The following is a 72,089-nucleotide window of genomic DNA, read 5'->3' as shown; positions in this document are numbered from 1 at the left end:
GAATAATAGTATGAGAAAGATATTCACTAGTAAAACTCTCATCAAGCTTTCAAAAAGAAATTATTATTTTATATATATTTTAATTATCATCAATTAAATGTGCAGTTATACACATAAAAACAACAACATTGGCATGAAATCCAAATATCACTAGTAAAAAGAAATTATAGATTTCAAAATTTCAAAATCTAAAACTAAATTTTCTTTTTCTTCAGTAAAATATTTTAAAACATCTCTTCTAATTGTGTGATAAGAAATTATTTTAAAATTAGAATTAAAACCTCTTTGTAAACAACCTTCAAGTTCTGAATCATCACCCATAGCAAAAGGTTTATTTCTACAAATAATATATTTAACTATTTCTTTACGAGTATTTTTATAATTCCATTGAAAATTAGAAAATTTTCTGAAAGCACTTTGATTAAGCAATATTTGATTGATATCAAGTTGACCTTTTTTATGTTTGTCTTTAATATGCCTCATTAGGTCAGTAGTGGCATTCTTAGTTAATGCGAAAAAATCATGATTATATTGAAGATATTTAGCTGTATGATTTATAACATTACCTTGGTCATCTTTCGTTTCAATCAGTTTGAAATACTTTCGAATTTTAATCTTTTAGAATTACCTAATAATGAAGCTAAAATCGGAGTTTCTAAATTAGGTTGAGGATGAGATGAGGGTGTAAGATTCATTGAATCATTTTCCTCCAGTTGCGATTCTATATGGTAATCCATATTGGAGACAATTTACTAATTAGAAGACTAAAAATCTTGAAACCTTTAATTTAGAAAGAACTTGAGAGATTAGAGAATTTGAGAATGTGTGATGAATTTAGAAGATTTATTATTTATTTATAAGCATGAGAAAAGTTAAAATTACGAAAATATTCCTCTAAGCTGGTTGTTTATTTCTATTAAAAAGGTAAAATGGTAAAAGAATGGAGGCCCTATTTTGCTAATTTTTAAAAAAATTTAGCTATTTTTAGATATTTTTTTACGATTATCTTATTTTTAAAAATATTTCTTTTCCTCCCTTTTTTAGAAAAAATAATACATTAAAAAATCTAAACATTATAGAGTACTATATAGGCTAGTTGGGCTGATCACCGATGGGATATGTGGGCTTTCAAAAAATGTAAAACATTACAGAGTACAAAATTCCCATTGGTTCTCACTATAGCCTAGCCTCTAGCTAGTCCAATTCAATCGTGGGTGGTTCCAATTGGGTTGGGCCGATAGAAGTATCTTTCAATCTTCCTCAATATTGAACTTGGTTTGCGACAATCATAATATCTTCCACGCGCGCTTGTTCATCCATAGTTCGTCAAGACGTTATGTTCACTATTAATAAAGCTTTAAAGTGATCCAAGGTTCGACCAGATGTGATACCAAATTGATACAATCTATGTTAACGTGGTTGAATCTAGTTGGATAGGTTGCACCCTTATTGCCCTTAATGGCTAATTTGGTACAGAATTGTCTAGTTTGTAGATAATGAAAAGAGAATATAGATTGAAGTAGAGGATGAGAAAGAGGAAGGGAGATTAGAGGCTAGTCGAAACCATTCTAACGAAATAGGTGGTGCGTTTGGCAAGGAGGGAGGAGTGAGGAGGGAGATGTGGTGGCTGGTGGCCAAGAGAAAGTGGGAGAGATAAGGTGCGGCAAAAGCAAGCCAAAATAATCCTTGATAATGAAATTAGGGCTCCACTCCACATATATAGAGAGGCTAGCCCTAAACGGACTTAGATTCATACTTGATCAACTAATATAACTTGGCTAGCCCAAGTTGAACTCTGGTTCATGATACATGTTATGACTTGACTAAAACAATTACTTAACTCGACTAAATCTAATTAAGGAATTAACAAGTTGAGTCCATATTTAGTAGGTACTTGAGTTCATGACTTAACCACAATAGTAGGTACTACAAAAATTAAAAGGCTAAACTAAAAAATTAGACTCATCCTAGAGAACCACATGTGTCGTAAATGGATCTAATCCAACCAAGTTTGTATCCAATCTATCCATGTTTGTAGCCATTAGATTATCTTTATCTTCATAAGAGCAGATCTTACCTTACAACTTTTCTAAGCTTCCAAATCCTAGCCACCATCTTCCTTCACGAGCCACCATACCTTATGGGCATTCTCCACTACTCTTGGTTGTCTACCACCCTCCAATAATTGTCGCAACATCAGATATTTCTAATTTTATCCAATTTCAAACTTCTTTCATTGTTTTATTTTTATTTTTTAACCCCAACATCGAAATTGCGTCAAATGAGAACCAAAAGAACTTGCCGCATGAAGTAATAGTGGTGGCAAAGCATCGATGTGCGATTGTTGACATGTGTGTTAACGCATTACAAATGATTGATGAGTCGCAATATTTACATGCTCCTCCTATAGTGCATTAGCCAGCGCCAGTTCCTGTAGAGCATTAGCCACTACCACCTTTTACAGTTAAAGGTAGAGGTAGAGGTAGAAGTAAAGGGAGGGAAAGTGAGATAGCTACTGCAAAGTAGGCTATAGAGGAGGCGACTAGAGAGTAAGAGATTATAGAGAAGACAACTAGAGAAGAGCCGATAATAGAGAAGTAGACTATGGAGAACCGAACTACAGAGTGCTCAGCTAGCAAATGCATATATGCCTATTTTGCAGCATACCTTATAGGAGCCATCTACATCTTATGACCCAAGGTTGCTTATGGAAAAAAGAAGCAATTGACATCCACATTTTTTATACTGGGAGGGTTGATACTTGTTTAGGAATGTTTTGATGTAAATATATCTAATTTAGTTTACTTATGGATTACTTCTTGTGATGTGAATTTAGTGGTTTTAGTTTGAATATGGTTTGGTGTGAATTTTGTGGCTTTATTTGGTGAATCTCAAATATATGTGTTGGCGGTAACAATCTAATTCTAAAGAGTCACAAAAAACTCAATCAAAAATAAATAAATTAAATAAACTTACAGATTACAGAATATAAAATTCTGAATAGTTGGGTCTAGTGTTGGACACTATCTTCTTAAGACCAATTCGCCCTCCGCCGATTGTTTCTAGAATAGTAGACGTTGGTCTCCTAGGATACAACTACGGCATTGCGCTCGAGAGGAAGCAGCTATATGAATACCTTATCGAACATGGACCATGTTGTACTCTCTCTCAAATGCAGACTCAGACTTAATACTCAACTAAGACTTAGAAGGAATAAACCAAAATTCAGTGTAAAATTATGCAGACTGACGGCCTATTTATAAAATTAAACAGGCTCGACGAAAAGATGCAAATGGTTATAAATGGATGCACCATTTCGGGTCTGAAACCAATTAACAATTACAATGTGAAAGGATGCACCATTTCGGGTCAGGTTCAACCAACTAATTGACTGATTAACTATTCATCGAAGGGACACACCACTTTGATTTTGGACAGGTTCAACCAATCCGAACCAGATCAGATTTGAACCCGTTTTAGGCAAAAAAATTAAAATTGAACTTGACTTGCGCGTGCGAACCGAATTGAATTGGGTCGGGCCGGGCGACACATGCGTGTGTGAGTTAAGTTGCATAGTACTATTTACCCACAAAATAAGTACCTATTTTGGGGCCAAAAGCCCATAAGAAGTTTGTCACTTAAATACCATACTAACATTTCTCAAATATCCAATATGGTACTAAACTTACTTTTCTCTATTTTCCATTACTATGATACCCACTTTAGAGCCAATTTTCATTCACTTCTCTTCATGGATTTGACTAAGTGAATATATGACAATAAACTACTTTTTGAGCTAAATTAGTTCCACCATTAAATCATTATTAATAATGTGTGAGCCCCACTTAAAACTTAGCTCAAAGTTAATAAAAAAATTCATGTCAAATACATGAAATTACCAACAATCCCCCATATGAATGAATTGGCTGTAAATGCCTATAAAATGCATACTTGATCGAGAGTACAACGAAAAGTTACCGCATCAGGATAGGTAGCTTTTGGCTTTGAACCTTCCATAGTGAAGTATTATCGTATTTATTCACTAACTAGTGAACATGATGTCTTGAATTATTCAGTTTTTGTATAAAGTAAGAAAATAATACCCACACAGCTTTTTTTCAACATAGTCAGTTCTATATGTAGTGTCACCTCTTATTAAGAGTATTATGCTATACTCCACTTGAATTCTCAAAGTATAAGAGTCATTAAAAACATTGCTTACTCTAACACTTAGTACAGGTTTATCACTATGTCATCGTAGGAAAGGTGTAGGAAATTTAATTCCTTAGTGATTTTAGAGAATGCCCCCACAACCCAGTTGTCCCTTTGAACCTAGATCTTGGGATTTCTAGTCAACTAGGTTGGATTGCCATTATGTTGTTACTCTAAGTGGTGGGCTTTAAACCCATTTCCCTCGATGAATAATATACTTGATCTCTTATTAAACCTTTTGTTAACGGATTTGCGATGTTATCATTTGATTTCATATAATCAATAGATATTATACCATTTGAGATCAATTATCGCACTGTATTATGCTACAATGTTTACGTCATGACTTACAAATATACATTTGGCTCTATGCCCTTCCTATAGCCGATTGACTATCGTACTGTATGCAAATTATGGACACAAGTTTGGCCAACATAGGAATATCTTCTAAAAAATTTTGAAGCCATTCTGCTTCTTCTCCAGCCTTATCTAATGTTATGAATTCAAATTCTATAGTAGATCTAGCTATACATGTTTGTTTAAAAGATTTCCATGAAATAGATGCACCCCCAAGTGTAAAGACATATCCACTCGTGGATTTGGTATCTTTTGTATCAGAAATTCAGTTTGCATCATTGTACTTTTTAAGTACTATTAGATATCTTAAATAGTGCAATCCATAGTTAATGGTGTATCTTAAATATCTGAGTACCATAACTATCACCTTCTAGTGATTACTCCCTAGATTACTTATATATCTACTTAGTTTACTCACAGAGTATGCAATATCCGAACGAGTGCAATTCATGACATACATCAAACTGCCTATTATTTGAGAATATTCTAACTAAGATATACATTTATTTATATTTTTTGTGAGATGAAGATTCACGTCTATAGGTGTTCTGGCTAGATTGTTATTATCTTTATCAAATTTATCAAGCAATTTCTCAATATAATGTGATTGAGATATAACATATCCTTCGATTGTCTTAGTGATCTTTACACCAAGAATTACATCTGCAACTCCCAAATTTTTCATATCGAACTTTTTAGCCAACATGTTCTTGGTAGCTTTAATAATATCAATATTGCTACCAATTATTATCATGTCATTCATATAAAAACATACAATGACATAATTATCTGAAGTGTCTTTCACATAAACACATTTATCACATTCATTAATGTGAAAACCATTTGACACCATAACTAGGTCAAAATTTTCATGCTATTATTTAGTTGCTTGTCTAAGTCCATAAAGAGACTTAACTAATTTGCACACCTTTTTCTCTTATCCTGAAGCCACAAACCCTACGGGTTATTCCATATAAATTTCTTCATTTAATTCACCATTCAAAAATGCAATTTTCACATCTATCTGATGTATTTCCATATTATATAATGCCGCAAGAGCAATTATTAATCATATAGACGTTATTCTTGTTACAGGTGAATATGTATTAAAGTAATCTATTCCCTCTATCTGTCTATATTTTTTGACTATAAATCTTGCCTTGTATTTGTCAATTGAACCATTCGCTTTCATCTTCTTTTTGAAGATCTATTTGTAACCTAAAGGTTTACACCCTGATGGAAGATCCATCAATTCCTAGGTATAATTTTGCAAAATGGATTCAACTTTACTATTAATAGCTTCTTTCCATAAAAGAGTTTTAGGAGTAGACATTGCTTTCTTATAACTCTGAGGTTCTTTTTCTAACAAATATGTTAGAAAATCAGGACCAAAAGACGTAGAAGTCCTTGCCCTCTTACTTCGTCTAAGTTCATTATCATTTCCTTCTTGCATGGACTCTTGGTCCTACTTATTTCTTTCTACATTTTCATAAGTTCCTTTAAGAGAACTTACTTCTGATGTAGATTTATATGGAAATATATTCTCAAATAATGATGCATTCTTAGACTCAATAATTGTATTCTCATGTACCTCAGAATTATCTGATTTGTGAACCAGGAATCGATATGCACTACTGCTATAAGTATAACCAATGAATATACAATCAATAGTTTTAGGTCCAATTTTTATCCTTTTAGGAACTGGAATTGTAACCTTAGCTAGGCACCCCCCACACTCTTAAGAATTTATAGCTAAGTTCTCGACCATTTCATAACTCATAAGGTGTTTTGTCTAATTTATTATGGGGTAACCGGTTGAGAATATGATTTGCAGAAAGCAAAGCTTCCCCCACACAAATTCTGGGGTAAACCAGAACTTATTAACATGGCATTCATCATCTCTTTTAGAGTTCTATTCTGACGTTCAGCAATACCATTTTGCTGAGGAGCATAAAGGAGCCGTTGTTCGATGAATAATTCTATTTTCTACACAAATTTTAATCTTTCTGTTAAGTTGATTCTCAACCTTAATTTTGAAATGTATAAACATTTCTAATGCCTCATCTTTGCTTCTTAGCAAATACACATTACAGTATCTTGTGCAATCATCAATAAAAGTAATAAAATACTTTTTCCATGTAATAACCCAAGTAGTAAAAAAAATTTGCTGGACACAACGCGATCGGCCACTAGGGGTGGCAAAACTTGACCCAACCCAATAACCCGATACGATAACCCGATTGTTAATCGGGTTTGGGTTTAGGTTAATCGGGTTCGGGTCATAAATGGGTCAACCCACCTAACCCGATTATTAATCGGGTCGTGTTCGGGTTTATACGTTTGAGTCGCTTGACCCGTTTAACCCGTTTAAGTAAACAGGTCGGGCGGGTCGGGTCGACCCGCTAACTTGCCACACACACACACGTATATATTCTAAATTTCTAATTTGACCCTAATACCCTAAGACCCAAACTTATTTCCTCAATCCTCACACTAGGCACCAACGCTGTTGTTCCCTTCCCTTACCTCCTTCCCTTACCCATGCTTTCAGCCCACTTTGTCGTTGCCCCTTCCCTCCTCACTCTTCACACTGAGTAACATCGGCACATTGTCTCCTCACTACTGGTGCCCAAGCTTCTCATGCCGCCCGAGGACCAAGGTCCTTACATCGTCGGGTCCTCACGCTGGATCTCCCTCCTCACTCACACTAGAGCTTCTCACGTCAGATCTCCCCCCTCATGCCGCCCGAGCTCACCTATTCGACAATCCCCCCTTCACTCACGTCGTCGATCCCCCTCACTCACGTTTCCTCATGCCGCCCGAGCTCATCGATCCGACAATCCCCTTCACTCACACCATTGATCCCCCTCACTCACGCTTCCTCACGCCGCCCGAGCTCATCGATCCGTTGATCCCACTCACTCACGCTTCCTCACGCTGCCCGAGCTCATCGATCTGGCAATCCCCTTCACTCACGTCGTTGATCCCCCTCACTCACGCTTCCTCACGCCGCCCTCACTCACCAATCCCCTTTACTCACGCCGTCGATCCCCTTCACTCACGCTTCCTCACGTCGCCTGAGCTCATCGATCCCCTTCACTCATGCCGTCGACACCCGAGCTCCTCGCCTCCTTAGTTGTTGTCGCCTCATGCCGTCGAATCTTGTCAAGTATGAATGAGATCAGAAATTTAGTTCGAGCAACTAAGCATCATTTTAGCTTATTATACTGATAGTTCAATTAAATTAATCTAGACATAGTTTAGGCTGACTCTGCTTTAATGATAATTTTGCTATGCTTGTTACTAACATTAATTCAGTGTTATACATTGAGGTTCTACTACTTAAGAACTGTAATACTAATTTTCATGACATTGAGGTTCTAATACATTGAGGTCTTCATACATTGAGGTTCTAATACATTGAGGTCTTCATGACATCCTCCTCTTGGCTGTTAAGCACTGCAACACTAATTTTCCTTTTTTGACTTAGATCCTTTCTATCTTAAGTGTGCTTATTCTCATGATGTGAAAATTATTAGGCAAGTTTTGAGCTAGGCGATCTTTCACAAATACATTTGAAGATAGCAAAGTTGTTAGTGCCTTTAATGGTAGTTTAGCTTATTTGATTGATATTTTGGATCTGATTAATATTGTGGATCTGATATGTTATTGTTCACTTTTAATGGTAATTTAGCTATGCTCCCTCCAATGATAGAACTCCATAGTTCAGACTATTGTTTAATTACCGATTATTATTTAATTACTTATTTTATTGCATTATTTTTTAATTTCTTGTTAGATTTGTTTAGTCAAATCTATCTCACTTGATTTTAGTTTAATTTAATTTAGTTTCATGGCTTTGGTTCCATATCAAGATATTATTTCTCTTGCTTTTATTTTAATTATGGGTGTTTTTTACTTAGATTTGTTTATTAAATATCTTACTAATCTTATAGTGGCATCTTATCCATTAGCCTTTTTATCAATTATATACAAACTTTTTAATTAGTTTGAAGTGTTTAATTACTGATTATTGTTTAGCTACTTATTTTACTATATTATTTTTTTAATTTCTTGTTAGATCTATTTAGTCAAGTCCATCTCACTTGATTTTAATTCAATTTAATTTAGTTGCATAGCTTTGGTTCCATGTCATGATATTATTTCTCTTGCTCTCATTTTAGTTATGAGTGATGATAATGTGGAGATATTCCCTAAAGATGGAGAAAATATTTTTGAGGAGGTTCCTCTTTCCATAATAGGTGGACAGAATTCTAGTAGTAAAAGAAAACAAACATCTGGGAAGTGTTTATGGAGCTACCAAAATGAGAAGATGGGTTAAAGAGATATAAATGTAAATTGTGTAGTGTTATATACATATCAGATAGTAAGTACGAGACTGAAAATATGAAACACCATATACCTATATGCCCAAAGTTGAAAACTAAAGATATAGGCCAATTATTTCTTTGCTAAATCAGAAGAATCAATGTTTTTACAAGTTTCTATGTTTGATCAAGAGTAATACCGTGAATTGATGACAATGATAATTGTTAAGCATGAATTGTCTTTTCAATTTATTGATTATTTAGGAGTTAGAATATTGCACAGTTACTTATGTGATGAGGTCAAACATATTAGTAGAAATACAGCTAAGATAGATGTTTTAAAAATATACAAAAGGGAGAAGAATAAACTCAAAGATTGATTACATTTTATTCCTAGAAGAATCAGTTTAACATCTGACTTGTGGACCTCCATAACCACTAATGGTTATCTATATCTCACGGCACACTTTGTTGATGAAAATTGGGTATTGCAAAAAAATATTATAAATTTTTGTGCAATGCCAACCCCACACACTGGAATAGCTTTGTTTGATAAGATTTATACATTATTGACCAAATGGGGTATAGAGAAAAAGTTATTTTCTATAACACTTGATAATGCATCTGCAAATGATTTGTTTGTTAAGTTGTTGAGGAGCCAACTTATGTTGAATGATACTTTATTATGTGATGGCGATTTCTTTCATGTTCGTTGTTGTGCTCATATTCTTAACTTAATAGTGCAAGAAGGCTTAAAAGAAATAGATGATTCTGTATTCAAAATTAGAGAGAGCATCAAATATGTTAAGGGGTCACAAATCAGAAAATAGAGATTTGCTTAGTGTGTTAAACAAGTTTCTTTGAATAGTAGTAAAAGATTAAGACAAGATGTGCCTACAAGATTGAATTTAACTTACCTAATGCTTGACAGTGCTATTATATATCGCCGTGCATTTCTTCATTTATAATTAAGTGATTCAAATTATAAGCATTATCCATCACAAGAAAAATAGGGTAAAGATGAAAAGATTTGCAAGATTTTGAAGTTATTTTATGATGTTACATTTCTATTTTCTGGATTTATATACCCTACAGCAAATTTATACGTTCTTAAGGTGGTTTTGATCCAATTGAATATAATGGAAGGCATGCGAAGCTCAGATAATTTTATTAGTCATATAGCCACATAGATGAATGTGAAGTTTAAAAAATATTGAAAACAATACAGTATTATTTTAGCGATAGTTATCATCCTAGATCTACGATTCAAAATACATTTTATGGAATTCTCATACAACAAACTATATGGCTCTTCTTATGAGATGATAAAAAATCCACGAGAAGTTGTTTGCTCTTTTTTATCACTATGTTCAGAATACTTCTAAAGTTTCCAATGTGACATCTTCAACTATTTTATGTAAAGTTTCAAATGATACTGAAGATAAAACTCTATGATGAAGATAATTTAGTACCATTAGTATGTTCTTATAATTATTTTTGTAATGTTCTTTATATATTTAGAATAATAAAAAAAATTTATGTAGGAGTTTGATTCATTCGAGAGTTTTGAGTTTGTGAGTAAATCACAAAAGTCACAATTAGAATTGTATCTTGAAGAGCCTCGAATTGATCAAAGTTCTAAATTGGATAATCTTAATTATTGGAAATCCAATCAATTTCGATATCCAGATTTTTCCCTCATGGCATGTGATATATTAAGTATTCCTATCTCCACAATTGCTTCTAAATATGCTTTTAGTGTTGGTGGTAGAGTACTTGATCAATATAGAAGTGCTTTAAAACCTGAAACTGTGGAAGCTTTAATTTGTACTTGAGATTGGTTGTTTTATACTAGAGGTAAGTATATTATTATTTTCTTATATAAATATTCAAAAAGTTTAGTCTACTAATTATTTTGTCATATTATGATAGACAATTTGGTAGCATTGGAAGAGCTAACGGAAGATATTATAAATTTGGACTTAATGGGTAATGTAAGTGAAATTATAGAATCAGGTGAATGCTCAAATAAATAAATCTAAATCCGGTGAATGCTCATTGATTAATGTAAGTGAAGTTTTGTATATATCTTATATTTTAGATGTTTACCTTTTGTTCTTTTTTGGCAGGGTCGTGATATTTGGAGATGGAGAGCTTAATGATAGTGTTTGCATATTTCAAACTATTTGTAATTTGTAATGGATTGTAAACTCTAAATTTTATTCTAATTGTCATGGGATTGTATGGATTTTGTTGGAACTTTGTTCTAAACTCCATTGTATGGACTTTTGTTATGTTAAATTATTAGGATTGTAATTTTGATATTGTATAAGTTTTGAGTTGGAAAAGTATTATTTTGTTTGTATGAATATATGATACTCTTTTTGAGAGTTGGAACTTTGTTCTAAACTCCGTTATATGGACTTTTGTTATGTTAAATTATTAGGATTGTAATTTTGATATTATATAAGTTTTGAGTTGAAAATGTATTATTTTGTTTGTATGAATGAATAATACACTTTTTGAGAGTTGGAACTTTGTTCTAAACTCTATTGTATGGGTTTTGTTATGATGAATTATTAGGATTATAATTTTGATGTTGTATGAGTTTTGAGTTAAAAATAGGTTATTTTATTTGTGTAATACACCATTTATATATAATAAATAAGTAAATATTAAATTTTATAGATGATTTATATTAAACGGGTTAGACGGGTGTGTTAATGTGTCGGCTTAACATGACCCGTTTAAGTATACGAGTTAGACGGGTCGTGTTAGCGTGTCGTGTTAACCTGACCCATTTATTAAACGGGTATAGCGAGTCGTGTCGTGTTACCCGCTTATTAATTGAGTCGTTTGATTGTAGGGGGTTACCACTCCTTGATAGCCCTCACTTTCTCCCCATCCATCCTGATCAAGCCATCACCTATCCAATGCCCCAACGGAATAGGATCTCCGTCTGTCCAAGGGGCCATCTACTTAGCTAGACTTGAATTGAGCCTAGTGGATACATATGCATTTAGAGTCACTATAACATGAGCTCCAACCAGGCGAAACAGGAGTTCGATTCGCTTTCTGTGGTAAAGCCAGTGTTTACTAAATGCAAGCCATTTATTAATCGGGTTATGTTCGTGTCAAGGTAATGTTGACTCGACCTGACCAAAATCTGACCCAACCTAAATCTGACCCGACCCGAACTCGCTTAACCCGACCTAATTGCCACCTCTACCGGCCAAAGCGTGGCCGGCCTTGTGCCTAGCATGCTATACATGCCGTGGCAGCGGTGGAGGTGCCATGCACCTCCATTGAGCCACTTTTCTCCACCGTGATGACGCGTGGAGGTAGGACCCGGCCCACCAGCCACTCCGCCGCCGCCGCATGACCATCTCTCTCTCTTTAATTTTTTCTCTTTCTCTTTTCCTCATTTTCTCGACCTCTCTCTCTAGCTCTCTCCCTTTAGTTCCCCAGTAGTCACCAATTGCTGGGAAGAGCCACCGTCAACCTTTCTATCCACCAGTAAGCCTTCATCTCTCTCTCTCTCTCTCTCTCTCTCTCTTATTGGTTTCCTCTCGGGACCGTCGGAGGTTTAGGTCACTGCTAAGTGACCACTAGCGGCGGTACCCCTCCCTTGCAGCTTAGCCCTCTTCCCTTTTTCTTCTTCCTCTTCTTCTTCTTTTTCTCCTCCTCCTCCTTCCCTTCTTTCCTCTTCTCGGCCCAGCACCCTACTGCGCAAGGTGTTAGGCTCGGCCCAACACCTGCTATGTTAAGGTGCTGGGCTAAGCCCAACACTGTGTATAGTTTTTAAAAGAAAAATGTAAATATATATATATTTGCATATTATTGATTACTATTTAAATTATATCTGATTATGTTATTAGTTATTTAATTAGTTTAGTTAATCTGATGTATTTAATTTATATGAATTAAATCTAATTATATCATAGTTAGTAAATAAATCTAATTATATCATGTTTAGCAAAATACCTACAACATAAATTACTATATTAATCCTAGCTTGGTATAGTAATTATTAGGGTTATATACATATATTCTTGCGTAATTATCTGTAGTAACTTAATTCTTATTTTCTTAATTATCAAAGAAAATAATAGGCAGATAATTATATTTTAAACACACTATTAGATAATATAATTATGGTTAATAAATAACAAAAAAAATAGGAATGAAGAGTATATGATTACAACGAGAAATTAGCTTTTAGCCGGGTTAATTTTAATTAATAGAAAGACTGACATTATATATTATAAATAATTTCATATTTCGACCCCCCATATTCAAGACCCAGTGGACTTAGCTATCGGGGCCTGATCGTTGTCGTAGCAGCGTGAACGAGTGGTTGTTTGGTAATTACAGTGGTGGTGAGTAGTCTTATCCCCTAGACGCCTTTCTCAAATTAGGATATATTATATATTATATACATGCATGTTTTGGCCTCCAGCATGATTATATGACTTTATCTAGAGATAATTACAATCGAGCATATTTTTATCATGTATATAATTAAGCTGATCTTGGATATGAGTATGATAAATAGAGATGATTATACTGTTATAATTTTATGTCAAGTTGATCTGTAGCATAAGTATGCATATAATAGATTAGTATGGGTATGCATGTGTTGACTACATAGTTGGAGACTACATTGTATCATTTTTTTCTTGATTTATGTTCCACCTAAATTCTTGTTATGCATTGAGTTGTTATCGTACTAGATATGTGCATATGATCTGTCATTTAGAAGGAAAACATGAAATATAATTAATAGGATAGTTGATAGAAAATGTGAGGATACCCGAGTGGGTGCGAGGGTTAGGGTGTGCCTAGAGATGACTGATCGCTCGACATAGTCGTGATCCTGTTAGCCTTACGTCCGAGGTCGTTAATCTGTGTGCATAGCAGACATTCGGACACATGCCGTTCGTTAGGGCATATGTGGCGAGTTATCCTCACGAGGTTTTTATCAACTAGAAGAGTGCCCGGTTTGGATGGATATTGATACCCTAGTGGGTGACAGGGTATGGTTACATTTGAGATACTCTTTATGGGTGACAGAGTATGCTTTAAGCCTTCGGAGATGATATTGAGACCGAGTACCGAGTGTTAACTATGCACAGTGGTCTAATATGACTGTAACGCCCCCGCCCGGCACGGGCACGTGTACGCCCACATGCCCACACGATACACGCGGCACACGCGATAGGTCGGGCGGGTCCCGTCACACACAGATACACTCCTATGCACATACAATCATGATATCATCAAATACTATCGGCTAACATATCCATGCTCACATAATCCAATGCCAAATAAATCATAATATTAACCAAATAAACCAATTAACATATGAATATCCAAGTCTACAATAATATACACTAGACCACTACATAATCTGGCAGGATCCACACAGGCCACGACAAACCATCATGATATAACTAAACAATTGACACACGAATACACTATAATTTGACCTGTATTATACAAATTATCGTCTATACAATGAAGTACAAATATCAAATAATGGTACAACTTAATATCTAGTAAAACTATCTTCTATACCATCTCACGTATATAGCTCATCTCATCTTTCTAAAATATCTCCTCGGAATATCTCAAGTCGCTATCACGTACCACATATCTGAAGGGAGTTAAAAAAGAAATAAAGAGAGTCATAAGTAAAAAGCTCAATGAATAGACTTTACTCTGAATTAGTGATACCAAATAGAGAGTAAATCATGTACTGGATAATATGAATAAAAAAGAGTATTATGTCATGAATGAATATATGAATGTATCCTCAATAATACATAAATAAAAGGTAGATAACATGTTATAACTGATAAATTATATAATCCTCAACAATGAATAAACAAATCTCCATATCATACTATCATCATAACTCTCTCACAAATATGACACATGATGCATGCCAACCATGACGATGCTATAATATTAAATGCAATCATATATGATGTATATTGACCACTCAATAATTAGGTAATTAGGTGATAATGAAATTATATGCATTTCTCAACATCTTAGTCATCAATGTTAGCTCTATATATCATCATCATACTAGACCACTGTGCACAATCAACATCCGATACCCGATCTCAACATCCTGCCCTTAGGCTCAAAGTATACCCTGCCATACGCTAAGGGTATCTCAGTCATAATCATACCCTGCCATACGCTAAGGGTATCTCAGTCATAATTATACCCTGCCATACGCGAAGGGTATATCAAAATCCATCTAGATCGGGTACTCCACCAGTTAATAGAAATCACATGAGGGTAACTCGCCACACGCATGCCCTAGCGAACGGTAGGTGTCCGATTGTCTGTGAGCACAGACTCAACTAACCTCAGACATGAGTCACGAGATATCGCATACCAGCGACCATAATCATCACTCCAGGCACCCCTAACCATGGCGCCTACTCGGGTACCCTCATGCTTCTATCAACTTTCCTATCAATAAGATTTATGCATTTCTTTATATATGATAGATCACGTGCATATATCCAGTACCATAACAAGTCATGCATATCAGGAATTTAGGTGGTAAGGAAGTCAAGAGAAAAATAATGCAATGCAATCTCGAATCATACATCTATCACATCTATACTCATGCTAGTCTATCAAACGCATACTCATGCTAAAGATCATCTCTGCATAATATTATAACAATATAATCATCTCCAACCATCTCTATGTATCACCAGCATACTCATATCTCAGATTAGTCTAAATCAAATGAATGATAAAATATGCTCAACTGAAATCATCTCTAAATAAGGTCGTATAATCATGTTGGAGGTCAAAACATACATTTACATAATTATAGAATAAATCCTAATTTGAGAAAGACGTCTAGGGAATAAGACTACTCATAGTCTAATCAGAAGACACGAACCACGCATCTCTCACATCCGTCAGTCAAACATCAACTCATCGTCAATGTCCACGGGGTCTCACATAAGGTGGTTCGGGGTCTAAAAATATTTAATTAATATGATATTAGCCGTTTATACCATTTAGAATTCATTGGTGTAAAATATAATAAATTATTTGATTTTATCAAATAACTTGATATACATTATATATATATATATAATTATTATAACCTTATTCTAATTATATATTAGGCATAAATAATTAATCTCTTTAAGCATAAAAGAATCAGATATACAATAATATAATTAAAATATATGTATATAAAATAACTAACTATCATTCAATTATTTGGCAATTACTACTTTTACTTAACTAGTTACTAATCATACATATAATAATCATTATCCATAAATATAAAAATTATTATCTGAGCTCAGCATTTTATTACATATAAAATAATATATAATAATAATAAGGTGCTAGAAACACGTTGTATATTCAAATATTTTAAATATATGCATGTATAAGCATACATAAACATTAATAGAAACTTATATAATTTAATTATTTTTAATAAAACTAACTATATAAAATATAAGATTATTATCAATATGATTACATGTATTAATCTAATAAACAATGGCTAAACTATATATAATCATATGCAAGTATTTATAACTATAATTAATAAATTATTATACTAAAAATACTTAGCTAATACTTATACTAGTGAGTGCAAATTATCAAAATAATCTACCATCTAGATACCTAAATTTTAGACACTAAATCACATAATTAATGTAAACAAATTAAAAGGGAGCAATCCCTTGTCATAGTGCTGAGCTCGGCATTGTTTGCTAACAGTGCTGGGTTGAGCCCAGCACTGTTGCGAAAGGGTGAACAACTGAGGAGGAAGAAGAAGAAAAAAGAAGAAGAAAGAAAGAAAAGAAGAAGAAGAAGAAGAAGAAGAAGAAAAGAAGAGAGAAAGAAGGAGGGGAGGGAAGTGCGGACCTGGGCAGGCGGGGAGGGCACCGGCCGCTGCTGGCCTCTTGCCGGCGGCTCGGCTCCGACAAGCCCGAGCTCGGATGTGAGTGAGAGAGAGAGAGAGAGAGAGAGAGAGAGAGAAAGAGAGAGAGAAAGGAGCTCGTTGATGTTTGTGAAGGTGGCGGCGATGGTTTCTAAGGACGACGGCGGTGGCGGTAACAGTGGGAGAGAGAGAGAAAGAGAGTTTGAGAGAGAGGAGAGTGAGAGAGAGAGGAGAGTGAGAGAGAGAGAGAGAGAAATATAAAGGGGGAGAGATAGGCGGTGGGGACATCGGCGCTGCGATTGCGACTGCGACGTCTTCGGGCTCACCGGAGCTAGCTGGCTCGGCTTGGTTGGCTGGGCCAGCGGTTGGGAGTGCGTGGCACCCTCAACACGCACCAGCAGCAATGCACGAGGCCGGCCACGTCGTGCCATGCAAAAATCTTTTTTTTTTTAAGTTGGGTTGTTACAATGATGGTGTTATACTAAGATGTCGGTGATGATTGTGATACTAAGAATTTCATATGATTATTGAGTAATTATCATGATTTATATACCATTGCATTTGACATCATGACATGGTTGGCATGCATCATGTATACTATATTTGAGAGTGATACGATAATAGTATGATGTAGAGGTTTATTTATACATTGTCAAGAGTTTGTGTTTATGATCAGTTATAACATGACATTTACTATAAATCTAGGATTATCGAGGACTTGCTTATATGTTCATTCATAGCATGATTTAATCTGATTCATATTATCCAGTACTTGATTTACTCTTTGTTTGGCTTCACTGATTCAGGATAAGGTCTATTCACTGATCCTTTAACTCATAACTCTATTTGTTTTCTCCTTTCTAAAAACCCAGGTGAACGAGTGGAGTAGGATACTCCCTTAGAGGTTTTGCTAGTGAGTGAAGAGTAAAGTGTGGTTAGTGTTATACACTAGATGAGTTATGTTATCTGATGTATTAGTTGACATCGTTCAAAATGTGTCCTTATCCTTGTTTTATATTCTAGCAAGTGATTTTATACTTGTATAATTATGTATATACCACCGTTGTATATATGTAGTTGTGAAAAGCTCTTGATAATATGTTATGGCCTGTGTGGGGCCCAAATAGGGTTATCTATATACTGTTGACAGTCAGACTTGAGTTATTTTTAGTTTAGATAATATGGATAAAATTATGATATTGATACATATTTATTTGATTGTCGGTAACTAACCAAATGGTCAGGTGCCATGCACGTGCCGTGTGGGCTCGTGCCATGCATGTGTTTAGGGATTAGGGTGTTACATTCTATCTCTAGTTTGAACAAATTTCAAATCACATACATCGGTATGTATAAGTTTTAGAGGTTTTGTACTTCGTTCAATAGAATAAAACGAAGCTTTAGCCAATTTGGTTTCAACACATATTTCATATTTATTATTTAAATCAATTTAAAAATTAGGGAACGTGTTAAGATTAATTAATCTATGCAATATACCATAATTAATATGTCATAATCTATCATGCCAAATTTCACAAGTCTTAAGCAAATAAGAAGAAGATTCATCTTTATTTATTTTTGGAGTCACAATCATTACATTTATCTTAAAAAGGCCATTTGACAAGTAGCCCCTTTCAACATACATGCCATTTTTGATAAATACAAATTTATCAGACTCAAACACCAACTTAAAACCTTTCTTATTCAATAATGATCTCAAAACTAGATTCTTTCGAATGTCGACACATGCATCACATCTTGTAAGTTTTTTTCCTAAAGTCAACTTTAACATGACCTTCTCTATTCCTTCCACCTTGGAAGTCGTTGAATTGCCCATGTAAAGTTTTTCATCTGTTGCAGTTTGATAAGATGAAAACATCCACCTGTTGGCACAAATGTGTCGAGTAGCTGTAGTGTCTACCCACCATTCTTTAGGATTACCACTAATCAAGTTTACTTTAGAGACAACAGCGGAGAGGTGCATGTCATCGACATCAGAACGAAGGTTTTCCATTTCAGTTACATTGGCTTATGACTTATTCTTTTTAGAGTTCTCCTTTTTTGAGTTCACCTTCATTTTGCGCAAACGACAGTCCTAAGCATGATGCCTTTGCTTATCACAGACGTAGTATTTCCCCTTGAACTTCTTTGTGTCGCCACCTTTAGAGCCTTCGCTAGTATGCTTCCTTTTCTTGTCCTTTGTGGACTCCACAACATTTGCCTTTAACACATACTAGCTTCCAATTTTCTTTTCAGCAGTACGATTGTTTTCTTCTATCTTTAATCTGACAATAAGTTCTTCAAGTGTCATTTTTTTGCGCTTACATTTTAGATAATTTTTGAAATCCTTCTAAGATAGTGACAATTTTTCAATAATAGTTGATATTTGAAATAATTCATTAATCACCATCTCTTTAGCGTAAATCTCATGAATTATCATTTGAAGATCTTGTACCTAGTTAATCACTGGTTTAGCGTCAACCATCTTGTACTCAGAAAATATATCGACTACAAATTTCTTTGCACCGGCATCTTCTATCTTGTACTTCTTGTCTAAATATTCCCATAATTCTTTAGACGTTTTTACTGAACTATACACATTATACAACGAGTTGTTTAATCTATTGAGGATATAGTTTTGACAAAGGAAGTCATCATGCTTCTACGCATCCACTACAACAACTACTTGCCTATTAGTTTCTTCATTTCGGAGTTCAGGCACATCTTTATGCAAGAATTTAGCTAAGTTTAAGGTGGTCAGATAAAATAGCATTTTCTATTGCCATCTCTTAAATTCTACACCACAAAACTTCTTAGACTTTTCTCCATGAACTATAGGTATTAGAGAAGTGGTGATAGGGGTAATAGTACTCTTCACTTTAGCCATATAAAAGAATGAAAGAAAATAAAAATTCGATCAGAAGAAAAGAACACTGACGGAATCAAAGTAACAACCAGGTTGGTCTTAAGATTGTTGGCGGTAATGATCTAATTCCAAAGAGTTACAAAAAATCCGATCGAAAATAAATAAATTAAATAAACTTACATATTGCAGAATATAAAATTATGAATAGTCGAGTCTAGTGTTGGACACTATCTCCTTAAGACCAATTCGCCTTCCACCGATTGCTTCTGGAACAATGGATGTGTCGGTCTCCCAGGATACAATGACGCCTTTCACTCAAAAGAAAGTAGCTATTCGAATACCTTGTCAAACCTAAACCGTGCTGTACTCTCTCTTAAATGCAGACTCAAACTTAAGACTCAACTCAGACTTAAGACTCAACTCAGACTTAGAAGGAATGAACCAAAATTCAGTGTAAAATTATGCAGACTGACAACCTATTTATAGTTCAAAATTAATTCCACTATTAAACCATCATTAATAATGTATGGGCCTTATTTAAAACTTAGTTCAAAGTTAATACAAAATTTATGTCAAATACATGAAATTACCAACAATACGTAGATAACTATCACCAAGTGTGTTGATTATTATTTATGTTTGAATATATTTCTCTTACAATTTTGCGGTACCAAATTGTGTGGTGTTTGACAAACAACTAATGTTTAATGTTTGGTATGGCACAGTGTCTGCCAGTGGAAAAACGCTTAAAAGATAAGCGTTTTAGTCGGATTGAAAGTGCTCATCTCATTAGCATTTTCATAGTTTGATGCTGGCACATTCTGCTATGCCAAAATGCTTAACTGAAAAGCATTTTATTAGACTGCTACTTCTAAGTTTGTATGCTTAAGTTAAAACTGGCCGCTTAAGTTAGCGTTTCAGATGATTAAGGCAAACCGAATAAATTGAAATGCTAAAAAGATTAGTATTTCATTCTTGGGAAGAATGCTTATCGGTTCAGCATTTCTGCTGAAATGTAAAATGCGGAAGTATATAGCATTCTAAGAAGAGCTATAGAGCTACAGTACTCCACGCTCTGATTGAGTGAGAGGTGTTCTATTTTAGTAAATAAATTTTGAAACAGGGCTAGATTGGTCAAAAACTCGGTTTTAACAAATAACAACAACAAAAACAAATCCCTTCCTTTCCAACTTTTTCTTTCCCAATCGAGCCCTAATCACTGTTGAGCCCTCTCTTATCTCTCTCGAGCTCTTTCCTCTCTCCGGTGGCGAGCGGCGGCGTTGGCAACGGCGGACTGTGGATGTACGCCCCCTCTCTCAATCTCACTCACTCTTTCACTCTCTCTTTCTCACTCCCATTCTCTCTCTCATGCTCTCTCGCGCCACCCATGTGGCTGCCACCGCCCCCTATAGCTACACCCGCTCTTCCATCTACCTCTCTCTCTCTCTCTCTCTCTCTCTCTCTCTCTCTCTCTCTCTCTCTCTCTCTCTCTCTCTCTCTCTCTCTCTCTCTCATATCTGCGCATACCACCACCTGCAGTCCTCCTTGGGTTTTTTACTGTTTGCCACCATTAGATTACTGCTATCGGTAAATTACTTTTTTTGGTGTGTCAACTGTGATATGTGAAATTTTGAAGGTGGAGTAAAGTGTGGGCTGGTTTTAACATTTTGTATCACGTGTTATGTGTTTCTGATTGTGAATCGCGTATGCTTGTGAATATGTGCAATCGTCTGATATGCTTATTTGTTATTTCCTAATATTAGTAAAATATTATATATTATATGTAATTATTAATTGTTTATATATTGAAAATGTTAGACCACGTATGCTTCTGAATGCCTGTATACCATGAGCCAGCGCCTTTTAGAATATTGGAAGAATCTTCTCCTACTGAGCCTATTGCTATTGGAAATTCTAAATTTGAGTTGCTGGAGAAGGAGGACAAGCTAATTGAAGTCAGAAGTTGAAACTTGTAATAAAAACTATTCCATAATTGAAGTTCTGATTGAATCAAGGAATGATGATGATGTGTTGAGAAAAGTCGTATAGTATAGTCAGCATTTCTCTTACTCAGTACTTAATGCATATGGAAAAGAAAATATCTTTGACAGTTTGGAAGTTTCAGATGAACAATTATTGCCAAATGATCTTCATTCTCTTAATCAAACTATGGAAATGATGAGAAAGACTCAAACATTTATGATACCTTCAACTGACTACAATTTTGACTACCAATGCTTCACAATTGTATTAGTATCAAGGTGTCAGTTTGTAGGAATACATCATCGGTTGTGGGCTTGTGAAGGGCATGACTGTGATGGCATCTTCTTTAGATTGCAGAAACTCGAGACAAGTTACCACAGATCAGAAGCGTTTGATGCAGGAGCATATAGACGCGTATTCTAAACTAGAAAGTTGTTACTTTGCCCTTTTGATGTCTTTATTGAGTCAAGTCTAGTTAGGATTGAGATTATTTGGGCTAATTTTCTATTTCCGTCGTTTATTTGGCCTATTTTTATCCATTTTATGTAGTTTCTGTATTTGGGTCTATTATGGGCTCAATTTGAGGCCCTTTGGCTCAATAAGTTAGTATTGGTTAAGTTTTACTCATACCTATATGAGTAAGGTCTATCTTGACCTAATCAAATTAGGAATTTGAGTTTGTTTAGGGGTTTCTTATCTATCCTTAATTAAAAGATGGGATGGAGGTCTTTTCTAAGGATGATTACGGTTTTGTTTTAAAGAAATAAAGAAAAGAGATGTTCTATGCATGTGGTGTAGATTGGTGTGATGCCAAACCCTTCGGTTTGATTCCAACGACCCACAATGTGATGCAAAACGTGGTGGAGAAAGATGAAAGAGAAAAATAAGAAGGAAGAAATGTGGTTTCACACCTCCACCATAAGAAACGGTTTCACACCAAAATTCTTTAGAGAGCAAAATCTCATAAATTTTCGTTAACCTCCAAAGAAAATATAATGGATCTATATATATATCTACAATGGAATTAAGCAAAAAAAAACATCCTACATAGGAAATAAACAAAAGATACCCTAAATAAATCAAAATCAGATTCAGATTCCTATAAGAGGAATCATCAACTGTCGACGCCTCCTATGTGGTATACACGTCATCGAGTCCTATCAGTGATGTCTACATCATTCTCCCCAGGTGGGAGAGAATTTGACTCCGTTGAGTGTGCTGCTCTGCTGCTCTCATATTGCTCTAAGGTATCAATTGATGCACCTCCATATCGTGACGATCAAGCCACGTGTCATCAGATGTAGGTTGTCCTTTCCAACGTACTAGATATAGTAGGGATCCACCTTCTCTAGTTGAAATAATCTCATCATCTAAAATTTTATCAATTTTGTCTGCTGTGTTAGGTAGAATATTGGGAAGTGGAGGTAAAGAGGGTTTTTCATAAACAAGCTCATTGGTTGGCTCAGTATCTATCTAGTGGGTTATTTGGGGTAAAATCTGGACCTTTATAAACTATTAGATCCTCAATATTAAAAGTAGAACTGATGTCGAAATCACTGGGGAGATTTAGAACATAAGCATTATTATTAATTTTCTTGAGAATTTTAAAAGATTCGGCATTTCGTGCATACAACTTTTTGACAGTTTCAGGTGGGAACTGTTTCGAACATATCCGGACCATCACAAAGTCTCCAACATTAAATTCTTTGAATCTCCTTCTTAGATCGCTCGAATTTTATAATTAGTATTATTTTGAGCAATTCTGTTACTGATTTCTTTATGTAAGTCATGAATATGTGATGCGAATGCAGATGCAGACTCAGACAACCTATGATAATGGCACATAGGAATGAGATCTATAGGTTGTTTAGATTTGTAACCATATACTACCTTAGTTGGACTTAGACCTATTGATCTATTAACATAATTATTATATGCAAATTCAGCAGTCGGCAGTTTTTGATCCCAGTCTATTAGATTCTCGCCGATAAGAGTTCTCAGTAAGTTACCTAAGCTCCTATTGACTACTTCAGTTTGTTCGTCAGTTTGTGGGTGGAAAGCGGTTGAATATTGAAGTTTGATTCTCATCTTATGTCATAGGGTTTTTCAAAAATAGCTAGTGAATTTCACATCTCTATCTGATACAATAGTTTTTGGTAGCCCGTGCAGCTTAACGATTTCATCAAAATGGATTTTAGCAATTCGAGAAGCGTCAAAAGTTTGGAAATAGGGTATAAAGTGGGCCATCTTTGAAAATCAATCCATCACCACAAGAACGGAATCATGCTTTCGGATGGTCTTTGGAAGTCCAAGTACAAAGTCTATACTAACATCTTGCCAAGGACAATTAGGAACAGGTAAAGGCGTATACAATCTTGTATTTTGCTTTCGCTGCTTAGCGAGTTGACATGCATGACATCGACTAATAAGTCTCATAACATCTATCTTTAAGCTTGGCCTGAAAAATCGATGTTCCGTAGCTTCAATAGTTTTTGCATGCCCAAAATGTCCAGCTAAACCCCTATCATGCAATTCCCAAATTAAAAATTCCTTTAACGAGGTGCTGAGAATGCATAACTTTCGAGACTTAAATAGATAGCCATCCTGTAAGATGAAACCATCTATTTCTTGAGTCGCTCCATTGCTTAATAAATTGTAAACTTCATGAAAATTCGGACATGATTCATAATCAGTTTTGATTTTATCAAACCCTATTACTTCTGTATTCATCCTTAAAGGAAGAATCATGTGACGAGTTAGTGCATCAGCCGCTTTGTTGTCTGTTCCAGACTTGTGTCGCAAGGTGTACATATAGTCCTGGAGAAATTCAACCCACTCGCCGTGTCTAGCGTTAAGCTTTTTCTGGGAGTTAAGGTAATGAAGAGCTTTATGGTCAGAGAAGATTACGAATTCTTGAAGAAGCAAATAATATCTCCAGTGGCGAAGAGATTGAACCACAGCATAAAATTTCTTATCGTAAGTGGTATATCGTTGTCAAGTTTCATTCAGCTTTTCACTAAAGTAAGCAATCGGATGACTTTCTTGGCTCAGGATTCCTCCTAAACTCCAGAAGTGATACAAGTGACCTAAAAAACTTTAATAAAATCGGGGAGTTGCATGATAGGGGCTTCCACCATTTTTTTTTTGATTTCAGTAAAAGCTTTAGTGGCACTTGCTGACCACTCAAATTTACCTTTCTTGATGAACCGACGATAGAAGGTAGCGAGCCCATGAAAACTTCTCACGTCTCTTATGGTATGGGGTTCAAGCCATTCATTAATAGCTTTGACCTTATCAGGGTCAGCAGACACTCCTTCAGATGAAACAATGAAACCTAAGAAAACAACTTTGTTTGTCAAAAAGGTACATTTCTTAGGGTTTGCATACAGTTGCTCTCTCGTCAAGACAGCGCAGACTTGACGAAAATGATCTAGATGTTCTCGAGATCGACTATAGATAAGGATGTCATTAAAATATACGACTAAAAATTGTCCCATAAAAGGTCGTAATATTTGAGTCATCACTCATGAAAATATTCGAAGCATTAGTCAAGCCAAAAGGCATAATCGTTCATTCATATAACCCATCTTTTATTTTAAATTTTAAACGCAGTCTTTCGTTCATTGCCAGAGCGTATACGAATTCGATGATAGCCACTTTTTAAATCTATCTTTGAAAAGATCGTGGCCCCTATCATCATGTCCAGTATGTCATCCAAACGAGGAATGGAAAAATGGCATTTTATTGTTTTTCGATTAACGGTGCGGCTGTTGACGCACAGCGCCATGTTCCATCTTTCTTTAGCGTTAACAATGCGGGAATTGCAAAAGGACTTAGGTTTTCCTTCAAAAAGCCTTTTCTTAATAACTCGTCAACTTGGCATTTGAGTTCAGCATGTTCAGTTGGGTTAAATCTATAATGAGGCAAGTTAGGAAGAAATGTACTTGGGACGAAATCAATAGCATGTTGAATATCTCTCATTGGTGGTAATTCATCTGGGAGATCCTCCGGAAAGACATCCGAGAATCAGTAGTGGCTTCAAAAGGAATCGATTCATTAGGCTCGTTCAGAATTTCTCGAGTAGCAAGAATCAGAATAGGAGTTCTTTTACTCAAGTCGCATTCAATGCTTCTCGTACTAATCAAGCTGATTTTACTGTTCGAGTGGATGAGATCATACTTCTTTTCCATCTTACCACTTCTAGACTGTGATGGAAGAATTTTGATTTTCTTACCCTCGTGTTCAAACATGTAGATATTTGAACGACCATAAATATGCACATCATTATCAAATAGCCAAGGTCTTCCAAGGATAATTTGACCCACGTCCATGGTCAATACATCGCAACATGTCCATAGCCTTGACACTTATAGCATTTGATCCGAGGATTAATCTTAGAAAAGTCTTTTTCGACGCTCTTACCCTTGTATTCTATCTTGGATTGTGAAGGGCTAGGGGTAGATTGGTTAAAAGATTGATTGATAGATTTGGCTTGATGAGGACCTGTGGAGGATTTATGAATTTGAGGTCTTGTTTCGTAATTTCTTGAGATGTGGTTAGGTCTAGACTCCTCTAAGTCTTGAACTAAGCTGTAGGCTTTTTTCAAAATATTAATGTTATAGGCAAAAAGTTCACTTCTCAACTCTTCGCGTAGGCTAGCCCTAAATCTGGACAAGATTTGTATGGGGTTTTCTGATTCGATCACGCTATACCAAACAAGCAATTCATCAAAAGCCGCAATGTAATCCTTAGCTGACTTACTCCCTTAGGTAAGTCGATTCCATCAGTCTAGAAGTTTAGGGTAATAAGGTGGGAGATATTTACGTTTTAGCTTATTTTTCATGTTAACTCAAATTTCTATTGGAAGCTCGTCCCTAATCTCACGAAGAGTCTCAATGTTAGTCCAGTATTGATTTGCTTGCCTAGTCAATTTCATGGCAGGAAACTTGACCTTTCGGATTTTCGACATATCATACCATTTAAAGTAACGGTCCATATCTTTGATCTAGTCCAAGAGGTACTACGGATCTGAAAGACCATCAAATATCGGAGCATCAACTTTAATGCTTCGAAGGTACCGTTCATCAGGATCTTGCTCATTTCCTTGAAGTGTTGACGAGGTAAAGAAGTGGGAGATTCACCACGTTCAAGGTCAAGGCGGTAATTATTTTAAGGAGCGCTCACGGGGTTTTTCTACCCTATGTAGTCGTTCATCAGTCACCCGTTGATACCCAAGCAAAGTATCCTGAGTATCTCTGAATTGTTGAGCTAAGATATCTAGTTGATCCATAATATCGTTGAGCTTCTTAATAAGTTTGGGATCTAAACTGCTACTGTTGGAATCACTAGAATCACTGAGGAGATAAGCCTTACCTCTATGTGTTGGCATACACTAATATGCAATGAACGGGTTAGGTATTGCTTTATTTTTATTTATGCTTGCTAATTGAAACAAAATTAAATAGTGTTCTAACCTAATGGAATGCATCTTAAATTTAGTCCAAATACAAATGTCTTTATCTAAATGATATGAGATGATATGCTATGCAGTCAAGATTTAATGGTTTTTAAATTTAGATTTTCTATTTAGGAGATTTAAAGACTAATGTCAAGATTTAATGGTTTTTAAACAAAAGTCACATTTAATAAATGCTAAGTTCTTTAAATTTCTTTCCAAAAATTAACATAATACTAATATTCTATTCGACAGTTCGCTCTTAATATCAGGATTAAAGCATATTATGTTTCTATATAATCTCTCCCTCACTATATGTGGACGGTAGGAACTGATAAAAGTTTAGAGATGATACTAATAAAAGATGGCCCAAAAATATTTAATACGATGAAAAGAGCATGTACTTAACCTTTTGAAAAAAAAAAGAATTGAAATTTAATTATTTTCTTTTCACCCTTCTTTTTCTCCTCTCCTCGTCCACAATATCTTGTGGTATAGGTCCTTTCCGTCAGCACCAATGAATGGTCAGCAGCAATGTTGGCGACGTCGGCAGGAAGGTCTGAGACAGTGGAGAGATTGGACGGTTTGGCGGTGATAGTCGCAGTCAGCTACGGCGGGGAACGAGGCACGGCAATCACTCCCTTCGGCAGTAGCGATCAATCTCAGTTAAGGTTACGGGGAGATCAAGGCACGGGCATCGGCATCGTCAGTAATGGCTGCGGGCATCAAAAGGGATGGCATCGTTGGTGAAGAATGTAGTCGTTGTGATACGATCACGCCTCGGGCTATGGAGCTCTGATACCAAATTGATACGATTTCCCCTTAGGCTAAGGTTCGATCTCTTCCAATTTCTTGATCTGGACTAGATCTGGCACAGAACTTTGAAATAAGATCCCGAAAGATACCGCCGTTGGATCGACGTGAAATTTTGATATGTTGTCGCCCTTGAAAAGAGTTTTCCAACAAATCAAGTTTCAGGCGAATCGGAGTTGGGGATCTCGAGATATCGTCCGTTTAGTGGACGAACGTTAGGATGCTCTGTTTTGGATCCATATATGAAGGCACGAGATCCTAGGTAATGGTGGTTGGTGGAGGACCGGCGTTAATGGGGTGGCACCGGTGGAAAAGTGGTGGTGGAAGGGTTATGGTTGATGGAAAGGTTAGGGCAAGTGTTGGATAGATTGGAAGAAGGGGGAGGAGAGGGCCACTCCTAAGGGACTAGGGTGATTGGCCAGTCGAGGGAGATTAGAAGCGGCGTCGCCGGGGATTGAGGGAATGGGAGCGAAGAAGACGAAGGAGGCAAGGCAAAATTCAATCTCAATATTCAATAATCAATAATCAATCCTAACTTTGGTTGCTCTACACATCCTTTTATAGGCTAACCAACAACTCAAATTAACCCTAAAACACAATTTTCGCCGACCGCGTTCGAACGCACGATCGAACGCGCCTCTCAGTATTTGCGAACGCGATGCAGGCGTTCTCTCTCTTCACCCACGTTCACAACCCCGTTCACAAACCGCGTTCGAACTCACTCCATCCGCGTTCGAACGCGACCTACAGAAAACTTATTTTAATGGAAATTAAACACTAAAATATAAAATTAAAACACTCCTAAAGTGAATCCATGCTCGAGACGACGTCGGTGAAGTCCAAATCGTATCACGTTGGAGGTGGAGAAGGAGGGCGTCGCTATTGAGAAGCCCTGGTAGTAGCGTCGTCGGTGGAAGGCGTCGATGCGATATTGTCGGTGAAAGGCGTCGATGCAGCGTCACCGTCGTCGAGTGGAGCAAACAGTTCGAGGCAGTGTCGTCGTGGAGCAATGGCGTCGAGGCGGCGGTGTCGTGGAGCAATGGCATCGAGGCGGTGTCGTCGTGGAGCAATGGTATTGAGGCAGCGGCGTCAGGTGGAGCGATGGTGTCGAGTGGCGTCGTCCAGGCGGTGCAGAACTGGGGTAGTGTCGGGGCAGCAACGACGGAAAATTGGTTAGGGCTCGATGTGAGGTGAGGGGGAGGTTGGGGATGAAGATGGCTAACGGGTTGGGATGGTGATGACTAATGGGTTAAGGATTTAGTCTAATAGGTTTTGGGTTTTGGATTAATGGGTTTGGGTTCAAGTTTGATGGGTTTAATGGGGTTGGGTTGGGTTGGAAGTGTTTGGGTTAATGGGTGTGAGTGAGTTTGGGTTGGGTGGCTAATGAGTTTGGATTGGGAGCTGATTTGAAGGGGTTGGTTTCAAGTTAGGGAGGAAAAATTTCGAAAATTGGAAATATTGATGGGAGAATAAAAAAAAGACAATTTAGTAGAGGTTTAGGAAAGATGGGATTTGTTGGGATGTTGAGAAGAGAAAGGAAATTTAGTAGGAAGTTTAGGGAAAGAAGGAATTGGTTGGGATTTTAATAGAAATTAAGAGCCAAAATGGAAATTTTTGAAATTTTGAAACATTGAAAATTCAAGTTTTTTTTTTGTTTTTAAACAGCAAAAAAGACATGCTGTTTTCTTTTTTTCTTTCTTTTTTCTTCAATCTATAAAAAATAAATAAAGATGGACTAGTAGATCACTGAATAATGCAACAACAATTAATTTTTGAAGGACTTGGAATCTTATGCGGTGGTGATTCTGCATGACAACACTCTTTTTGTTCCTTGTCAACTGTAATTTCTTTGCTCGTCGTGCACCGGATTTCTTGACATTCTGGTGTTCATGGAGCGATTGGTCGTATGAAGAACAAATGTGGAGCGGCGTAGAACTCGAGAGGAGGGATGTCAATAAACTAGGATCCTTCGCTCTGATACCAAAAATGATGCAAAACGTGGTGGAGAGAAGGGAAGGAATGAGGTTTCACATCTCCACCCTAAAAAACAGTTTCACATCAAAATTTTTTAGAGAGCAAAATCACATAAACTTTCATTAACGTCCAAAGAAAATATAATGGGTCTATATATAGACCTATAATAAAATTAAGCAAAAAAAAACATCCTACATAGGTAATAAATAAAAAACACCCTAAATAAATCAAAATAGAAACCAGATCTCTATAGGAGGGATCATCAACTGTTGGCGCCTCTTGCGCTGGTACACACGCTATTGAGTCCTATCAGTGATGTCTGCATCACAATGTGTTTGGCAGTTATCTTTTTCATCTAATTTATTGTTTTTTCATTTTTTTCTTCTTTATCATTTCCTTAGTTATTATCTTTCTCTCAATATTGTTTAATTCCTATGTTTCCTAGGTTCTTCAGTGCTGAAGGTTTTTTTTGGGCTACTACAACAGCTTACCATCAGTACAAAGCACTGTACCATAGTGTACTGTAGCAGTTCGTACTTCACACATATTTTTCCCCTCACGTTGGATTTTCTTGAATCCTTTGTTCTCCTATACTGTCCTACATTGGAAACCTCCTATATCTGATAAGAAATGAAAGGTAATAGTTGCCTTCAATTTGACTTATGTTAATAGGAATCTCAGAATTATCTAAGAAGCATCAAAGAACTGTCTCCAAAGTATCCACAAAATTATTTTTATTTTTAAAAAAATGGATGTTTTAAGAAAGTATCTGATACATATTCAGAATAATTGGGTGAGTATTGTGGAAATATTTGTGTTTCCTTAACAGGAGGATAAACTTTCAGTGGAATTTTGGTCACAACTTAGAGTCTCCCTTCTTCACGTGCTTCTCCCTTTCTCCATTTCAATTTGTCCTTTCTTCTCCCTCCTTTTTATTTTCTTTATATCACAGCGATCTTGGCCACATATGGCAGCTTAAAGGTGTCTCGAGCACCTCTACCACCTCTGGCAGAACAGGGATGTGGCAAATTTACCAATTTCTGAAGCTTTTAGGATTTTCTGGTATTTAATAGAATTTTTCAGATCCTTCTAAACCGAAAATACTGGAAATCCAATCTAAAGATCTAAAACTGACCAGAACTCCAAAATGTTTTGTTTTTCTGGGGACTGAAATGGAAACTTCAAACCATAACACTAACGTTTCACTGAATTTGACAGTTTTCTCGGTAAGCTTGCCCAATTGTTTCAGATTGGAAATAGTTGGATTTTCCTTCATTACTCAATTCACAAACCCACCTGTGTTTGTAGAATAATACCAGTTTTTGTTGCTTATTATTCCAAATTCTGCAGTTATGTGATTGCATTTATACCTAACACTGGAAGCAACATGAGTTTGACCGATTGTCATATGATGCCTGTCTACCTGAGCTAATTTTTCTTCATTTAAGTCAAGTGACTTTAGTTAAGTCATTGCATAAGTCCATAATTGGGTTTTGTTTGTTTAAGTACTGAAGTATAATCATCAATCACAAGACTATCAGAATTTGTTCATTGGCTTTCATTTATTGATAAAAACTTTCATGTTTCAATGTGAATTTTGTATGCACTTATTCTATTGTTGTTTGTTGTCTATGTACTTTCACAGAAAGAATTGTTTCCATCATCCTTGGCTTGTCATTTAGTCCCATGCAACATATTCTCCATTGTTAGTTAATTTGGTTCAACAAGGCATTTGCCTTCATGAGGCTCCAGCCACTATAGGATCTAGGAAGGTCTAGATGGTCGCACCTTACCATTATTCCCAGAAAAGGCTGTTTTTATGACTCAAGCTGAGGCCACTAAGATATATGAGACAAACCTTACCGTTATGCTAAGTGAAGCCCCCTCTTAGCTCATCTGTTTCAATTTGAGAATTTCTCTCTCGTCTTTGATTAAATTGATCTTTTGCATATCTTCAAATGAATTAAGGAATAATTCTTGCATTAGCTTTTATGTAATCACACAGTTTAAATAGTATCTGCTAAGGCTTATGAGAACTTGTTACTGGCCAGGTTTCTTGCTCTGGAACGCTGCTATGGATTACAGTATTGATGTAGGATCCTTAAATTCTTCTGCAGAACACAATGATTCTGGCAAGAGATCAGTATGCCACAAACAACTCTTTATTTTGCATCATCCTTACTGCAGATTATCAGATTTTTGCTAGTATGTTGTTTTAGAGTCAGGGTTCTGATGAAGCTCTTTTGCCTTGCTGAATCACTGATATGTGAAAAAGGAACTACAGAAAATAATTGGTTATGGATACTTGGTTATCCATGTTTTTTTTCTTAATTAACTAGTTTCTGAAATCAGTGCCGATATCTTGGTAGGTTACCTCCAAGATGTTATCTAAAATTGCACAGATCCGACTTGTCACCCTCCATCCAGACGTATATGAACCATGTGATGATTCATTTGCCCTGGTTGATGCACTCTTAGCTGACCGAGCAAATCTATTGCAGCAGCAGCCTAGGTTGTGCATGGAAGTTGGCTGTGGGAGCGGTTATGTTATCACATCTTTAGCAATCATGCTAAATCAGTTGGGCTCTGGAGTCCAGTACTTTGCAACTGACATTAACATGCATGCAGTGGAATCTACTCTTGCAACACTGGAAGCTCATGGTGTGCACTCTGAGATAGTCTCCACTGATATTGCATCAGCACTTGAGAAACGCCTCTCTGGTATGATTGATGTGGTGGTTGTAAATCCTCCTTATGTGCCAACCCCTGCAGAAGAGGTTGGTTGTGAAGGAATCACTGCTTCTTGGGCTGGAGGGGAGAATGGTCGTCAGGTGATTGACAGGATTCTTCCCATTGCGGATAAGCTGTTGTCGGAGAAAGGTTGGCTCTATATGGTCACCCTCACGGCCAATAATCCTTCACAGATTTGCCATCTGATGAGAGGAAAAGGATACGCATCACGCATAGTTTTGCAGAGGTCCACTGATGAAGAGAGCCTCCATGTTATTAAGTTCTGGCGAGATGGCATTTCAGGGGTGGATAGGCCTCGAACTGGTACCTCAGGTTCGCAGTCTTGGTTCCCTCAGTTCCCTCTTGGATCTCGTTGGCGAAGCAATCTAAGTAAATGAGTTTGGGAATTGGGAAAACAACAACTTGGTTTCATGACCTTGACATTGACAGTTACAACCCTTTGGTGACTGGTTCTTCTCTGATAAATTACAGAGGCCATTCACCTCTTCTATTTACCAGTCTGATTTGACATTTTATTTCTTCCTTTATTATATATCAAGTATTTAAGAGCTGGTATAATTACAGCTTTTTGATGCTTATAGTGTCTTGTAAGGCAGTAGTGCATGTGTACAAAACATGGTTGCCAATGTATACAGGGAGCTCATTTCAGGATGCCTCTAAATATGGGTGTAATGTAGATGCTGTCCCAATATGAACAGAACCTATCTCTGGATTGTCCACAATAAATGTTGAATTGAAACTTACTACATTAAGTTGGTCATAGAATTTTGAGGGGAAAATATTGGTTGTGATGGGTTTGGTCTTGCTCTCAAGCTTGGTAATCTTGTAAGTTTTGATTTTTTCTCGTGAATTTTGGTTGGACTTGTAATTGGGATCCCATGGGCTAGTGCAATTTGTGGAATGTGGTATTATGTGTTTCCATAAGCTGAACCCAAAATAGTTGGTACGTGCTAGTAACTAAACCCGCACTTATGCTTTGGTTTTTAGTTGTATGTGAGTTCCATTATTTAGTTTACTGTATTATTGCTAATGCAGCATTTTTACTTACCCTTGAAATAACTTTGTTCCAAAAATGCACCAGTTAAAGATGATTTTAGATGTGACTAAACACAATTAGCCTGGCCAGCCACCAAAGCTTATGAGCAACTTGAAAGGACAAGCTAACACTTATAAAGTGCCAATCTCTCTCTCTCTCTCTCTCTCTCTCTCTCTCTCTCTCTCTCTCTCTCTCTCTCAACTGTTAGAAACAGCTTCACGTCATAATTAATCAAACAGAAAGTTTAGATTTCTAGATGCAACTGGTTTGTTTGGTTAACAGCAACATCTGCACATGAATAGCTTTCACCCGCAGCTGCATTCATGGTTAACACTCACTTCCAGCTTCTTAAAAGGAACCACTTCCTAATTAAGAAGAGTACTCAGAAGTCTCACTTTTCGTAACCAATCCCTAATAACTTAAATTTATGAGTTCCAGACAATTGATCCTTCCTCCATGCTTGGATTTCTACACGGCCGTAACTGGATGAGAAAAATCATTTAGAAGCAAAACATAGATACACAACACAAATGTGTATTAAACTGATTTACATAAGGACAGAGATATAATACAACGGGAAATTGTACAACTCAAACATGGTACACCATCCCGACCTCCAACGTAGATGCATGAGGGATGCTCACAGCATAAGCTGGACCTCTACTGTTCCTCCTCAAGAAATCATATCCAAAATCAATCACCAGCCTTCTCAGAAAACTTGATCCACTCTTTGCCCGTACATACGAGTGGCCGAGTATGAAGGCCATGCCGGCTTCTCTTGCCTCCATCAACTCTTGCAGTTCTTCCCTAACTCCGGCATTCAACTGGGGCCTCTCGGGCAATACAAACCTAACCTTCTTCCTTGGTGCAATAACAGGCGACAAGATCTCCCTAGAATCAGAAGGACCAGCTGCATCATCATTGTTGCCGTCCTCAGGCAAACGGATACCAGCTCCGATGACAGACATTCTTTCTTCATCCTTCTCAGATTCTTCTAGTGCGCTATTGGTCTCAGAGACTCCAGAGCGAATGTACTCCGCTATGCTGCAAACAAGGTCTTTCTCAAACTCCAAGTCATCCTTATGAACATCATGGTACCCGTAGCGTACAATACACCTGTAGAGTCTGTACTCTTTAGGGCCAATTCTGCCTACAAGGAATCTTTCTTCACGCCGCACAAATGGTACAGGAACTGACTTGATGCAGAGGAAGACAAGGACCTGATGCATCACAGCAGAAGGATTAAAATTGTTAAAATTATGAATAAACTCCATGAGGGGAGAAAATTGAAGTTCCAGATGAAGTGCAATGACCAAGGAAAAGGAGAAAGAGATGTATTACAAATGAAATTTTATAGCAGACCTGATGGAAAGCAGGAAGGTTGGTGACAAAGTGGGAGAAGATTGCTGGGATTCCAGATACCAGTTCCGTGTGTATGAGACCAATGCCTCGCACACGAACAATCCCAAGGTTTGGGCCAAGACTTAGGAGCCAATTGATGGAGACCTTATTTTGGACATCAAATTCATATTTCTTGATGGTACCGTAGTGCCAGACATACATGACAATCATGAAAAAGAAGGAAAGGACAATGGGGACCCAAGCTCCTTCTAAGAACTTTATGAGGGCAGCCGAGAAATAAAGTGCCTCAATTGTGCCAAAGAAGATGATGAAGCATACAGCTACAAGGATGCTCTTATGCCAGCACAAGACTATCACTAGGGACATCAAGCATGTTGTGACCAGCATGACAGTTATAACTGCCAAACCTGTTCCAAGGAAGAAGAAAAGCGTTAAAACCTTTTATCATCAAGGACATTAGGGTTATCAATATAAGGTTCAAGCTCGGCCTGAAAGTGAGCCAAGACGATTTTGATTTCTAAAATAGGCTTAAAATTAATTTCAAGCCAAGCTTGATCACGAGCCGACTTAGTCTAGTTCAGCTCAATAAGACTCAAAATAATAATATAATATATAATAAGGATAATTTCACTTAGATCCTTTTGAATTATCACTGTTTTTCACACACATTCTCTGAACTTTTTATTATATACCCTTAAATTAAGAATTAAGAAAAATATTCATATATACCCTCTTGAACTAAGAAAAGAAAATTATACGGACTTCTAAACTAAAAACATTTTAGATCAAGGGGTGTATGTGATAAGAAAATGTTTATGGAGTGTATAAAAATTGGTGATAGTTCAGGAGATTTCAGTAAAATTATTCCAACATAATAATATATAATATATAAATAACATGAACCATTAGATCAAAATCAAACCATTAATGTTTATGTTTCTTTAGTGTTACATTTTTATTACTTTATCTTTTTGTAATGTTATATAATATATGAGTAATATGAACCATCAACGATTAGATCAAAGATCTAATGATTTCTATTAGTTTATTTTTTGTAATGTTTATATTTTCATAGTTGAATTAGGCCTTATTTTAATTCAAGCTTAAATTAATTCAAACTTGATCAAGCTTGAAATTGTTTGTCGATCGGCTAGTTTAGGCTCAAGTTCTGCTCAAGCTCAAAATTGGCTTGATTGAAATCATTTCAATTCAAGCTTGATCCAATATGTAGGCTCAAAATTGAGCAAAGCTCAGCTTGATCAAGCTATAACGATTACACCCCTACAGGTAGTAAAGCATGCAGAGGAGGAAAAAGAAAAACAATGGCTTCTCATTTTTCCACAATTAGAAATTATGTTTATCTTTGTTTTAGAGTTTAAAAAAGGGACTTTCCTAGCTTCCTCTAGAAGGTTAGTTTATCATCTTAAGCAGATTCAACAGAAATTTGTAATTTTGCACTGTAGATTCCATTCAAGATTCCTACAGAAAGTACGTAATAGTAAAATGCAATAGTAAAATAGGCATGTAAATCATGTTCTTTCCTCTCATTGTACAACCAATGCATAGGCAGGCAGACAGCTGCTAAATTAACCGTCATTTTATTTGACTAATGCTCACACCTATGCGGAGAACCTGCCTAACAACCAAGGATTCCCTATTGATTGGAACACAGTAAGTATAGAACATGACAGATAAATTAATGCTTCAGGGGCACCTATATTTCAAAGTTTAAGAAAAATATTCTAAGTTCTAACAGGTAAGAAATATGTAAAAGCACATAAAACTGGTATGCAGACAATTGACCAGGAATATACTAATACACTTAGTTAGGATATTTTCTTATTGTATTAGGTATTTATTTTCATTAAAATAAAATTCCTGTAGGTCGCATTTGAACGCAGGTGGAGTTGTGTTCGAACGCCATTGTGAACACCTGCATCAGGTTTGCAAATACAGAGAATGCATATTGTGCGTTCGAACGTGATCGGATGAGTTCGAATGCTCGCATTCGAATACCTGTGTCGCGTTCGCAAATCTAGAGAAGGGGTTTTTTTGACTGTGTTCGAATGCGATCGGGCGAGTTCTAACGCGATCGACGGGAATCCTCCAGAATTAGGGTTTCATATTGTTTTAGGACTTGTTGGCTAGCCTCTATAAATATGTAGATGGCAGCCAACTTCATTATGCTATTGGATTCTTGATTTCTTGCCTCCTATTTTCTCTCTAGACTCCTTCCTCTCTCTTCACCATCCTTCCACCTCTACCGTTAGCAAGGTTTCTCCTCGCTTCTAATCTCCCTCGTCTGTCGAGTCACCCCTCTTCTTTGCAATCTCGATCACTTCGTTCCCCTCATCTACATCCCTTAATCACTTCCACAATCCACCCTCATCTCCATACCCATTCATAACCCTAACATCCACCCTACTCGTCACCACCATCATCACCCACGTTATTCTGTGTTTTCGTCCCTGCTACAGTTTGAATCTGCGAAGGGCGTAAATACGAAAGTTGTAGATCAGGAAGTTACGGATCCAATCCAATTGGTTTCGTAATTTTCTGACTATCGGAGAATATCCGACGAATATTTTCCCAAGGTTGCACGGACCGATTCCTGTAATAAATTCAGATTTTGAAGAAATCTTAGCGTAGCCTATCTTTGGTTTCAGATTCTATCAATTTGGTATCAGAGCCTATCAAATTGGTATCAAAGCCCATCAATTGGTATAAGAGCTTATCAATTTAGTTCCAGATCTCATCAGTTAGTATCAGAGCCTATCAAATTGGTATCAAAGCTTATTATTTGGTATCAGAGCGCATCAATTGGTATCAGAGCAAGCGAACCTCATACCTCTATTAATAGTTGAAACAAGGAAGATGACATCAACAAGGAGACCTATGGAGAGCACACCGACAAGGGAGGACTCAATGCACGATGATCCTAACCGTGAGGCCAATTCCTTTGGAGCGACCACGGCAGGAATGAGTCAACCAACGTCCATGGGTTTGAATATGGATGAACTTAGAGACATGTTCCAAACATTATTGCATAGAATTGACAACAGGCAAAAGGATTACAATGAATTTAAGGAATATGTCGTGAATCGATTGGGTTCGTCATCTCCTCGACGACGAATAGAGTTTCAAGAAAGACCAACGGTGGGACCCCATAGAACCGATACCCTACAGGTCCAGGTGCGTCATATGAGTGTCAATGATCCCTTCCTACCTATGCCTTCACATCACCCCCCACCTTCGTTACAAAACCCAAGACCGGCAGTAGTGGAACCCGAGAGACGTGCGACACCGGTGCGCTTCGTCGATGAGGAGGATTGGCGCTATGAGGATGAGGTGGATCCCTATAGAGATGGTGATGGATGTGCTCGAGGATTTAGAGAAGGTGAACAATATTTTGATTGTCAAGGTACAGCAGAAGATGCAAAAGTCCAGATGGCAAGTTTTCACCTCCAAGGAACGGCATTGCATTGGTATAGATTGGTTATTCATGGTGGTGGATTTACCAGATGGATTAATTTTTGTAGGAGGATTACACATAGATTTGGGATAGCGGCATATGAAGATTTTGCTGCCATATTAAGCAAGATAGTTTAGAGGACTACCGTATTGGAATACCAAGTTGAGTTTGAAAGAGTTAGTAGTCGTTGTGAGCTATTGTGGCCCGAATATACATTGATGAGTACATTTATTTCAGGGCTGCGAGAGGAGATATAAGCGGATGTTCGTACTCTATGCCCTACTACTCTTGAAGAGGTCTTTGAGAAGGCCGTGATGATGGAATAAAAGCATAGAGCTCTAAAGATAGCAGCAAAAACCAATTGGGGCAACCGAGATGGGCGATTTGCACCTAGAACCCCGGCTGAAAATTCTGCGATTTCAAAAACGGCTGCGACTACTAAACAACGACCACCTTTGAGACCTTCTTCCGATGTTAGAGGAGGCACTAGACCCCCAGTTCGAACTCTTACACCTGCCCAGGTAGAGGAGCAAAGAGCGAAGGGCATTTGTTTTCGATATGATGAGCGTTTCCCTGATCATTGGTGTTCTAAACCGATTGGGAGTGTGATGCTTATCGATGGTCCTGAGGAGGATGATGAGATAGTTAATGATGGAGAGTATCCAGAGGAGACACATGAGGAGACTGTTGAGGAGGGCATGGAGGAAGATATCCAAGCTGAAATATCGATGCATGCATATTCGGGTACTCGCGCCGAGGACGTTACGGGTAGACGGATTCGTTAGAAAGCATTGTGTGCACATTCTCATTGATTCGGGAAGTACACACAACTTTCTAAATGAGAGGCTAGTAAGGAGATTAGGTTTGGATACCGAACCGACTACGGGGTTTGACGTTGCTATTGGAGACAGTACGAAGCTTAGGGAGGAGAGCTTGTGTCGCCGAGTCGATATACGAGTGCAAGGACACGATATCATTGTGGACTTGTATTCGTTGACGCTGCGAGGAGCGGACATTGTCCTTAGTGCTCAGTGGTTACAGAATTTAAGACCCGTCACATTTGATTTCTGGAGCATGTGGATGAAATATAAACAAGGAAACAAAGATGTGCGGCTTGATGGTGTTCGGTCTTCTCCGATTCTTGCAATGCAACCTATGGTGGGGCTGCCTTGTGCATATGATTTGGCCTATCTTCTTCGGTTAGGACTAGCAGAAGATGAGCTTCAAACGAGTTCAAGTATTACAATTAAATTGTCTAATTTATTAGATAACTTTTCTGGACTGTTTGAGGAGCCACAGGAGTTGCCATTGAGGAGGGCGACGAACCATCGCATAGAGATTGTACTCGGGGCTGCACCAACGAACGTGAGGCCATATCGGTATCCACATGTGCAAAAAGAAGTTATCTCAAAGATGGTATCCGAGATATTAGAGCAAGGTCTCATACAACCAAATCATAGTTCATACTCATTTCTCGTGCTATTGGTGCAAAAAAAAGGACGAAACATGGCGTTTTTGTGTCGACTATCGAGCACTAAACACTATTATCGTCAAGGACCGGTATCCTATTCCGGTTATCGAGGAGTTGCTGAACGAGCTTGCAGGGGCGACTATATTTAGTAAGCTTGACTTAAGGGCCGGGTATCATCAAATTAGGGTTCACCTGACGGATGTGCACAAAATTACATTTCGAACTCCGGATGAGCATTACGAGTTTTGAGTGATGTCTTTTGGTCTCACTAATGCTCTAGCTATCTTTCAAGACCTCATGAATGATATATTTCGGCCTCTTTTGCGAAGGTATGTCTTAGTATTTTTTTGACGATATTTTGATGTATAGCAGGACTGAATTAGAGTATTGGCGGCATTTGGAGGACGTGTTAAATTTGTTGGAGCAAAACTAATTGAAGATCAAGAAGTCCAAGTGCCTATGAAGAGTACCAAAGGTGGAGTATTTAGGCCACATCATTTCAGCGAATGGTGTAGCGACGGATCTAGAAAAGGTTGCATGTATGACCGCTTGGCCTATTCCTACTACTACCATCGGATTGAGAGGATTTTTGGAGCTGACCGGATATTATCGACGCTTCATCGCCGGATATAACAAGATCGCTGCTCCTCTCACTTCTTTGTTGAAGAAGGATTCTTTTAGATGGACGAATGAAGCCGCTTTAGCCTTTGAAAAATTAAAAACAGCAATAATGATAGCACCCGTTCTAGCGCTACCGGACTTCACCAAAGAATTCATTGTTGAATGTGATGCATCAAATATTGGCATAGGAGCTGTACTAATGCAATAAGAACGTCCCATTGCCTATCTTAGCAAGGCTTTATCACAAAAATCTCAGCAATTATCGACTTATGAGAGAGAGATGTTGGCAATTCTGCATGTGATGACAAAGTGGAGGCCTTATTTGATTGGTAGACGATTCATTATCCGAACTGATCAAAGAAGCCTTCCATACTTTATGGGACAGCGCATATGCACTCCGGCACAGCAGCGATGGGTCACAAAATTGCTGGGGTATGATTATGAAATTCAATACAAGAAGGGAATGGAAAATATAGCGGCGGATGCAATATCGCGTCAACTCGATATCGCCGAGCTTGCAGCCTATTCATCTCCTACCTTTCCCTTCCTTAATGAGTTGAAGTATGCATGTACATCTGACCCAGATATTTTGAGATTGTTGCAGGAAGTGATGGATGATCCGGAGTGCCATCCCGAGTTAGAGAATCGAGGTGGTTTATTGTTGGACCGCAGATGTATTCGAGTGCTCGCAAATGACGAATTGCGGTAGAAATTATTGGAGCACTTTCACCAAACTCCAGAGACTGGTCATGAGGGTGTCTTAAGGACTTAGAGGAGGATATCTCAGAGTTGCACGTGGCCAGGATTGAGATGGTATGTGAGGAGCTTTGTTCGTGCTTGCGAAGTCTATCAAAGGGCTAAAGCAACCACATTGAAACTGACCAGATTACTATAGCCTTTACCTATACCAAACCGTGTTTGGAAAAATATTTCTATGGATTTCATAGAGGGTCTTCCGCTGGTGCGTGGTTATTCTGTTATCTTTGTGGTGGTTGATAGATTGAGTAAGTATGCGCACTTTTCGGCATTGTCACATCCGTTTTCAGTCAAGTCGGTGGCTGAAATGTTTGTTAGAGATATTGCTCGATTACATGGCATGCCACGCACGATTGTCTCAGATCGTGATCGTATATTTATGAGCGACTTTTGGACTGAGTTTTTCAGATTGCAGGGGATTTGATTAAACTTCAGTTCAGCCTACCATCCACAGACAGACGGCCAAACCAAGGTGGTTAATCGAAACATTGAGCAGTATTTGAGATGCTTTGTTGGAGAGATGTCGAGACAATGGTTGGAGTTCTTACCGTAGGCGGAGTGATCTTATAACACCACCTACCATAGTAGCATTAGCATGACTCTATTTGAGGTGGTGTATGGACGCACGGCTCCGACGTTATGCGCTTATGATCCAGTGGCATCGGTAGATAGGACGGAGGTGGACTTAGCACTGATAGATAGAGACGCCACATTGAGGAGGTTGAATGTTCATCTTAAACTTGCTCAAAACCGCATGAAGCAAATTTATAATCGTAGCCATAGGGAATAGGAGTTCGACATCGGCAGTTAGGTGTTTGTGAGAGTGCAACCGTATCGACAGGTGACTTTACGTTCGATGTGAAACCAAAAGTTAGCACATCGCTACTTTGGTCCGTTTTGGGTGTTGGAACGTATTGGTCCGATTGCATATCGTTTGAAGCTGCCGAAGGGGTCGAGAGTGCACTCTGTCTTTCATGTTTCATTATTGAGAAAGCGTATTGGAGATCATGAGATTGTTGGATCAGTTTTACCGGAGCCATTGGAAGAGATAGAGATCGTAGAGCCAGTTTAAGTACTTGCTAGACGCCGACGACGACATGGTGCCAGATTGGAGATAGAGATTTTAGTTGAGTGGCTTGGCAAGCCATCTGATGAGGCGAAATGGGAGTTAGAGAGTGATATATTGGACCGTTTTCATGACTTTTCACCTTGAGGGCAAGGTGAGGGAAGTGTGGTGGACTAATACACTTAGTTAGGATCTTTTCTTATTGCATTAGGTGTTTATTTTCATTAAAATAAAATTTCTGTAGGCCGCGTTCGAACGCAGGTGGAGTCGCGTTCGAACGCCCTTGTGAACGTCTGCATCATGTTCACAAATACAGAGAACGCATATTGTGCGTTCGAATGCGGTTGGACGAGTTCGAATGCCCACGTTCGAACGCCTATGTCGTGTTCACAAATCCAGAGAAGGGGCTTTTTTGAGTGCGTTCGAACGCGATCGAGCGCGTTCAAACGCGATCGATGGGAATCCTCCAAAATTAGGGTTTTATATTGTTTTAGGACTTGTTGGCTAGCCTCTATAAATATGTGGATGGCAGCTAACTTCATTATGCTATTGGATTCTTGATTTCTTGCCTCCTATCTTCTCTCTAGACTCCTCCCTCCTCCCTCTTCACCATCCTTCCACCTCTACCGTTGACATGGTTTCTCCTCGTTTCTAATCTCTCTCGTCTGTCGAGTCACCCCTCTTCTTTGGGATCTCGACCACTTTGTTCCCCTCGTCTACTTCCCTTAATCACTTCCACAATCCACCCTCATCTCCATACCTATCCATAACTCTAACATCCACTCCACTCGTCACCACCACTATCACCCACGTTATTCTGTGTTTTCGTCCCTGTTATAGTTTGAATCTGCGAAGGGCATAAATACGAAAGTTGTAGATCAGAAATTACGGATCCAACCTAATTGATTTTGTAATTTTATGACTAACAGAGAATATCTGACGAATATTTTTCCATGGTTGCACGGACTGATTCCTATAATAAATTCAGATCTTGAAGGAATCTTAGCGTAGCCTATCTTTGATTCTAAATCCTATCAATTTGGTATCAAAGCCTATCAAATTGGTATCAGAGCCCATCAATTGGTATTAGAGCTTATCAATTTGGTTCCAAATCTCATCAATTGGTATCAGAGCGTATCATATGCATCTTCAACCATGGACAAACAACTTAATCAAAATGTAATGCCTCGACAATTGACATATGATCTTAATATTGTACCAAACTGCAAGAACATATCAACTTCTTTGACTTGAATCACAACAAGTTAATAAGTAGATCTTCAAGCCAATGGATTTGTCAACAAACAAAGTAAACGACTTTGTTCAAAGATTTACTGCATAAAATCAATCATTGACAAAGAAAAGCATCCTAGATACACGACTCCCTGACAAATGCTAGGTCTTGGAAGAGCAAAAAGATAGATGCAGCCTTACCCCATTGTAGAGAAGCTATTTCCATGACTGGAACCAACAAGCACATGGTACATGGTGGCAACCCTCAATGTCATACAAGTGATGCCCTCTAAAAGATATGGCAAAGGCATCACTAAGAAGTTCGATAATATTCAATGCCATTAGTGACAATAATAGCAGATATCTTCTTTTTCATCATAAAAGATCGAGAATCTATTTGTCTAAAAGATTAGTTAAATTATGTTATTCTCAAGATTCATGTTAAGACTGTGCTACTAAGAGCAGCATTTAGAAAATAGGTCCAAAAAGATTTTGAGATAACTTTCTTGTCAGAAACTTAGCATGATGGACTAGACAATTGCTGCAAAACGTGATGTGCATAAAGATAACCGATAAGGAGGGATCAAATATGTACAGAAGATCATATATATTCTTTTATACCTGATGCATTACCCAGACGCTTTGTGTCTCTGAAACCAATGGTTACAGCCAAGCACAATATCATTAAGATCCAATTGATCTCTGGGATGTAAATCTGCCCATGTACTTTAGAGGATGTGTGAACTATCTTCACCCTAGGAAAGCAGCCCAAAGCAGAGCATTGCTTGATGATTGAGAAGGTACCCGTGATGATAGCTTGGCTTCCCACAACAGCTGCAAGAATAGCTATTGCCAGAATAGGCCACCTGATTTGCGCTGACAGTGTTGAAATTGTAAATGTCAATATGATTCCATGGAAGCATTATGCATATCCAATGATACAATATCCAATAGAATTAGCATATAAGATTGGAAGAAGTAGCATTGTAACTAGTTAACTACCTGGTACAGATACATAGAATCCAATCCGGTAGTCACTTTCAATAACATGATGTCTAGATAGATACGCAGCTTGTCCCATGTATGCTAGGATCAACGAAGGATAAACCACAAAAGTAAAAGCAATCTGCATAGAGTAAAGGTTCATTAGAGAAAGCATCTTTGATGGCCCAACTGTTGACAGCTTAATTGATAAATAACGGATATATTATAAGCCAAAAAAAAGGAAAATGAAAACAAATGTCCGAATAGTAGTTCGGCATTCTAGAATGATAGGTATGGACAAAGAATTATTCGAACTTTAAAGGAAGAAGGTACCCTTGCTAGTCCAATTGAATGAACCGGGCAAACTGACTTAAAAACAAAGTATGGATTGTTCCCTATCAACATGGACTATCTGTTAGAATAAAAGAATACGATCCAAAATACGGAATTAAATTCTATAAAGGATCGAAAAATTAAACTCCCAAAAGATCATCATACCTCCGGCCATTGGTGTACTTCAAAACTTATGACTTTTTACAAATTAGCTTTGGATCTTCTAAGCTCTCAAACACTCTAGTTTGATGGTGTGACTTTTCTGAATTGAGTGAATAAGCTTAGGGACCAAATCCACTATATATAGCCTAGCTCCCATCAAGCTTTATGGCTATGAGTTACCATATTGAAAATAAATGTTCATCTCATGAGAAAACTTTTATCTTAATCAATAAGTAAACTTCCATCTCAATCAATGAAAAAACCTTCATCTAATCAATGAGAAAACATTCTAACCATTATGAATGTTAGTAATAAAAAAGGAAAACATTTGGACCATAATAAATTGGGTTAAAAGAAAAATGGTTATATTCTCCCACTTGGTCCATACGTTTGACCCGATTGATGTCTTAACTTAATCTCATTGATTATCCTTTTTAAGAAATAAACATACGAATCATGGCGATAAGTCCTCTGATAACAAGTATTATCTTCCATGTATTACAATATGTTTAGTTCTCAAATATTATACTTTATGTGGTAACACTTAATGAATAAACCTTATGTTTATTCTTGGTCCTATGAATTTTCTCAAATACTTAATGCGCACATTAATATGAGAAAACATCATAATTAACAAGAGTTTCATTCATAAATTCTATATATAATTACATAGTGGAACCAAGTCCCATTTTCTCTACATGATTCTTGAATTTTAATGGTGACATGCCCTTAGTCAAAGAATCAGCGATCATTAATTCAGTGCTTATGTGCTCAATGACCACTTTCTTTTCCTTAATACGTTCCCTTATGGCTAGATACTTAATGTCGATATGTTTACTTCGACTTCCACTTTTATTATTCTTAGCCATAAAAACAGCAGCTGAATTATCGCAGAAAATTCTTAATGGCTTAGAAATAGAATCCATAACTCTAAGCCCAGATATGAAACTCTTAAGCCATACACCATGTGAAGTAGCCTCAAAACAAGAAACGAACTCTGCTTCCATAGTAGAAGTGGCAATCAAGGTCTGCTTGACACTCCTCCATGATACAGCTCCACCGGCTATCATGAAAATATATCCAGATGTTGATTTACGTGAATCAACACAACCAGCGAAATTAGAATCTGAGTATCCAATCACTTCCAAATTATTTGTCCGTCTATACATAAGCATGTAATCTTTAGTTCCTTGAAGATATCTCATTACTTTCTTTGCTGCTCTCCAGTGATCCATACCTGGATTACTCTGATATCGTCCTAACATTCCTATAGCAAATGCAATGTCAGGCCTTGTACAGACCTGAGCATACATCAGGCTTCCTACAGCAGAAGCATATGGAATGTTCTTCATTTGTTCTCTCTCAAGATCATTCTTCGGGCATTGGTTTAAATTAAACTTATCACCCTTCACAATAGGAGCTACACTCGGTGAACAATCTTTCATCCGAAATCTCTCTAAAACTTTATTAATATAGGTTTCCTGAGACAGACCTAAAATACCTCGAAGTCTGTCTTTATGAATCTTAATGCCAATAACATAAGATGCCTCACCTATATCTTTCATATCAAAATTTTTAGAGAGAAATTGTTTCACTTCATGAAGCAAACCATTATCATTGGTTGCAAGTAAAATATCATCCACGTATAGAACAAGAAAACATATCTTACTCCCACTGACCTTCTGGTATATGCATTGATCCATAGGATTTTCAACAAATCCAAATGAAGAAATTACCCCATGAAATTTAAAATACCATTGACGGGATGCTTGTTTTAAACCATATATGGATTTATTAAGCTTACAAACCAAATGCTCACCTTCACCAGAGAGGAATCCTTCAGGTTGTTTCATATAAACTTCCTCTTCTAGATCTCCATTAAGAAATGCTGTTTTTACATCCATTTGTTGTAACTCAAGATCAAAATAGGCTACTAATGCCAATATAATTCTCAAGGAATCTTTCTTAGATACAGGAGAAAAAGTCTCTGTGTAATCAATTCCTTCTTTTTGAGTGAATCCCTTAGCAACAAGTCTTGCCTTATATCTCTCAATGTTGCCTAATGAGCTCTTTTTAGTCTTAAAAACCCATTTACAACTTATGGCTTTGGCACCATCAGGCAACTCAACAAGATCCCAAACTCTGTTACTCTTCATTGAACTCATCTCATCTTTCATGGCATTGTACCATAACTCGGATTCTTTGCAACTCATGGCTTGTAAAAAAGACTCAGGATCATTTTCGGCTCCAATATTATAGTCAGATTCTTGTAGGTACACTACATAATCACTAGGAATTGCTGACCTCTTAATTCTAGTAGATCTTCTTAATATCATACTATCATCTTCCTGAGAAGTATGAGGTTCAACTTGTTGTTCAGAAATTTCAACAACTTGATCTACTGGACTATTGTCAACAGCTTGAAGACTTTCGATGATTGGTTGTTCAACACCAGTTTGTACTTGAGGGGTGCTGTGAACAATTAACAATCTATCACTTATAGTGGAAGGTTGAGACTCTAAATGATCAGCATCAGAAACTATATTCTTGATTTGATCGCTCCCACTCATCAAGTCATATTCAAGAAATTTTGCATTTCTTGATTCCACAATCCTAGTGCTATGGGATGGACAATAAAATTTATAACCTTTAGACCTTTCGGTATATCCAATGAAATACCCACTAATGGTCCTTGGGTCAAGCTTTTTCTCTTGTGGATTATAGATCCTAACTTCAGACGGACATCCCCAAACACGCATATGTCGCAAACTCGGTTTCCAACCTTTCAATAATTCAAATGGCGTCTTTGAGACAGCCTTAGTTGGAACTCGGTTTAATATATATACTGCCGTCTTTAGTGCTTCAGTCCACAAGAATTTAGGAAGATTGGAACTGCTAAGCATACTCCGCACCATGTCTAATAATGTTCGATTTCTTCTTTCTGCCACATCATTCTGATCCGGTGAACCAGGCATGGTGTATTGAGCAACTATCCCATGCTCTTGAAGAAACTTAGCGAACGGACCAGGTGCTTGTCCATCTTCAGTGTATCTACCGTAGTACTCTCCACCTCTATCTGATCTCACAATTTTAATTTGCTTTCCGCATTGTTTCTCTACTTCAGCTTTAAATATCTTGAAGACATCTAATGCTTCATTCTTATTATAAAGTAAGTAGAGATACATATATCGTGAGTAATCATCAATAAAAGTGATGAAGTATCTCTGACCATATGAGTCCACATCTGGACTACATATATCAGTGTGTATGACTTCTAATAAGCCTGAACTCCTATTGGCACCCTTTTTGGACTTATTGGTCTGCTTTCCCTTTATGCAGCCAACACATGTCTCAAAATCAGTGAAGTCTAGAGTACTAATTACTCCATCATTCACTAATCTCTTAATTCTTTCTAGGGAGATGTGTCCTAATCTTCGGTGCCATAACATAGAGTTCTTATTAATATTACACCGTTTAGTGCCAGTGTGAACATGCATTGAATCATAAGTGACATTATTTTGCAAATTAATACTATAAAGACCATCAGACAAAATACCATTCCTAACACAATCAGAATTGTAAAATAAACTGAATGATGTGTTTGAAAAAATAAAGGAATATCCCAATGGTACAAGTCTGGAAATTGAAATCAAATTTCGTAAAAAACTTGGAACATAAAAGGTTTTATTTAATCGCAAAACAAAGCCACTACTTAAAGTTAATAAACATGTTCCTATAGCCTCCACATGTGAGCTCATCTTGTTCCTAGATAAGATATTTTGCTCACTTCCCACTGGCTTCCTTAGGTTTTGCATACCCTACAAGGAGTTTGCAATATGGATTGTAGATCCAGAGTCAATCCACTAAGTGTTAATATTAACATTAACCATATTAGATTCATAACAAACAAATGAGGTTAGATTACCTTTATCCTCAAGCCATTTCTGAAATTTGGCACATTCCTTTTTCATGTGTCCTTTCTTTTTACAGAAGAAACACTTGGCTTCTTTTTTTATATCAGCTTGGGGTGGTGTTTTACCCTTCCCCTTCTGATTAGCTTGAGTCTTTCCCTTCCTACGGGTTGTAGTCAGCATTGCACTTTCACCTAGCTCCATCACCAACCTCCCTTCTTCTTGAACACACATGGTCATTAACTCATTAATTGACCATTTTTCTTTATGTGTGTTGTACGAGATCTTAAAAGGCCCATATTGTTGTGGGAGAGTGTTCAGGATATAGTGCACTAGGAAGGTTTCAGACATCTCAATCTCTAGTTTCTTAAGTTGAGCCGCAATGTCCCTCATTTGCATGATGTGCTCACGCACACCTTTGACATTAGTGAGCCTTAGAGAAGAGAACTTCATAATTAGAGTGCTTGCTAAAGCCTTTTCTGAAGTGATGAACTGGTCATCAATGGCCTTAAGCAAGGCTCGGACATTTTCATGTTGATCTACTGAACCACGAATACTAGCAGATATCTTAGTCTTAATGAATACCACGCTTAGACGATTGGATCGCTCCCATCGTTCATAAAGCGCAATATCCGCTGAAGAGCTAGTAGTAGTGATTGCAGGTGGTTCATCCTTTCTTATTGCATAATCAATGTCCATCCACCCTAGATGAAGAAGAACTCTCTCCTTCCATACTTTATAGTTATCCCCTTTCAATTCGGGAATATCACAACGGATATCAGATAAATTCTCAGGTCGTGAAGCTGCATTCAATATTACATGCTTATGTTAAATTGAGGCATAAATGAAATTATGTTTTACCAATGTAAATCATACTTGAAAAAGTGAATCAAATGACATAAAATTGCCTGTGGGCTAAATTTTATTTCAATAAGATTCATTCTTCTTTATGATAGAGTTTCTCAAACTATCTTAATTCATAATTCTATGGGTATATTATGAGCATAGTTTGATATATATATCTTAAACTTTATGATAAAACTATCAAATTATCACTTAATTCATAATTCCTGTGGGTAAGTTATGAATAATTTGATATCCTATCCTAATTAATTATTTAAATATAATAAAATTTCCTGTGGGACAAAATTTATTATATTTAAATAATTAATTACAATTAATGTCTAAAATTATTCTATCTGATCTTTAAAACTATAAAATATAATTTTATTTAATTAAAGACGCTGTGGCTATCGTTTAATTAAATAAAATCATATAAGTCACATATTAGACATAATATTCTTTATTGCATATATTATGCATGTTATGATAATTTCAAAATTCATCCCAAAATTGCATGCATTAATTTACATAATGAGCATAATCGATCAATTTGCACAATTTAATTCAACTTAAAATTACATATATTATTCTAAGCATAAATAGATAACATATGCGAGCAAATTGATGGGAAATATCATTTTTGCAAATTATGGTCATCTTCAATCTTCATTCAGGTCATATAAATCTAGTTTAGACCCAGAAATTCCAACACCACAACTCGGCATAAATACAATGTTTTGATGCTAAAAAACTTCTTCCTTATTTTTATTTTTATTTTTATTTAAACATAGAATATTTAGAAAATCAATATCTTAAGAATTTCTAACTTTATTTCTTTTGCATCAAAAACAACTCAAAAGGAAACTTTAATTTATGACAAAAATCTTGGCCGTAAATAGAGAAGAGCATAAAGATTATTCATAAACACCAAGGCAGAGATTAAAAACTGCTCTGATACCAAATGTTAGAATAAAAGAATACGATCCAAAATACGGAATTAAATTCTATAAAGGATCGAAAAATTAAACTCCCAAAAGATCATCATACCTCCGGCCATTGGTGTACTTCAAAACTTATGATTTTTTGCAAATTAGCTTCGGATCTTCTAAGCTCTCAAACACTCTAGTTTGATGGTGTGACTTTTCTGAATTGAATGAATAAGCTTAGGGACCAAATCCACTATATATAGCCTAGCTCCCATCAAGCTTTATGGCTATGAGTTACCATATTGAAAATAAATGTTCATCTCATGAGAAAACTTTTATCTTAATCAATAAGAAAACTTCCATCTCAATCAATGAAAAAACCTTCATCTAATCAATGAGAAAACATTCTAACCATTATGAATGTTAGTAATAAAAAAGGAAAACGTTTGGACCATAATAAATTGGGTTAAAAGAAAAATGGTTACACTATCATGAATTAAAAGGTATCTTAAGCTGGTTCTTCTATAAATGGCGATCGACATTTGAACATTTTAATTCTAACGAGCTTTCATTTTTGAAAGAGAATCCAAAGTTTGTTCTTTCCAATAAAACAGAAACATTTTCAAAAAAATATCGCCTAGAAGGAAGAACACAATTTTAACAATTTGCATTGATGAGGACTTCAACATTGTACTGTCCAATTGTGAAAGTTCTCATCTTTCGCTCGCAAGGTCTATCAATTATCTTCTTTTAGGTAGCTAAGATGGAGGGCTCATGGGAGGCATTGAAAATGAGGAGCATACTACAACTAGCAAACAAGAGAAGCAATAGTTGATACTGGCAACTCTAATATCGCTGTTACAAACCAAATCTAGATTGATCTAGACGTAAGAAAATTATAATATTTTGTTACAAGAAAGCCTCAAAGTCAGAGATCTAATAGTTTTGTTTCACTTGAATCGGAGGTTGAGGGAAAAAATTAAAAATAAAACAGTGAAAAAAGGTCAAAAAGGGACAGAAGTGAAAATATCTGACGTTGCTGTAAGTGACGGATGGCCAAGGGTGGTGATGAACGACCGTGTAGTAAGTGGCTATTGGAAGAAGATAGTGACTATGGCTCGAAAGATCGGATCTATTCTATGGTTATGATCTATTCTTTCGAAGATAAAAATAATTTGACAGCTATGATAAAACGATAAATGCGATAATAATAAATTGGCTAAACTCAATAATTTGTCAATGCTTGCATGCTTAAACAAAGTAGCCCAACCCCTATATATATAGAGGTTGGTTATAATGACTTTTACTAGGATTAGCCCTAAAAGCTTACACGATTCGAATTAGAATGTCTCGATGGCTTAAATGACTTAATTAAACTTACCTTAAAAATTTACTTAACTTAACTATATTTGCCTTAAGAGCTTACTTGACTTTAATTGGACTTGTCTTAAGGACTTACATAACTTAACTAAACTTATCTTAAGAGCTTACATCATGAATTAATTTAAAGATAAATAAACTCGATTTGTTGAGCTCAATATCCTCATGAAGTGATCCAACCTGTTCCGGTTCACATCATGGTACTAAATAGTTTTTTTTTGAAACAAAGTAAATGAATCATCTGTAGTAATTAGAAATAAATCTAAATTAATAGCCCAAAATTTCAATCAAGAAGAAGACATTGATTTTGATGAAAGTTTTGCACTGGTAACTAGACTTTAAGCAATTAGACTGTTACTTACATTCACACGTTTTAAAGATTTCATGTTATATCAGATAGATATTAGTTTTCCTAAATAATTATATTTTGGAGGAATTTATATTGAATAACCTTTTAACTTTTAAAATCATGAATTATCATTTGATGTTTATTGTTTAAATTTATATTAATGATATTATATTTGGTGCTATTAAAGAAAGCTTGTGTAAAGAATTTGTAAAGTATATGCAAAATGCTTTGAGACATTATGGAAGTGCTAAAGTATTTTTGTGGATTAAAATCAAGTAACTAGAGGATAATATTTTATTAACCAATTCAAATATATAAAAGATTTCAAAAAGTTTGGGATAGAAAATGTAAAACCAATTAAAACTCCAATGAGTACACCAACAAAGATAGACAAAGATTTTCCTTAAAAAAAGACTTAGACAAAGATGAAAAATGCTAAGCCAGATGATGAAAGGAAATATCGGTTTTCTATATGCTAGAAAAGAAATTTCAGGGTGTCAACCTGCAGTGCCATTTTGGCCAATATGCTAGATACTTTAAAATCAACACATTTAATGTCAAGACAAGAAGTCCTAAAAGTATCCTTGGAGAACATTATTGCAATTTCAATGGATCTTTTAATCAAGATGAGGAATAGTTGCTAATGGCAAAGTGTAGGTGATGCGCAGTTATATGGTATTTGTTATTTCTCATGCAATCTATATACTATGGGAACTGCAACATTCTTTTTATTGGAGAACATACAAGTCTGCATAGCTCAATTATTTCTGCATATGCTTTAATTATCATTGTGGAAATCCTTCTAAGAATAAGTTATGCCATGTTATTTAGGTTCATTTAATTGATAGAGTCCTGCAAACCTAGATCATCATCATCATCTTTTGCATCCAAACCCTTTGCAAAATAATATGCGGTTGGCTACAACAGAACAAATAGTTAAACGCTTCAGACGAACTGATAAATCCTTATAATCAATTGTTAACTTGATGTCAACACTCCAAAAGAGGCTTAGAATGAAAATCTGTAAAGCTAGCCGGTACCTCCAAAAGTTCCACTAGACAGGCAAAGAAGCTAGATGAAAGTGAAAAATGATAGCTTCTGATATAGGGATAGGGAGTTTTATTCTTGTCGAAAGCACAAATAAATGAAAGAACCAAGACAATCTCCAGGTCTTCAACATCCTAACATAATTGGAAAGTCTACAACCATGAGAATAATATTTATAAAATTACATTGATGAGCCAGTTTCATACCATGGTTCGAAGGATAAGTTGATCCTTATCCCAATCCCAATCAATTGACTGGGATAGGGTGCGACCGACGGATCCTGATATGGATTTCCTCCTCTCTCTCTCTCTCTCTCTCTCTCTCTCTCTCTCTCTCTCTCTCTCTCTCTCTCTCTCTCTCTCTTACTATTTCTCTCTCTTTCTCTCCCTACCAATAGCTATTACTTCTTTGACATAGAAATACAGCAAAGGAAAACTCCACCAACGCAGATCCAATTCCAACGACCTCGGTTATGTGATTTTTTTTATTTTATGTTTTCTCTTATTCCTTCACTATAGTTTTTTTCTTTTCTCTCCTTCACTATAGTAGAATTTATTTTTCTTTTCATTTCTTCCGCTCTCTTTCTCTCCTTCATTGCAGCAATTTTGAGTAGTATTTCTTTTTAGTTTTTAGACATCATATGCTTGTAATTATTATTTTCCTACTTTTGTCATTTTTTAAATAATATTTAGAATTTTATGTAATTAAAAGTAGTTCGACCTTATTCGAGCGATCGACCTAGCCGATAGATCAATACGTATCATTTTCCCGGGAGGCCAATCCCAATCCCCATTTTTCAAAGCTTGTTTCACATATTAGAATTTTGTCCTTTTTAAAGAACAAGAACTAAAATATTTAAAAGGAGCAACATTTCATAGGTACTCACCAAATATTCTAGCCCTTGTTTGCTTTGAATTCAGGGGGAGTCCCTAAACTTGGTCGGGGACTCCTAGCCAAGTTTAGTAACCAAACAATTTTTTATTTTTTTATCCTAACCAAGTTCACTTCCCAATAAATAAAATAAAACTAAAATATAAATTCTATATAAATTTAAATTGATTCTAATTTTATCCTTGACATAATTTTAATCTATTACTTTCATGTCTTATCAATGTTCTCTTTTGTCTCTTCTCTCTTCCAATGCATAATCTTTTATTATAAAAGAGCTCCTTTTTCACCATGGCTTATAAAAAATACGACCTTGGAAAATATATTTATACACAATGGTGAAAAAAATAAAAAATATACTATTAAATATTACTAAAAGGGTTAGCATGAGTTTAAATTAGCTAACTTGCATTTTATTTTATAAATTTAATAATAATATTTTGGTATTAGTTACATGACACATACACAATTTCCCTAAAAAAATACATATCTTTTGCTTTTACATGTCATATCAAAGTAACAATTACACCCTTATTTCAAATCTTCTCTCATCTACCGTTAATTTCCCTTTATTTTTTTTAACAGATTTACTAAATTCAAAATAAATTATAGAGTAGGTGTGGGCTTGTGGGCTTTTAAGCATGGTGCCAAGTTTTAGCCGATCCTGTCTGATACGGGCTCTCCCTCTCTTCCCCTCTTCTCTCTATTTTTTTTCTTCTCTCCGATCTCAATTTTCTCTCTACTCTCTCCCTCTCTAGTGTCTCCCTCTCTTTTTCTAACTCTTTCTTTCCTCTGATCTCTTCCATCCTCTCTTTTAACACCCCAATAATTCACTTTCTTTTTTTAATAGTTTGCAATACGAACTTCTTAAAAAAACAAAAAATAATACTATAAAAATAATGTTATTAAAAAAATTATAGCATGTGCTTATAACCAAAACAAAGGAATATAAAAAATGTAATCTATATATTATTATTTTAAAAATATTAACATTACGTTATTTAAAAAATAATAATATTAATATGTAAGCTTGCAAATAGGTTTACATGTTGCATGTAAGCCCATTTGCAAGTATGCATTCGTGAGCCCGCAAATAAATTTACATGCATGTAAGCCCATCTATGGGCATGTACATGTAAACTTGCAAATAGGCTTCCCATTTGTGGGCATGTGCATGTAAACTCGCAAATAGGCTTACATGTAGTATGTAAGCCCATTTGGAGGCATGTATATGTAAACCCGCAAATCAGTAATTAAAAAACCTTTAATTGATTAAAAAATAATAAATTTGAATTTTATCATGAAACTCAAAGTGTATTTTGGTCCATTAATTTTATATATCATTTATTTTCCTCCAAAATTATTATTTTTATTATTTTTTCATATCATATCAAAAGTAATAATTATACTCTAGCCTGTTCACAACCAAATATTATATTTTTTAGCCTAGTTCAAGATATCTAAATCAAGATTCAAAAATGGGGCTAGCTAATTATGTTTGGTGCTTAGTCTCAAACCAAACATAGCCCTAAAGTCTAAAAGCGTAAGCTATTAAAAAACAAAAATTTGTATCCTTTATATTCCAACAGTAGGAAACTTAGCTTCAGGAATCCAAGTTGACGTTTCCAACTCAGCTGATACTTCTGGCTACAATAGTTTGAGTTTCAGTTGAAAAAGTCTTTGGTGAATCACATTGTTTTTCACAATGATTGGTCTGAAAACCAACCCCAAGTTTGTACATGTATCGATTTTTGGAAAGTTTAACTCAGTCTGCCAGTTCCAATGGTTTGTTTTCAGCAGTTTCCAAGTTCAACTTTAGGTTATTAGGTTGGATTTTGAGTTGTTTCCATCAAAATCCACATGCCTCCAAGTTTCAATTTAGATTACTGGATTAGATTTTGAGATTTTTGTCTTTTTCTTGCATTCAAGAAGAAACCTACTTATTGTTCTAAAAGAACTCATACTATGGCTCTCTTCCCCTGTACCTTTGCGAGCCCTAGTCTACTTTGGCATTATTGCTTGGTTGTGCTTCGAACAAAGTCATGATGGTAGCCACATGCATATGGCAACTATAAAGACTTGCAATTTTGATGTGAACCGGGTCAAGTCGAATCATATTAAGGGGCCTTGAGCTCACTTGATCGAGCTCAATTATCCTAGCTTAGCCAGTTACTATTCTAGCACCTGCTATTTTATGGACTCAAGTAATTAAATTGATTAATGGGTCTAGTCAAGTCATTTAGTTAGTCTAGTCAAGTCATTGGATCTATTATGTGTCCAAGTATTACTTAGCTTAGTCAAGTAGCTTGAAATAATAGGAGTTCGAGTTTGAGTTGATTTAGGGTTCACCTCTACATATATGTGGAGTACAGCCCTAATTGAGGTATTAAGGACTTAATTGCTGAAATCCTAGCCTCCCTCCTCTCTCCTCCCAACTTGGCTGACAGCCCCCACTCCCTCTTCCCTTTTTAGTGGCCACCGTCGCCTCTCCTACATGCATGGCCTCGTCCTACTTCTAATTTTCCTTTTCTTTAGCTCGATCTCTTCTTCTCTCCCTCATCTATAATCACAACTAAAGATCCATTACGCAAATGCAGCGGATCAGCCATTAAAAATCACACAAGATGCAGCATGACTTTACTACAGAACCCTGGGTTGTATCAAGTTGGCAATGGAAGAGACTGGCTTATATTATCCTATAAATATGATTGAATATAGATGAGAAATCTCTAAGCTGATCAGATTTTGGTTGAAAAACAGTAAAGATCAAGATGAATATAAAAATTAAATTCTTAGGATATCTCTTGCATCGATAGAGTGAGAACTCACAGCAATAAGTGGTTATAGTACCCAAGGATTGTCATGCCAAAGACACGTTTTGTGTCTGCTGATCCTCGATCGGCACACCCCCACATACCACTGGCATGCATTGGCATTGGGCAAGGCCAAAACTTTTCACAGCCTTTCCTTTAGAATGAATATCTTTTCGTGCATTTTTTATAAGGCTATATTCATTTAGAAAGACAATGTATAGATTATTGTTCTTGTCCTATTAGCTAACAAATCGAAAAATCAAAGTAATTATTAGTGCAAAAATTTTATAATGGCAAATTTGTGGACACAACATACTAAGTATTTATAATGTACAATATAAGAATTATGTATAATCAAGACACATTACTTTTGGAAGAGTTATGTGCAAAGAAATTGAAGATTCAAGTAAAAGAAGTAAAAATAAAATATTCAACATTTGGTATAAAGTCAGATAAACAGTGTTTGCTACAATATATTGCTACATTACCCCGTTCGGACAGAACAGGGCCCATTCGAATACCAATACTAAAATTCATGTTTCACAAAAGGAAACTTAAATGGCGTCTGAAAGGCACTCAAACAGCGTTCAGGTGGCATGCACAGAATTAAAAAATAAAGTTAGAATTATTTGAAACTTGGAATTTTATTTTGAGATTCTCCTAGTATGATATTGCAAAGGTTCTTCCACACTTATTTAAGAGGTCTAGAGGCAGACCAAGGACATGCATCATATCAAAGAATCCCTTACTTGAAGCTTTCAACTTTTAATCAATTGTGGAGAACTATTTAAATTTAAGTGCTAGTCAAACACCAACTACAGATTGTAGCACATCAGCAAAGCTTTCTCAGAGGAGAGAGAGAGGAACAAACCTAAGGAGAACTCAAGCAATATCAAGCATCAAATCTTACAGAGTTCTCAATTTCCCTCTCAGAGTATATTTTCCATGAAAATTGTTAGAACCAGAAAAAAAAAAAAAAAAAATTGGGTTGAGAGAGGAGGGTGCACGTGCTCTGCACGTGCAGCCCCTCCCCTCTCCCTCTCCGGTACGCAACGAAGCGCGGATAAGAGTGGATTTCATCTAATCCGAATCGGATTAGGTTTGATCCTCTCCTAACCTATAAATTTAATCCTAATCCTCTCTCTCTCCTCAACACCCCCTCCCAACCTTCTTCTCTTCCACCGTTTTCTTTCTTTTCTCGCCGACAGAGTCACGCCGTGGAATCGGCCAGCCGGAGCGTCGTCGGAGCCATCGGAGACCACTTCGTGATTCCTTCGTAAGCCTTCTCCCACCCCTCAAATTTAATTAAAGTTTAATAGAGTAAAACGAAAATACCTAATTTGGGATTTCGGCTTCACCAGCGACTCTCGTCGGTCGACGGCTTCGGGTCGCTGTTGCTCATATGCCAAAGACTTGTGTCGTCGACCTCGTGTTGTAAGCACACTCCCCTGAAGTCTTCGTGGCTTGAGGTGTGGAGGAGACAACTCCAGGGCCGCCGGCCATGGAGTCGAGCTGTCGACCGCCATCTACGGTTCCTCCTCCACCTCTCATGGTATGCTGGGTCGCGAGAGTGTAGAAGAGGTTAGGGTGCGGTCGGTGGTTCATCGCCAGCGGTGACCGCCGGCACCTTTTCTCGCTTTCTCTCCCTCTATTTTTCCTTTCTCTCTCTCTCTCTCTCTCTCTCTCTCTCTCTCTCTCTCTCTCTCTCTCTCTCGGTTTGGAGAAGATAGACTCGGGCAACCCGAGTCTGGCTTTCTCCTATTAAGTGTTTGGATTCGGGTCGGGTTGGATCCGAATCCAAGGGACCCGACCCGAATCATTAATTTGGTGGGCTGCGGGTTAGTCCAAGCCCAATTCAATTAATTCGGCTGGGCCTCGGCCCAATCCGATTTAGTTGATTTCTTTTTGGATTGGGCCGGGCCAGCAACAGCCCAACCCAATCCAATGGAAAATTTTTAAACCCATTTTTTTTTATTTTTTTTGTTTTTAAATTTTAATAAATACTGTTATTATTCAAATTAAAATTTTGAATATTATTTATTATTTAAGGTGGTGAATTCTAGTACGTGAGCTAGAGATTTGAGGTTTCGGTTGTCTTGCCTAGACTTAGGTGAGTGGGTTCATTCACATGTTTATTTTATTGTATTTCGTATCTTTATCGAACCATGTAAATTTTCTGTGTGCAAATTATTTATTTCACCCTTACGTGTAAAAATTAAATTGTTGCAATTTCTGTGTGCAAATCTATTTATTTCATCAGTACGTGCAAAAATTTAATTGTTTTATTTTCTATGTGCATTTAATTATTATATTCAGTGCATCACCATACTTCGTGCAAATATTGAAATTTGTGAAAAGAAAAATGAGATTGTATTGATACGACTTAGAGAACAGTCCCGGTATAAATCGTTTGCGATTTTCCGTGGTGACTCAAGTCTATCTGGAAGTCTAGGAGAAAGTTCTAAATTAGATCACTGCAGTGACTTTCTTAGGTGACTCTGGCGGAGTTAGGAAACAGTCCTAGGAAGAATGAGAAAATTTCCTAGATGACTCTAACTTCTCTCAACGGTTAGAGGAAAAGACAGAGTGTGTTAATCACAGAGTGATACCCTCTGATGACCCTAACCGGATCAGCTATGAAGAAAAGTTACGAGCGTTATCTCAAGATGACTTCTAGTTGATGTGGATCCACAGGGTTTAGACCTATTGAGACATATGACATTATAAATATCAAAATAAAAAAGATGTTAATATGTTAGAAAACGTGCAAGGTTACAAGTTGTGACATCTCTCTATTGTTATCATTGTTATTATTTAGAGAGCATGCCTATTGCATATTGTGATGGATATTGTTGCTTTTAGTTTAATCTATTCAGCATTTATATGAATTAAAATTTATTTGGTTTTCGAGTGGATTCCACTCACTAAGCTATAGTTGGCTCATGGGTTCTATTGTTTTTGTATTTGTTTATTTATTTCAGGTAATAGTCAGTAGGGCGACTGAGCGAGATGTACCCGGATTCCACCTCCACTTAGGATCTACCTATTTACCTTTCCGCTCTTTTAGATTTTGTGCTTTAGATCAGAAGTTTTTATTTATTTAGTTTAGAGACTCAAAAACATTAACATTGTTTTTATTTTAATTGCAATTAGTAATAAAATTTAATAAAGCACGTTCTTATTTTATTTATATATTAGAGAGTATTAATAAGGCTTCGTGCATCTCAAGCATATTGAGATGCATGGCCGGTCATGATTCCTATTTTGGGTCGTGACAAAAATGCAAAGAGGGTCACATGCATATATTTTTATTGTTTGTTCTACATCAAAAATTGATGAAGGGAATTGGAGGAGCTGAAACGAATTGACATCATTGACATCTACCTCTACAGTGACATGCGATTGAGAGTCAATCCATCGCTCGGGTTTTTATCAAAGATAAGTCTTCATTTCACAAGAATAGTTAATCACACATGTTCAAAATATTAATTAAGCACTCAAGAATTGGAGCGTCGGAAGGGGTTGTAATTAATCCTTGTTTCTATTGCTTGGTGAAGTAGATAAATCGGCTTTTAGGTCCGCTATTTATTTCTTTCTACCAAGAGATATTTTTTACATTAAAAAAATTGTGTCATTTTATTTGTCACGTTCTACATTTGTTACTATTACTCAATTTTCCTTTTTCTACTTGGTTTTAGTTTTCAAAGTACCATTCTTAATCAGTTTTTCTAGATCTAGAAGAATTTGATTTTTCTTAAACCAAAATGTTGTTTAAATTTTCACTTTGACTTTGATTTTTACTTTCCATATTTTTAAACTTAGTCAAACTAGGAATCCTATTTCTCCTCCAAAATTTCAATTGGTATCAGAATATATCTTGAATTCATGTTTTTCAGCAATCAACTATATTAAATTTAAAGGATTGTCGAGCTAGAGGCATGAGGCTTGTTGACCATGGCTTAGTAGGTATGTAGCGATGACAAGTGCTATGGTTGAAAAACAATGTTCAACATTTTTAGAGCCTTAGAATAGGTTTTAAAGGGCAAAGTAAATCCTTTTCAACGGAAGATATTAGTGTTACACATGCAATTAGATTCTAACCTTATGGTTTTCACCAATTTTTCTTTGGATTTTCTTAGTTGGGGCAAAAAAAGTTGGGAAAAAATAAAAAGATTCTTGCATTCCTAAAATTTGAATTATAATTTATATGAATCAAACACCAAAATGCTAAGGGGCATCAAAAGATTATGAAAAGGACCCCAAATTAGGTTCGTTTAAAATAAGATATGATTAATTCCTACTGACACAGGTTGGTATGGATGGCTGTGAGAGAGTATTGAATACTTCCCTCATATTGATGTTGATAATTCACTAACATGATAAATATCGACCCATGCAAACCACGTCGACCAGCACGACAATCTATGGTCAAAATCAAGATATTATGATCTAGGTCCATTATTTCTTACCTTTATTGACAACTGAGAGAAATGTCCCAGGTCTGCAAACATAGCTTCAGAACCTGAAAGAAGAAATAACTGTATTAGCTTATTATGTTCAGAAGAAAGAGACAGATAATTAATTACAGAATATAACTCTATAGGTACCTGTTATACATAATAGGATTCCCCCTAAGGACATCCAACCTCCTCTTTGGGTTTTCCTCAAAAACTTGTACATGTAATATGGAGATAGCGCTTGATAAACATGTGGATTCCAGTGGAAAATATTGTAAACACCGATCATGCTAATGCATAGAAGCCATGTTACAACAATTGGAGCAAATAGGAATCCAACACGATGTGTCCCGTAATGTTGCAGAGCGAACAAAAAAATTAGTATGAGACAAGCAACAGGAACCTCAACATCTGCAGTTTGATGTTGGAAAATATCACAAATCACAACACTTTATATAATATTGCTTGCAGAACATCAGAAGGCAAGTAACGTTATAGTAGATGAAAAGAATAAGATGAATGAGAGATAATTTAAACAGCAACATAAAGCTACATATAATTGATGTTAGCACGGTAAGTAAAGTCGGACCATTCTGTCCTACAAACAAAGACATTTGAAACTTAAGTTTATTTACTGTAGTAGTTCGAGTAACTATATTAGATAATATCACCTCCAAGAGAAAATAATGTTAATTTAATTATGCTGTTCTGATCTTTACAATATTAGATGAGTTGCATTCAGCTCCTATTGAACTAGAGTGCTCATGCTCAGTATCCCCAAATGAAAAGTTTCTTTGATATCCTCATATTTGTTGTATGATTTTGTTCTTTTAAAGTACTTGGACAGAAACATAGTTATCAGATTTCAGTTAGTAGATATAATCAGATACGCAAATGCGATCACAAGAAGACTTTACTGAGTAAGATAAAGACACCAGATTGAAAGTAATGTTACATTTACATGAGCATTAAGCTGGATGGGAAATGAAACAGCACTGCAAGAGACAAACTAAAAGCTATGTTCTCTGTAAAGAATGGCTCATACATCCATATATAACCCATTCACAAGCAAAGGGGGTAAGGATATCTCTTACGGGGTGTCCTTTTGTGAAAGTAAGATTTCTAGGTAGTAGTATACATTTTGTATTTTCAGAATATGGAAACCTGAAAAGATGTGAGCTGGCATTGGTAAGAAAGAAAATGGACAAAGGCAATTTGCTATGGTCCGGAGGAAATACTCATTTCAATATCAAAAGTATTGTAATCTACATTTGTGATATTTTCACTTTATTAGCTGAAGTTTGAATCTAAATGCAATCCTCATAAACACAGACTTCTCTATCATCTCAGATTCCTCTTTTATCAGAAGGAGATCAAATGAACCAATATAGGCTGATTGCATACACAAAGATTATAATCCTGGTTTTCCATATGCTTTTGTGATGACATCATATTTCTTTCTTTCTATAAGAAATAAGAGTTGACCAACTCATGAAGGAAATCCCAATGCAATTTTTGTCTTACAAAAAAGAAGGGAATCAAAAAAGTTCTACCATCCATTCTTACATCTGGCATAATTTCAAGATGTAAAGGCTGTAATACAAAAGAGGGTCACAAAACAGTAACTGTTTCAATCCACTAAGTGAGACCTCCTACATCCACAAATGGTTCAACCAGAAAAGAGAAAAAAAGAACACCAAGATCAATCTTACTTCAGGACTGCTATACCACCTCCTATGATTTTACTAAGGTTGTTCTTTACTAACCCTGTGAATTATGACTAAATATTACCTTGCATCTTAAAGTGTAAAAGTGTAAACTTGTCCATTACATCTTAGTCTTCCATGAGAGATTTTTGACAAACTTGTCCCTGAACTATCCATTCTTACATCTTACATCTGGCAAAATCTTCCATGAGAGATTTTTGACAAAATCTAGTAATATACTGTGAGGGAAACTAAAAACTTGCACTATCATGTTACATCATTGGAGCAAGTTGTTACCTTTTAGATAACTTAAAGGGAAATCATACATATGTATTCTTTATCAATTGTGATACTAGGCCATAGTTCAAGGGCCGAAAATATATTTTAGCCATTTATTTATTCTAGAAATTTGAAATGTAAAAGCAGTTAATATGCACTAAGCTACTAATATGGGATGAATAAGTTATTTTGTTAAAGAACAATCAAAGTTTCCATTATGGGGAACAAAAGGAGACCCTATGTTTGGGCTACATTTGAAAAGCTATATGACAAAAATACAGTGGCAGGTGAAGTTTTTGCCATTGTGCAAGTCATCAAGGTACTTAATGAGAAATGTGTTCGTCCATACAGCACAAGTGCATCATAGTAGCAAATTTGCTTCAACAGATATAATGAGGAAAGAATCTCAAGAATAGTATGGAAATCTAGTTGACTTGAAAACAACCATCATTATAGATAATCACATATAGGTTCATTCCAACAGTGTTGAAGCTGCAATCCTTGAGAAATATAATGTAAGAAAGCACCTAGGAACCAGTGGAGCTAATTTCCAATTTTGAAACAAGTGAGGCACATTAAATAAGTTTCTAGCTCTAAGCTTACACCAAGTTATGATGTTGGCAGTATGGCTAGTGTTGCAAATCCTCCCCTAGTAACTTACCGCCATCAAAGATTTAAAAACTTTCAGATGACTCATTCCCCTCCTATTTACTTGAAATTCTGCAAGTTTCAGAATCAAATCTAAACCATATTGTTAGAATACAAAAAAAAAAAAATTACTGTTTTTACAGCTTGAGCTTTTAGAGAAGATGATTAGTTAACATGGTATCACAATAGGATGTCTTGAGTACAAATATGGTCAGGTCTATTTGTCATTAGAAATATAAAACCTCCATCCATTTAATCCAAATTCATCTTTGACCTATAAAAATGTCTATAGCCTAGAAATGAGGTGGACAATTAAAGTACAAAAGAATAAAAATCATTGTGCTCTAATAACTTAAATTTTTAAAGCAATTGATGAGTTAATATGGCATTAGAGCAAGAGGCTCGGAGTTAAATCCTTCTAGGCCTATCAATTACTTGAAAGTATAAAACCTTCTCCTATTTAATTCAAATCTATTTTTGGGCCTATTAAAATTGATCCCAGAATTGAGAGAGTATGTTAGAGAATTAAAAAAAAATGAAATGACCTTTCTCTAACAGCCTTAAGTCTCGTTCCTCTTACATATCTTTTGACATGTGATATAAAATAGTAAATTATGTTTATTAGGATATCCATATCATTGCCTAGAGAAACAACTTCAGTAGTTCAATGACCTAACCTACCACAAACATTAATATGTTTCACCTGTTGTAATTATTCCCATGCACAAATCTACTTGCCACAAGTTAATCCAAGTAACATTGTGCTTTCTTATAGCTTAATGAGATCAAGGCTAATGTTCGACAATTAACCGGTTCTTCTTAATGAATTAATTCCCAACCATTCTTGTGCATCAACCATCATTTTCCTAGCTCATATCTTCTATCTTGCTACACCCTGCCAAGGGGAAAGCTGGAAAGGAAGCCAAAAAGCCAAAGATCCCGCTGTACTCTGACATCCTACCACATCTTAGCTGATCATTTTCATACATTGGCTGCTAAACTGTTGCCCTTATACTCTCCCTTCCTCGATAAACAAATCAGAATATTCCTTCAGATAAGTTTAAAAATAGGTCTCCAAGTATAGAGTGCAAAGAAGAAAAGCATTATGCAGTATGTCCAAGTCAGTCAAAACCTCCCTCTTGCTTTATGATACCAAAAGAAACGAAAAATTCATGTTAATTAATATTAGCCAACTAATCCTAACTAAAACAAAAATAGAGTAACAGTGTATGATGGAGAGGGAATCCAAATCATAAAGAATAAGAATAGCTTTATAAACATTCTACCCAGCTGATTCTCCTGGAAAATGTTGTCAAATTAACATATAGTATATAACTACACAACCAGAGTTCCAAAGATCGGATTTGATTATTAAAATTTATAATTTCCTTACACTTATGCTGCTCCTTTGACATCGAAAGCTCAAGTCCAGAGACCGCCGAGAACACTGCCAAACAGATGATAATTTTGATTAGCAGACAGAAGACAACCTAGGACCAAAAACCATCCCAAGAATTGCAAGCAGAGGAGAAGACATAACCAGAAATAGCCGGGGTGAGCACGCCATCCCCAATCACCATGCAAGTCCCAATCAATGCAAGGATCAGTAAGACTCTCTGCAACACCTGGTGCTTCTCCAGCATCCTCCTTACCTTTGTCGCCGCCGTGACTCTTGCCAGAGGGCCACCCAGCCCCCTCGGGGGACAAGTAGCACTGTAATCATCGTTTTTCTTATATGAGGATATTTCCTCATCTGCGAGTTGCACATTAGGCAGGAAGCCGACGCGGGCGTGGCGGCAGAGCAGGGAGTAGAGTGCAAAGGTTCCGCCTTCTCCATTATCGTCGGCCCGGAGGACAATGAAGACGTATTTGAGTAAGGGGACAAGGGAGAGGGTCCAAAACACAAAGGAGAGCACTCCATAGATCTCCTCGTTGGTCTCCGAGTGCTGTATGTCCCCTGCGAAGGTGTTCTTGTACACATACAGCGGCGAGGTGCTCAGGTCCCCATAAACTACCCCCAGGCTCTGGTAAGCTAGAGTTAACACCATCCTCCATGATTCCCGCTGCTACTTAATTGCTGACCCAAATCAAAGGAAAGCATAGAAACAGAACCAGAACAGGCAAAAAGAAGGAAAACCCAATTCACCTTTGTGGGATTAGAGTATGCTCCGGCCTCAAGATCCATGGTTGGAGGGCTCATAATCTCACAAAACCCATGTCCTCTTTTGAGCTCTGGAGAAGTCTCAAGTGAGTAAAGAGCCTCCCAACTTGAGAACTGCGAGTATCTCTGGAGAAGCCCAAATGGACTACTTTTAAGGATTCTGGCTGGGCAGGTGTGATTTTGGAGATGGGTGGTCAAAATGGCGATGGGAGGATCATCCAGGGAGATGTCTATATGAAGAAGAAAGTGAAAAGAAAGAGAGTGGAAGTGGACTAGAATATTGTGGAGAGAGAGAGAAGGAAAGAGGAGTTGGTTAAGACTTGGTAGATGAAGCAGCTGCTATTCTAAATTTCCTCTCTTCCTATCTTGGTCATGTGGAAAAAGAGAGTAATAGTAATAGTTTACAGTAATTTCAGTTACGTTCAAAGAAAATGAAAGGAACGTCCTTTTCAGAAGTTCCTGCAGTAGAGTAGGTGGGGGTTGATGGTTGCTTTGGTGGCAATTTGAGGGGAGTGTGTGTGTGGCATCTAGTAAGAAGAGAAAGGAAAAGGTGAGGAAATAAAGAACGGAGATGTTACTTTTCTGGTAGTGAGGGGTTTGCCACTTTTACTCACAAGTGGGCATGCTGCTTATCTTCTTATCTTCATTTCATATTATTATCTTTTAAGCAAGAAATTGTCATGTTATTCTTCAGTGGGAAGAGATTATTTGACTGAAATTGGTGTGTGAATGTGTGATAGATATGCTTGCATATTATTAGCAACTTTTTTGTTCATTTTGGACAAAAGTGGGCTAGGCCCAGTTAAATTTATTAGATGAGGACAAATAGACTATATGAGGGGATACTTCATGGAGAATGAAGGCATCCACCTCCTCCAGATCCAAGAAAGGGAGATCCGGACGCCTAACAATTTTACTCCTCCCACCATAGCCGTCAGAGAAAGCTCATAAGATGATCGAATCTTTGTCAGCTTCCCTTGATAGCGGTCCTTCTCTAATCCAACCAGAATCCTGGACAGAAACTAGGGAGTTAAGGGCCCCGATGACCGGAAGAAAGGAGTTCTAGAATTAAACAATAAATCGGGAAAAGGAGCAATAGTTGGTGAATGGCATCCAAATCCCCATCGCAAAAATGGTATTGTCCAAACCATGGAAGTCCTTCCCGGCAAGGAGGTCCCTTATGTAGATCATGTTAAGGCAGGCTAGGCAAAGGAACATTTTGACCTTCAATGGGAGGGTGGTTTACTAAAGGCTATCTGCCCGATTCGCTAAAGTAACTCCAAATAATAGTAACCCCATGAGAGAGTAGTAAAGATCTCAAAAGGGGATAACTTCCACAGAACATAGTCGTCCTTCATGAGTTACAGAGGAAGGGAGGTGAGAAAATAGAAGAGAGTGTCCCACTCCGTCGTCGCCTCAAAATCCCCCAAAATTCTAGATCGTTTGAGAGACTCTACTACGGTGAGAAGAGAAAAGCTAAAGGAAATCGATCGCTCAAGGTGCTTACTAGAGTCCACCTGTCTATCTAGAAGTTGATCCAGCGCCTATACCCCCTATAACAATCAATCCCTGAAAAATTGTTTGCATGATATGAGGTCGGTTATAGACCACTGAGGTACTATTGCTAGTAAGGCCTCTCCCTTCTCTCTTCTCTCCTTTCATTCTTTCTCATCTCTCAAGCTCAGGTCCATTGTAATCATCAGTGAGAGGCCGGTGGCTAGCTACCCCACACACACACATGTCGACCTGACTCCCCTTCCCTCCCCTTCTTCTTTCTTATCCTGCTTTGTTTCTTCTTCTTCTTCATCGCTCTTCTTCCTCACTGCTACAATAGTGGTGGGCTAGGCCTAGCATTGTAGCTTTGAGAATTTTCATTTTCTTCTATTTATTTATTGCATTTTAGCTTCTTTAGTTAATGGAAATTAGATTTTTATACTGTGAAGTATTTTAAGAAAATACACTCACTAACATGATTATTAACTAGACATAGTATAATTGTTAATTATGGTTAGTTATGTACAGCTACACTGCCTAAACTATACCAGGTTTCATGGTCATCCCCTCGCTAGAATGTCCCCTCTAAACTTCAATTTATTTCAATTGCACCGTTCCATTAGTCTAACTGTTTGCTTTATGAATGGGCATCATACATAGCATACATGGCCTTCATGTTAGATGAGGAATGACTGAAATACTCTCATTTGGAGGGAAAGATATTAATTTTATTTTGCCCCAACTAAAAGATATAGTAACGTCCATTTCCTCAAGGTCCGTTGGCATTGAGGAGCGAGAAGCTGATGACAGCGGCATGGAGTGGACGAGGTCACGCATGGTGGAGACAATTGGGATCGGACAATAGAGGAGATAGGGATCGAGTTGCCGTGCGAAGAAAGGAGGCAATAGAGGCAACCTATTAGGCTTCTTGCCACCCCGATTGCTTTTTAGAGCTGAGCAATCCACGTCTAGCTCAATGCCAGCCGAAAAGAGGTGTAGCATGCAATCCAAGTGCCGAGCCACAATCCATGGTGGCCTCCATCTCAAGATTATCATGCAACAGCAAATTGAGAATGCTCGCTCGGCGGCGGATATCGCAATTGTTAAGCTGAGAGTCCTCCCACGCACTTCCATGCTCGTGCTTGAAGATAGAGGGGAGAGAGAGAGAGAGAGGAGGAGCATTGGCCGAGGGGAGGAGGGAGAAAGGAGGTTAAGTTATTTGAGGGTTATTATGTAATTTGCTATTCGGTCACTACTATTTGGCATTTTATTTAGATCCAAAGTTTATGGGTGATATTGTAATGAAAAAAATTTCAAGTGGTGACCGTAAAAACCAAGTATAATTCAAGGGGTGCAGCTATAAATAACCCTATTACTTACTTATAATCAAATTCATATCTATATTCATGTTCACACACACACACACATATATATATATTACATATGTGTGTATTTTTAAATCTTATTTGTTATATACTATTTTGTATAAAATAAAATACTAAGCTTACATATTTATTTTTATAAGATTGGATAATGACAATTTAATGTTTATCTAATGATTAGTCAACCAAGAGTAAGAATAACAAATTAATTATAATTAGATATTGTTGATATGAACTGAATTAGATCCAATCATATAAGGAGACATTGGACTCGATCGATGAGTCTAGTTATCTTAATTATTATGTTTATGTAATTTAGTTAAGTCTTATTAGATTAGAATTTTATGTAATTAATTAAATTCAACTCTGTGCAACTTTGGGAATATTTTTTAGAAGATATTCGTCCAGTATTATAATTTTATAAAACCATTTGGATAAGATCAGTAAACTTCTGATCTACAACTTTGGTATTCAATATTTCTTTAGATCCGAACTCTATCTATGGCAAAACAAAGAACTAATCCGAGATAGATAAGGAAAACTGGTTAGTTAAATTATTTAGGAATGTTTAGATTTAATCTTTATAAATAAGGTCTTATGGCTTGTATATTAAGTATGCATGAATGAAAAATTAATTGGATTTTATCCTTGCATCATAGTATCTCTCCTCTCAACTTAGCCGCTAGCCTCAATCTCTCTCTTCTCTCATTACCAACCAACACTACCTCTCTTGTCAAAAAAGTATCGTTTTGGTTTTAATCTCTCTTGTCTGTCGATCCCCCTAGTATCGTATTATCTGAAATATTAATCTACCTAACCACCACCACTATTATCCACCATCGACACCATCTCCATTATCAATCTACAAACCGATCCAAACCTACCACCAACACCACTATCAACTTACTGACCAGATTTAGTCCTTAATTGGTGAGGGTCTAAATATAAAAGTTGGAAGATTTGGAAGTGGTAATACTTTGCCTTCGAAAGAATATTTGGCGAATATTCTTACTTGACTACGTAAAATAACTCGCAATTCGAAGTGACCCCAAGTTAGTTCGTATCAATTGTGTGTACTTATATTTTTATTTATATTATATATATATATGTAGTATTTTATATTTTTATATAAAAAGAGATTAACCATTATATACTTACTCTATAATTAGCAAACCAGAGTTCTTAATAAATAAAAATAATTTGTAATAATAACATATTAATGTTATTATAATTAAATATATGATATAAATCTTATCATTTAATAAAAGTAAAAGTAGTTACTTTAAACATATTAAATCATCGTATTTTACATGGATTCTAATTGGATAAATGCTAATATTATACTACCTAAATATTTTTAGATCTCATACTCCTTATTAAGATTTTGTGGACTCTACTAGTAATGAATTGACGTCAAGAATACGTATGAATAGTCTTATCCCTACATAACTTTATCAAATTATGGTATAATATATATTTATATGTACACTTTTTATTTTGACTACCAGCATTATTATATGATCATATATAATGATTAAGATGAGCATATTTTTTATCATTCATTATTAGGTTGATATTAGACATGAGTATGTAGATGATATAGAATTAATTAGAGATTAATTATTAGCTAAATTTAATCAAGCTCCGAGATTCACTAAAAAATATTTAAAATATATTTTACCTAACCTAAACTTTATCTTCAAACCAATAAATTAATCTCCATCATAACCTAAAACATAATAATTATTAAATAATAAAACTAGAATGGTTAACCCGGGACTAGAAATCGACACATGAGTTCTCTCTAATTAATTTAATTTGAAAGAACTAAAATATAATTTGAATATGATGTACCTTTCTTCTTTTTAATTTTTGAGATTTTGACAGAAAAAATAGGAGTGGCATTATGCCCTATAAGAAAAAGAAGAGGAGAATTTTAGACATGTTCATACACAAATTTTTGAGCTAGACGGAACATTATCATTTTTTATTATCTACTCAGATGGTATTAATGTTTAAATTAACCTAAACTGTGTTTTCTACAAATATTTAGTTAAACACAGGTGCATTTTGTAAAGATTAAAAATATTGGATGTAGAGCACAAATATGTGAAAAGATAGGGTGTTAAATGTAAATTTTTTTTTTATTTTTTCAATTACAAATGTGAGTTGAGAAAGCTATCATTATCATAAGAGATGCTTGAAAACCAAAATTGCAAGAAAAGAAGTTATTATAAGATGTGTCTTAGCATATAGCTGAAAGATGAAGGGATGAATAAAAGAAATGAGTTTAGAAAACGAAAGAAGACAATATACTATAAAATCGTAAGAATGTTCTAGAAGAGAATAAAATTATGCCCCATACGTTTAATTTCCTGGCAGTTCATTTAAGTAGCTACTGCTGTTCAAAATTGATTGTCACGTTTATAGAAATCTTAACAGGACTTGTGCCTTTTTTTCAACAACATAAAAATGTATATAGAAATCTCCATGATTCTTACCTTTTTTAATGTCAAATGAGTAGATAGAAGATAAAACATGTCAGCACAAAAGTACTTAGTGTTTGTGAGCTGGGCCTAACTTTGTAGCCTTTGCATGCCCAACTTTAATTATAGCCTTTGCAGACTA

General features: G+C 36.4%; 2 protein-coding genes across 9 annotated transcripts; one reads left to right on the top strand and one right to left on the bottom strand.

Annotated features, from left to right (window-relative positions):
* Positions 1-20,870: 20,870 nt before the first annotated feature.
* LOC140766792 (uncharacterized) lies at positions 20,871-33,429 on the top strand. 6 transcript variants are annotated; one of them, XM_073106440.1, is made up of 4 exons: positions 20,896-21,007; positions 30,376-30,567; positions 31,982-32,073; positions 32,432-33,429. In XM_073106440.1, the coding sequence occupies exons 2-4, from the start codon at positions 30,561-30,563 to the stop codon at positions 33,056-33,058; spliced, it is 726 nt and encodes a 241-aa protein (XP_072962541.1). In that variant the 5' UTR covers positions 20,896-21,007; positions 30,376-30,560; the 3' UTR covers positions 33,059-33,429. The 6 variants fall into 6 exon arrangements, with proteins under 6 accessions (XP_072962542.1, XP_072962538.1, XP_072962541.1 ...); XM_073106436.1 differs by having other exon boundaries at positions 32,300-33,429; XM_073106441.1 differs by lacking the exon at positions 30,376-30,567 and having other exon boundaries at positions 20,871-21,007.
* Positions 33,430-34,200: 771 nt separating this feature from the next.
* LOC140766748 (potassium transporter 8-like) lies at positions 34,201-66,931 on the bottom strand. 3 transcript variants are annotated; one of them, XM_073106355.1, is made up of 9 exons: positions 66,571-66,931; positions 65,965-66,490; positions 65,820-65,871; positions 61,942-62,081; positions 61,804-61,856; positions 44,701-44,824; positions 44,320-44,574; positions 35,080-35,486; positions 34,201-34,937 (listed from the first exon to the last, which is right to left on the bottom strand). In XM_073106355.1, the coding sequence occupies exons 1-9, from the start codon at positions 66,622-66,624 to the stop codon at positions 34,308-34,310; spliced, it is 2,241 nt and encodes a 746-aa protein (XP_072962456.1). In that variant the 5' UTR covers positions 66,625-66,931; the 3' UTR covers positions 34,201-34,307. The 3 variants fall into 3 exon arrangements, with proteins under 3 accessions (XP_072962456.1, XP_072962455.1, XP_072962454.1); XM_073106354.1 differs by having other exon boundaries at positions 61,942-62,202; positions 65,818-65,871; positions 65,965-66,487; XM_073106353.1 differs by having other exon boundaries at positions 61,942-62,202; positions 65,818-65,871; positions 66,571-66,930.
* Positions 66,932-72,089: the final 5,158 nt, after the last annotated feature.

Source organism: Typha angustifolia, chromosome 9 (genome assembly GCF_048772165.1).
Source record: "Typha angustifolia cultivar Huaian chromosome 9, ASM4877216v1, whole genome shotgun sequence".
Classification (NCBI taxonomy): Eukaryota; Viridiplantae; Streptophyta; class Magnoliopsida; order Poales; family Typhaceae; genus Typha; species Typha angustifolia.
Note: the sequence above shows the minus strand (reverse complement) of the source record. Positions and strands in the feature narration are given on the sequence as shown.

What these genes read in the sequence shown, in the direction of transcription:
- LOC140766748 (XM_073106353.1), bottom strand. Translation starts at nt 66,624, where the DNA reads ATGAGCCCTCCAACCATGGATCTTGAGGCCGGAGCATACTCTAATCCC. An exon ending in CATACTCTAATCCCACAAAG is followed by an intron (nt 66,491 to 66,570) that starts GTGAATTGGGTT and finishes GCAATTAAGTAG; the next exon opens with CAGCGGGAATCATGGAGGAT. An exon ending in GTCAAAGGAGCAGCATAAGT is followed by an intron (nt 62,203 to 65,817) that starts GTAAGGAAATTA and finishes ATCAAACTGCAG; the next exon opens with ATGTTGAGGTTCCTGTTGCT.
- LOC140766792 (XM_073106436.1), top strand. An exon ending in ATGATTCTGGCAAGAGATCA is followed by an intron (nt 32,074 to 32,299) that starts GTATGCCACAAA and finishes ATATCTTGGTAG; the next exon opens with GTTACCTCCAAGATGTTATC.